The sequence below is a fragment of the Pteronotus mesoamericanus genome, unplaced genomic scaffold, assembly GCF_021234165.1.
Source record: "Pteronotus mesoamericanus isolate MK-2021 breed Mesoamerican mustached bat unplaced genomic scaffold, CSHL_Meso_final scaffold_705, whole genome shotgun sequence".
Classification (NCBI taxonomy): Eukaryota; Metazoa; Chordata; class Mammalia; order Chiroptera; family Mormoopidae; genus Pteronotus; species Pteronotus mesoamericanus.
In genome coordinates, this window is record NW_026555326.1 from 5511479 (window position 1) to 5581793 (window position 70315).

Genomic DNA, 70315 nt, shown 5'->3' on the forward strand with positions numbered 1-70315 from the left:
TATGATTTGTGCCTTTTACTCTATGTGAATTATATTCTGCTGTAATAGTAAAAAAGACTGTAGTGAATACAATACCCGACCTCACTACAGTCAAAGGCCTTCCTTCTTTTCTTTTTATCTTTCGCGTGGGGCCCCGGAGTTGAGACAAGCACTAAGGAAACAAGTACAGCAATGAGCTACATTGTATACTAGGGGTGCTTTGAGAGCCTGGAGAAGAAGAATCTCCTTGGCCTGGGAAGGCTTCATGGAAGACGTGATTACCGAACTAGATCTGGAAGGACAAGTATATGAAGAGGTTTTGCTTATTCTCTTTCCTTCTCTTTCTCAGTCACTATTTTCTGGCATCATCACATTGTCTGCTTCCTCCAGGAACCTTTCCCAGAAAGATTCTATCCACACTCCAAATTCCAACTAACCCCAGATCTACTCCTTGCCCCCTACTATCTTCAAGTGTCAGCTATTATACAGGGTGGGACAAAAGTAGGTTTACAGTTGCTTTTATGGAAAATAATGCAATAATTAACAAATAATAATACAAGCATAAACTCTTGTGTTTCATGTACTCACAACTGTAAACCTACTTTTGCCGTACCCAGTGTTCTATGGACTGCTAGCTGCCTCCGCCCGCCACCCTGCCTCCCCTGCAGCCAGTTAAACTGTGAGTACTTAAAGGCTGAGACTATATTTACCTGTATCTCTAACTCTTCCCCACCCCTGCCCAGGTGCCTTACAAAAAGTCCTGGATAAATAGCTGGGGAAACAATTCTCACAGTACCTTTTTAATTATTTTTTAAATTTACATCTTATCTGCCAATGATAGCAAGTTCCCCAAGGACAAAGGCTGTCCTATATTTCCTTTGTGTTTTGTATTCAAATCTCTAGCCCTGGCTGGGCACCCTTTGGTGCCCAAATTAAATTTGAAAGACAAAACCTTGGATGGTCCCTTAGCCACACTCTGATTTCCTTCCTTGTAACTTGGAAGAGAATGATCCCTGTCCCTCAAGCTCTAGAAAGCAGACTGAGACCCCCAAATATGGAAAGAATCAATAGATTGGCAGAAAGGAGCTGTGAGAGTCAGGGGTTCTCAACTCCTGTCAACTGAAATCCATTTGCCTTAAAGGCTCCTCCTCCTCAGGGAAGCTTTCTTTGGCCTTCCTAGCACCCTTCCATGGGGCTGCCAATCTAAACCATGGCTAATGATTTGTGTACTGCCGCTCTTCCAAGGTCAGGGCCATGGGATTTGTTCTTCATTGGGTGCAGGGGTTGATTCCTTGATGAGAGGTGTTTGCACTACACTGACTCCCACTCGCACCTCGAAGTTGATAAGCAATAAATCAGAGGCGCTTCTTGGGCCATCTGCAGGTGATCTACATCCTGGAATTACTCAAGGAGAAAGCAAACATGACACTATAGCAGAGTGAAATAAGAGCTGGGTACCTGCACTATAATCCTTTTATATACATTGCAGCTCTCTGGATTCTTTAGTATACAAAACCTTCCCGTGCATTTTACTTTTCTTACTGTTTCTATTAGAACCAAAACCTTAAATGGAAAAAAGATTGTACAAAGAGAAAAGCTCTGATTATCGTGACCTAGAGGGGAGTCACTGGAACTGGGACCGGATTTCATGCTTGGTGGGATCCTCTCAGTGACCACGGGCCTCCCCCCAGTCCCCAGGGCCCTCTGGGCTCTGCTTGCCAGACTCTCAGGAGGCCAGGCAGGAGCAACAGAGTGAAGTCCCCCGGTCAAGGTCATTAAGCACCTTCTACCGTTCCGGGGGCCATTCTGGGGCATGAGGCTGCCCTGCCCCCACCTCTGGATTTTGTCTTCTCAGCCCCTACCTCATTGCCTTACTGACCAGAGAGTGGAGAGTGGACTAGCACGTTCTGTCTGGAGTTGCCTTGTGGCAGGTGGCAGACAGGTTGGTGCCAAGGACTGCACCCAGATAAAACAGCTACCCTACCCCATATGAACGCAAACAACAGAGTTGGGTGTGTGCACAAAGCACCTCCTTTCCAAATATCCGGATGAATCGAGTTCTCAGCCTGCCTGGGGGCGGGGGCGGCGGGGGGAGTGGTCATTGCAGGTGCCCAGGAAGATTAGAGGGACAGGAGCAGGCGAGCAGGCACAGGGGCATCTTTAGAGTTAGACCGGTGGCCACACACATCCTGGAGGGAATGGTGCATAATACCTGGCACGTAGTTGGTACTGAAGATATGTTAGTGCTTTAAAGTGCTATTTGAAGCTGGTCTAACGTTGAGAGTTGGAAAGACTCTCTGAGATGGCCTAGTACGATCTCCCACTCAGGAACGGAATTCCATTGACAGCGTCCCTGCAGACAGCCACCCAGTCTCACCGTGGCAGGCCCAGGCCTGCAGTTGGAGGGCTCTGGGAGCCCCGGGAAAAGCTGAGGCCCTTTCCTCCTCTCCAAAACGGGGAGAATACTTGAGAAAATGTAGATAGAGCATGTAACACAGGGGCTGATGCACCCAGTTCTCAGGAAATAATTCTCCTCCTCCTTCACAACAACACAAACTGCTTTTCTGCTTTTGTACACTAGACCAGTGGCTAGCGAAGTGTAATCCTGGACCAGCAGCATCAGCCTGTCCTGGGAACTCGTGAGTAACACAGATTCAGATTCTCGAATATGCCCTGGACCTGCTGAATCGGAAACTCGGGGGACGCGGCTCAGTACTCGGTTTTAATAAACCCTTCAGCGCCCTCAGATGGAACTACAGTTTGAGAATCACTGCTCTAGAGCCACAAAGGAAAATATCTAGTTCCCATTCAACAGAGAGCCAGCCATTGATTGTCTGAAGACACTCATCTTGTTCTTCCTACATTTTATTATTCCCACCCACATCCTCTCCACTGCTGTCAGCCATTCCTCACTTATTGTGCGTCCCAGACCCTTTGCCATCCTTATGTCGCCATCATGTGATGCTGTCATTGTCAGTGACCCTGTTTATTTAAAAAAATATATACTTTTAGAGATTTTACTTATTTATTTTTAGACAGAGGGGAAGGGAGGGAGACAGGGAGGGAGAGAAATATCCATGTGCGGTGGCCTCTCGCACGCCCCTTACTGGGGACCTGACCCTCAGCCCAGGCGTGCGCCCTGACAGGAATTGAAACGGCAACCCTTTGGATCGCAGGCCGGCGCTCAGTCCACTGAGCCACACCAGCCAGGGATCAGTGACCCTCTTTAAAAAGGGGCTCCTCGCACTATACCAGGGCTCCCAAGCACTCTAAGTACCACACGGTACAACGGGCTACTGCCTCCTCTGTTCTAGAAACATTAATAGCTATTTATTGAGTGCCCACTCTGTGTCAAGCACATGACATACGATAACATTTTGTCACTTTTTATTGAAGTGAAACTTACATATGTTGAAGTGCATACATCTTAAGTGAACGAGTCGAATTGTTACATGGATACTCATCCAGATCAAGATAGATATTTCCAGCACCCACTCTAAACACAGTAGTGTGCTTTCTCAATATTATGTCTATGAGAGCAGTAGCTCATTGTTTTTCATTGCTACGTAGTAGTCCACAACATGCACGTACCACAAGTCACAGTTTATTTATCATACCTACTAATGACGAACATTCAGGTTGTTTCCTGTTTGGAGCCATTATAAATAAAGCTGTTGTGAACATTCACATGCTTGTCATTTGGTGGACATAGGCTCCCATTCTGTCGAGTATACTCCCAGGAGTGAAAATGCTGATTCTTAAGACCGATTTAGCAAGTGATTGTACCAGCACACACTCCCTCTAGCATTTCAATTGCTCTACAACCTTGTCAATATTTGACATTGCCAGTCATGTTAATTTTAATCACTGTGTTGTCATACACTAGTATCTCAGTGGTTTTAATTTGCATTTTCCTCTTTACAAGTACTGTTCAGTATCTTATTGCATGCTTATTGGCCACTTGCACATCTTCTTTTGTGAAAGGCCCTTCAGGTCGTCTACCTACTTTTAAAATTGGTTTGTCTCTCCTTTTAAATCTTATTTAGGAGTTCTTGATGCATTCTGGATATGAGTCCTTTTTCAGTTACATTTATTGTAATACCTTCCCATTGTCTTCACCCACATTACCTTTAACCTGCACAGTGATCCTGTGAGATAAGCATCATCGGCTCCATTTTATGGATAATGAAACTGAGGCTCAGGAGGGCAGAGTAACTTGCCCAAAGTCACCCAGGTAGTAAGTATTGAAGCTAAATTTTGACGCCAGTTCTCCTGACTCCAAAGTCTAGACCCTCCCCTCATGGATCATGAGAGAATCATCTTAGTCACCTTCCCCTGCTCCCAAGTCTCACTTCATTTAATTTTGGTTTGCCCTCCTCTTCCCTGCCAGCCCTGTTGAGGGTCCCAATTCAGCCACTCAGCAGAAGGACTATTCCTCCAGCTGTTCCAGAGTAAAGATGGCACCTCGCATTTATAATGTATGGTTACTAATAGCATTCAAACCACTGAGAAAAATATTGAACACAGTGCACCATTCTCTGCCTTCTGCTTCTTGGCCCTTCGGGGTTCAGATGAGCTCTTCATTCTGCGGGGAGCTCCCCACCCACCCAGGGCTGCCCTAGGTGCCTGCCTTGTGTCCCTCTGTCTGCTCACTTACTGCCCTTCTTGTGGACATCGGCTGGGGTGTCCATAACACAGATCAACTGTCAGCTCCTAGAGGGTGGAGGTTGGATCACATGTTAATCCTTATATCTCAGGTGCATGGCACAGCACGTGCCTAGCACACAGCAGACATTCAGAAAGTACTAGCTACCCAAATGTGTGTTTCATGACTATAAACTTGAACTAATGAAAACTTCTGAAGTAAGAAATAACATTCATAGAGGATTTCACGAGGAATGTATAATTTATCTATTTAATCAGCGGTTCTCAGACTTGGCTATGTAATAGAATCATCCCTGAGTTCAAAAGAGTCAGACTGTCTGGTTGATGGAGTCCTGCGTGGGTATTTTGCAAAAGCTCCCCAAGGGCTCGCTAATGTGCAGCCAAGTTTGGAAACCGCTGCTGCCGAGAACCTACATTTTAGCCTCAGAGACTGACTTACGGAGCCTGCAGTGTTTAGGCCCGTCATTGCCGCGCCTTTACTGAATTACGCCTGGGCTCTAAGTCTAGCTCGCGTGACCCTAGGATATGTTACTGGAGTTATGGTGGGGATGTTGTGGACACTGGGGTCCCTCCTCGAGGACACACAGGAGCGATTTCTATTGGGCATCAGCATAAGGAAAAGCTGTGATTCTTCTGAGCAACCAGATTGTGTTTATCCTAAGGATGCTGGGAATCACCAGAGAACACTTTTCCAAGCTCATAGTAGTAACTGGAGAGCTCATGGCCAAAGACACAGTTCACCCTTTATCAGCTTGGTAGAATTTTATGGTATTGGTGTTGTGTACTGACTTGGTTCCTCTTTATTTTCTGTCCTTTTCTTCTCATCCTCCTTTCCTTTGTTTTTTTTTTTTTCCTTAATAATGCTTTTTCTTTTCTTTTTTTCCCTCTGTATTTTTTAAATTTATTTTTTCAAATACATTTGTCTCTGCCTACCCCCCACCACTTTCCCTTGCCCCCTCCCTCGCTCCCTCCCTCAGCTCTTCCCCTTTGGTTTTGTCCATGAGTCCTTGCTATATGTTCCTTGACTTTCCCCTTCCCTTCCTTTTCTCCGCCCCCCGCTTCCTTCTTGTCTCTGTTGATTTCCTTTTCTTTCAGTGTCGCTGGTCTTATTTTCCTTGCATCTTTGTATTGTTGGTTAGGTTCCACTTATAGGTGAAATCATATGGTATTTGTCTTTCGCTCCCCGGCTTATTTCGCTTAGCATGATGCTCTCCAGTTCCATCCATGCTGTCGCAAAGTTTAGTAGTTCTTTTTTTCTTTTTGCTGCGTAGTATTCCATTGTGTTTATGTACCATAATTTTTTGATCCAAGCATCTACTGATGGGCATTTAGGTTGCTTCCAACACTTGGCTATTGTAAATTGTGCTGCTATGAACATTGGGGTGCATAGGTTCTTTTGTATTGGCGCTTTGGGATTCTTAGGGTATAGTCCCAGCAGGGGAATCACTGGATCAAAAGGCAGTTCCATTTTCAGCTTTTTGAGGAAATTCCACACTGCTTTCCACAATGGCTGCACCAGTCTGCATTCCCACCAACAGTGTACTAGGGTTCCCTTTTCTCCACAGGCCTTAATAATGCTTTTTCATTGAGATATAATTTACATACCATAAAATTCACCCTTTTAAAGAGTATGATTCAGTGGTTTTTAGTAGAGTCACGAGGTTGTGTGATCATCGTCACTACCTGACTCTAGAACGTTTTCATCCCCCCAGGAAGAAACTCTATATCCATTAGTAGTCACGCCCCATTCCCCGCTCCCTTCAGTCTTTGGCAACCAATGGTCTACTCCCTGAATCTGTGGGTTTGCCTGTTCTGGACATTTCATATAAATTGGATCATATAATAAATAGCCTTCTGTGTCTGGCATCATTCACTTAGCATAATGTTTTCAAGGTTCATACCTGTTGCAGTATGTATTAGTACTTCCTTTTTATGGCTGAATATGTGTCCATTGTATCGATGAACCACGTTTTATTTATCCATTCATCAGTTAATGGACGTCTCGGTTTCCACTTTTGGGCTATCAGGAGTAATGCTACTATAAACATGCATGTGCAAGTTTTATTGTGAACATGTTTCAGTGCTCTTGAATATTGTACCTAATGGGTGGATTTGCTGGGTCATATGGTAACTCTATTTAACTTTTTGATAATCTTTTCTCATTAACATTTTTAAAAAAATCTTACTGTATTGCATGTATCTCTGTAAACCACTGCAAATCCTTCTTTTTGAAATGAGGCAAAGCATAAATAAATAAATAAATCACAAAGCACTCCCAAGCCATCTGTTTAATAATCTGTGCTAGAATTTTGCCAGGATTCTATATTGAGCTGCTTGGTCTATAGTTTCCAAAAATACCTTCTGTCTCTGTGAAAATCAGAATGTTTCCTCATCTCCAATGTCCTCGTCATTTATCCGGGCTGTTTTTCAGTTCTGCCTGCAGGTAGTTCTTGACTCTGGTGTCTAATTCATCTGAACCTGACCCCTAGAACCCATCAGCAGTCACACAAGCTCTCGCCATCTACCTTCCTCTCTGTCGGGTGAGGTACTTACATTTTTATATCCAAGTAACTTGTGCACATGATTAAAAATAAAGTAGAACCAAAGCACCTGCACTGAACTGTCCTGCCTCCATGCAGCTCGTGCCCCGTCCAGTCCTGCTCCTGAGAGCCAATGCCTCTAACTCCTTTAGCACCTCATTCTGGTAGGGTACTTCCATCTCTCCGAATACTATGCTTATGCTGCTGTTTTTAAAATTTCTCCATTTTAAACATCCTCTATTGATCTGTAACTATGAAAGATGAGGACTTAATTCACATATATCACCCAAACAACCCTCCCCTCCCCGACTCCCAACATGGTCACGTAGCTATTTTCATTTAGTTTCCCTGAAATAAAATAAATCTGCTGACTACCTTTGTTGCTTTAAGTAACATATGTGTATCTTTATGCCTCATCCCACCAGCTCCTGATTGTAGCTTGGCTCACTATTTTGAAGGATAAGGACGTCGCCTCCTCCCCAACGTCTGTCTTCTGAACACTTACTTTAAATGTTCAGTGTTAATAATATTTACATTCTGATTTTCTAACCATAGTTAAGTCTCCTGTGTCTTACCTATGGGTTGGTTCTAAAAGTTTAAATCCAACCAGTAATGTTTACATTTGTGACAGTGCAAATATTGTTTATGGCAGAGCCAACAATGTCTGATGACATTTCCTTCTTTTGTTTTTATAGAGTTTCGAAGTGCTTTCTTCGCTTCCTTCTGCTTTTCCTTCTCCTTTCCCTTCTCTTTACTTGCCATGACCGTTTCCACAAGTGTGTTCTCAGCCTATCAAGTCCTCTGCTTGCGAGGCCCTATTTCCCCCCGGGCACCCTTGCGCAGGGCAAGCTCACGGACTCTTTCCTTTGGGTGTTCCTTTTCCCCCAAGGCGTCAGTCTAGGATTCCTTCCTTTCCCTGGTGCCCTGAGCTGGTCCCACTGTTTTCTCCTCCCTCCTTCTCTTCTTCTTTGTTTACAATATTACTCTGCTGAACACATGGTCACAAAATTTCTTAAGGAGCGTGTGGCATGTAGATTTTCTGAGTCCCTCCTTTCTGAAAGCGTCATAGTTCTGTCCTCATACTTGAATGGCAATTTGAATGGGTATAGATTTCTTGGTTGAAAATTGCTTTTTTTCCCCACAACATGTTGAAGGCATTGTAAGAATCCTGAGGCCAGTCTGATTATTTATTGAGTGACTGATTGTTCTCTTTTTTTCAAATGAGTTGGTTTAATTCCAGGAGGTACAGACTTTGGGATAGAACAAAGACTGAAGAATACACTTTAACAGGATTCTGGGCTGGGTTTACTCTGACCTCAGAGCTAAGGTTGAAATAGCTGTGTGAGAAGAACTAAAGAGATGAGCCACTGCTGCTGCTGCTGATTTACAAAAGGTTACTCTTAAATGTACAACAGGCTCCAGGACAACGCTGCATTGTAGCTACAGATGGCACAAGATGTGATGACAGGGAATCCAGATATTAAAACAGGAACGGGATTAAGGATCACTGCTGCCCCAGGCGCGAGCGCTAGCTCGCTTTTTGCCAGGCTTCTTAATTCCACCTGTGGCCGGGAGGCCCTTTGCCGGGCCTTCGGGTTTCTTCTCCTGATTTGTGCTTCTGCTTGAACGCCTCACCTCCTCCGTGTCCTTGGCCTGCTTCTAGGGCTGCTGTGGGGGCTCCTTTTTGCCCCCCCTGAGGCCGGACATGGCCCCTGCCGCCCACTCGCCAGACCCTGTGATTATTATATTTTTAGAGGTAAACACCTTTTCCCTCTAAGGGCATTTTTGGGATCTTGTCTTTATCATCGCTATTCTAAAGGTTCCCCATGGTGTGCTTTTATTCTTTCCTTGTGTTGGATTCTTGGTGCCACTTTTTCATTTGAAAATTCTGCCCTTTCGCTTTGGAAGATGATTTTATTTCATTTGAGCATGTCTTCCTTTCCATTTTCTTTTTACTCTCCCCTACCCTGCCGCCATAATGTTGTCCATGTAACAGAACAATCCTCTTACCTTCGAACACCTTTATTGACATTGTAGTTCCACACTCCACCTCCTTTCTCCGCAACCACTCCTTTCTCCGGCTCCCAGCTCCTATATACTTGCTGAAAATGTTTCTCCGTCGTGGCCTCCCCCTGTTCCCCTCCTCATTAGGAGAATACGCTTTCCTTTATTGCTCAATTATCACTTTAGTGGGATCACAGAAGGAGAAATGGCAAACACAAGTGGCCCATAGTCTTATCTTTAAAAAGAAATCTTCAATTTCCTCTTCATGTGACTCTTTTACCTTTTTCAGAATGAAGGTCATTCTCCTTGATGTAGGAGAATAAGCCAAGTTAAGAGTTTCAGCCTTATAATAAGCTTCTGCACGTTGGGGAATGGAGACCCTTGAAATCTGGGGGACTCCTTCCTTCTCTGGCTGCTTTTCTTTCACCTGTCTCTTCGCTTCAGACACAGCTTCTTCATCCCCCCAGTTGCCCCGTCGAAGACCTTTGCACTCTCACATCCAAATGCCGATTCGTGTCTCTGTCCTGTCAGTTCTAAGTCCAGCACTCTTCTGAATTTACGGCTCCAGTTCCATGCACTGCCTCTGTCTCATGGTTCTGACCCATCATTTAATTCTGAGCAGCTTCTTCTCTATGCATGTGGCAGCCTCCTAACTCCCTGCCTACCCACCTTGAATCCAGTCTCCTTATACTCTAAGTTCAGACCTGAATGTATCCCTCATTTATATCAAGAGAGGGATAGTTTAAAGCAGATAGTATCACCCTGGCCAGTGTGGCTCAGTTGGGTTGTGCATCATCCCACAAAGTAAAAGGGCACTGGTTCAATTCCCGATCAGGGCACACGCCTGAGTTGCGGGCCTTGTCCCCAGCAAGGGTGTGTGCGAGAGGCAACCAATCAACGTTTCCCTCCCTCTCTTTCTTCCTGCCTTCACCTCTCTCTAAAAATAAATAAAGTCTTTTTTAAAAAAAGAAAGCAATTACTATCACCTCTACAGAAGGCTGTTTGGCAATACCCATCAAAATTATAACTGTACCTGCCCTTTGACTTGCAATTGCACTTCTAGGAAGTTATCCTGCATATAGAGTTGTACCTATGCAAAATGACATATGTACAAAGGTACTTATTACAGCACTTTTATAAAAGCAAAAGCATGTAGACAACCCAACTATTAGTTGAGAGTTGCTAAATAAATCACAATACATCCATATAATGAAATATTATGTAGCCATAAAAATGAGAAAACTATATATTGATAGGAAATAGTATCTAAAGTATATTAAGGAAAAACTGAAGGATGGAGAATAAGTGGCTAACACTTGTGTAGCATTTGTGTAATGGGGGAGGAAGAAAATGTGTTTTTCTTCTTGTCTATGCATAAAATTTCTGGAAGGTCACAGTGATATTCATTGAGTGCAAGGAGGGAAACTAGATGGTGGGTGATATTTTCACTACATTACATTTTTGTACCTTTTGAATTACAGAGCACACGAATGTATTGTCTATTAAAAATGCATAAATAAATAAAATGTAAAACTTTCCTTTGTATCTTCTCAATTTAGTTTTTTTAAAAAACACATATATTATGCTAAGTTATTATACAGGGGAAGGCCAAAGTAGGTTTACAATTGTAATGTAAGTTAATAATAAAATAATTAATGAATAGTAATATAAGAATAAACTGCTTCACAGACTCACAACTGTAAACCTACTTTTGCCCACCCCTGTAAAATAACTTGCACAATGTTAATCTACATATTCTTTGAACGCATAAGTCCTAATATAACATAATTTTTTAATGTGAAAGGTGATTTTTCTATATTAATATGCCTATATATTACATAAAGTATTTATCATATGTACTCTTTGTTAAGGTCTCTATAAAAAAAGGATCTGAAAGGAAAAGAGCAAAATGTTAACAGTGATCATTTCTGAGTAGTTGGCATGTGGGTGATTTTAAGCTGCTTTTTTTATCCTTTTTCTGTTTCTCCCCCAATTTTTTATGATAAGGGCATATTGCTTCTACCAATCAGGAGGAAACCCTGTGCGCTGCCCCCTCCCGCTGCCCACAGGCACAGCTCCGCCCCTTCAGTGCAAGGCCCCGCTGTGCAGTCCCCTCCTCTTCTATCACCCTACTGCCTCTGCGGGAGGATGTGACAAGGCCTCTTGGCTCTTCTCCCCTGACCTGCAGAAATGGGACCCGGCCTTCACTGTCCAGCTCAAATGTCCCCACCCAGATAGAATCAGTGGCTCGCGTCTTTGTGGCCACGTTACAACTTCCCCCCTGGACTGGGTTCCTCCTGTGTGTGGCCCTTGAATTATGAGTCACTGAGTGTGCAGGTGTGGCCCAGTCCTGACTCAAGCTGAGTGCCAGCAACTGCGGGCCAGCGGTTCATGCTGCTTCCTCCCACTTCTGCACGTTGGAGGTGCTAATGGAGTTATTGCTGGCTGCAGTCCTCGCTTCACTGGGGTGTCCCCTTTCTGCTGGTGCGAGTCTCTGGGGCATGATCTCTGTGTTCTGCCTGACCTGGCCGCAGTCCCGTTCCTCTCCTGGCAAGGCCCTCTACCTAGCAGCGCTCTGCAGACCATCGTGTCTTCCAACCAGTGATGGTCCTGGACCAACCCCAGGGGTCCAGCTTGAGAGCGAAGGGCTCTCCCAGGATGGCGGGTCTGCCCGCGGGGGAGAGGGAGGGACAGGAGGTTCTTTCCTCATATCGGTTGGAGCAAGATGAGGTGACATTTGCTCCAGAGACTTGCACATGCCCCCAAACCCCCACTCCGGGAGTCTTCCAGGCCTCCTGCCGGCCCCTATCCAGAGGTGGTTCGCTGGGAGGGGAGAAGGCAAGGTCAGGAAGAATGACTAAAGCAGACCCCGAGCCATCTCCCTTTCCTGGAGGACTCAAGTCTGTTCCTCGCCTTCTCCCAGATCCCTGCAGAAGAACGGAGCTATTGGAGAATCCTACTCTTCCCAGTTTCTCAGAGTGCGGAGACCCAGCGGTTCCTAAGCTGCTGCCACCCTCGTCTCTCACCAAACCCTGCCCTGTTCACATGGAAACTGCCCTCAAAGGAAATGGCAGAGAGGAGCAGATGTCACAGTCTTTTCAAGTCCATCTAGGCCTTGGCTTAAGAGGTACTTGTACTGTTCCCTACTCCGGCCACGGAGGCTCTCATCCTTAGCCTTATTCTCCAGGAGATTTACCAAGAGAGTAAGTCCCAGCCTGGGCACTGAGACACAGCTGCATCTACAGCACCACGTCCAGGCGAGGGCAGCCGGAGCCAACCTCGGCTGTTGTGGGCACACCGCGCTGGCCAGGCACAGGCCAGCTTATGAAGTCAGACTATAAAAAAATCACCCTACGTGCAAAATCCTTCCATCAATAAGCAATATTGCTAACATTTACTGAGTGTCTACTATGTGCCAGACATTTCTGAGTACGTTCCCTGTGTTAAAGAAGTGGGCATGCTGATTATATCTGTTTTACACATAAGGAAATGGAGGCACAGGGACGTGACATGGGTGGCCCGAGACTGCTCTCCTAGAGAGCGGCCTGGCCGAGATTTGGACCTTCTGGCTCCGAAGCCTGTGCCCTTTACCTTGAGGCTATACTGCCAGGGGACAGGCCCTGTCCAGTGCACCTCTTTCTGGCATCTTCTTGTAAAGTATACATGTTCCTGGGGAGGCCCCAGTACATCTACAGTCTACCTACTGGGTTTATCCCCATGAGAGAGTTGGCGGTTGGCCTGAGGATGTCTGTGGGCTTCTTAAGGTGTGGAGGGGAAAAGGAGCCTCTAAAGACGGCACGAGGGTCAAGGAAGGATAGAGGTCCTTGGAGCCATCCAAGGGCAGAGGTGGGAAAGGAGGGCTGGCTCGATTCCCCAGCTCAGCAGAGAGGACTCTGGGGAAACAAGATGAGAAACAGCGAGAATAGGATGGGGGAGGGTCCCAGAGTTGACCCTGCAGAGCCCATGCTTTTGGTGTGACCTTCTGGAGTCAAGGGCCTTGGGTGTGGATGGACAGAGGAGTGAATGGGTAGAAGCAGCCCTCCAGAACTGACCCTCAGGCCTCAGCCTGACCCTGGGCCCTCTGAGGGTGTCCCAGGCCACTCCATCAAGTCCAGAGTCCTGATTCGGAGTTCTAACCCCCATGTCCAACGAGCCTTTGGCTCCCCAGCAGAGCGAAGTGGGTCTGCGCCCGCTGGAGGATGCTGGGAGTCCTCTGTTGGCATCACCTCGAGGCACTGAATAAGCTCCTTTTACCACACACCTGGGGCTGGCCATTCAGCACCTACCACACGCTCACCAGTTCTTGGCAGCCATGTGGTGATGTGGACCAGAGTACCCTCTTTGAGCCTGTGAAGTACTGGGCTCCGGTAGGCGGCCATGTGCCCAGGATCACAGAGGGTGGCCAAGCAAGGGATTACACCCAGAATTCCACACACCAAGAGTGGCGCACCTTCCGCTGATCCACAGCTGCACCCTAGGGACTCCTGCCAACACTGCAGTTTTGGTTCTTGGGCCTCAGGAGTTCCTTTTCTTCCAGACTCGAAAACCTCTACTTGCTTCAAAATTGCCTGGGGAATGTGCTTAATGCAGATTCCTTGTAGAGAGTCTGACCATGGAGGTGGGGCCCAGGAGTCTGCCTTCTTAGCAGACCCCAAGTAATTCCGAAGCAAGAGGTGCCCGACGCTGAGAAGCCTGCTCTACTCAGCACCTCTGGACCTCAGAGGGGTCTGTCCCAAGCTCCTTCCCAGGGTGGGGGTCCACAAGTGCCTGAGGGGGGAAATGAGGGCACTTTTATCCCTGATTTGGTTGCTCACGTTCCTCCCTTGTGGGTTAAAAATGTTAAGAGGACGACGGAACACTTTTGGAGGCTGTGGATTGGTTCTTTGCCGTCAGAGGTTACAGACTGCTGCTCCTGGGCTCCACTCGCTCGTCCATTCCGAGGGATGAGTGAGTGCACAGGGCCACCTCTTGAAGTGCTGGTAGGGGCCTGGGGCTTCCCCTGTGCTTTCAGATCTGGATGCTGCTCTTTGGGCTTAAGTCCTAGAACGAGCCCTGCCCCGCCCCCTCAGGCAATGTTCCTCAACCTGTGGCCCACTGCGTCAGGGTCACCTGTTACCTGTTCCCAACCCTGACTTACTGAACTAAAATGGGGGGAGAGGACAGGGTGCAGAAATCTGCATTCTTAGCCAGCACCCCAGTCAATTCTGAGTGTAGGTACATGTCAGAGAAATCCTTCTGTACAGCATGGACTTTGGAGTGTCGTAGACCCGGGTTCAAATCCCAGACCCAGCATCCTCATCTATAAGAAATGGGGTACTATACCTGCCTGCTCGTCTTGCTGTGGGGATTAAATGAAACCAGGAGAAAATTGATGCATGTTGCACCTAGGAACTGCACTGGAGGCGCACCCAGCAAGTGGTAAAGAGAGAGATACACAAAGAGACGCCCTCCCTGGGCAGGAAGAGGTGTGAGTTGAGAACATGGAGCGTTACTCACCCCATGGCAAACACGGAGCTGCTTTAAAACAATTCTGACCTTGCATTTCCTCCAGGGAGAGCTCCATGAAGCTTTTCAAGATGACTAGGTCTGTTCCCATCCTCAGGTGCAAGCCCTTTCAAGCCAGGGTCAGAGGTTGTAAACAAAATACCATTCAATTTTGGCTCAGTGCCCGCTAGCCAAGCCCTTCATCCACCAGCCCTTTCCCACTCACACCCTCCATTTTGCATTCCCAAACCCCCTCGCGCTGACGCGAAAGGCCCTCTTGGCAAGCCACAGCTCTGCCAAGGTCCCTGGACCTTCAGCCTTGTAGCTGCTGCCAGGAGTGGGGAGTCTCCAAGTCCTTCCTTTCCCCGGCTCCCCCTGTCTGGCAGATCCAGGGAAATGCCAAAGGTTTTGAAAAGCTTCAGCCATTCATAACAGGTCTGTTCCCTCCGGAAATGTTCCCCAGCTCTGCTGAAAGCCTGCCAGGCGACTTGGTGACGTCCTGCTCTCAGCCCACACAATGGGCAGGGCAGAACAATGCTGAGTAGGAAAAACATCCCACCCATCCATAGGCTTACATCCTCCTGGGACCCCGCCCAGCCCCCACCCCGAGGCTCCCAGGGCTGGGGGTGGGGGGCGGAGAGCAGCTGTGGATGAGGGGAAGGGGAGAAGTGGGAACGGGACCAAATTTCTCCGCTTGGCTGCAACTGAACCAGCTGGGTGAGTCAGATTAGAAGTCAGGTCTGCTTATTCTGGCTCCGCTGCCACTGCGGGCCCAGTACCACTGCTCAACAGCCCTGATGCTGGAATGAATTAAAATCCGAGCTGGCAAACAAAGCAGTTCAGAGGGCAGCCAGGCAGGTAGGCGGATCTGGTGGGATGCCTGGCTTTGTCACTTAACTGACCACGTGCAGAGGTGTTCGGTCTCCTAGGGCCTCAGTTTCCATATCCATGAATTGTGCATTTGTATCAGCCCGGTCAATCTCACAGGATGTTCTCACAGCAAAATGGGCTACTGTGCCCGAAAGTGCCTCCACATTTATAAAGGAATTACTTGGTCACCAACTGGTGTCATTACTAACAAAGCAATTGGAGGGTGGGGTGGCCCACCTGAGGGACATCACACTCAAGAGAGCACAGCACTCTTCAACCCAGGGAGTTCACAACCTAGGCCCCAGAAAGGGATCTATTAGACGTTGCAAAACCTGAGTGTAGACTGCAGACTGTTAGAATTTCTAGATTGTCAGGCTTGGGAGTAGGGCTGGGGTGAGGACTGTTGGAGGTCTTACCTAGAACTCAGACATCCATACTAAGCCCTCTGTTTTTACTTAGGTTGTATATATTTGGGTGATGGAGGTTATGAGGGGCTAAGACTCCCATGAGCCTCTTGTACCAGCTTTGGTGTAGGCCTATTTTGTGCCAGTAGAACTAAGCCTGTAAATGGTGTTCATGCAGTTGATCAAGAAAGGCTTCTTGGAGGAGGAGAGTTTGAGGCATGCTAGAAAGAAGAGAGGGAAATAGCTCCTACAAAACACTAAAGTGGGAACCAGTTGATGTAAAACTGGGAGCAGGGAGGACACTCTAAGGTCATCTGCGGCCCACCTTCATCATAGGGACAGAAGCCCTGAGTCCCAGCAAGGACCTGTCCCCAAGGCCCAGTGAATCTGACCGAGCTGGAGCTGCAGAGAGAAGGTGAGGCAGAGGGAACATGGGCAGCTGGAGGTGTGTAGGCTGGAGGGAAGAGGAAGCACCTTCAGGGAAACGTGGGGCCTTGGTCTAGCGGAAGAGTGTAGAGTGTGCAGTGGGTGGTCAGACACCAAGCTGGAGGGAGAGACAGTCAGGGCTGGGCACAAAGGACCTGAGCACCTTCCTTTGGAGGGGCATCGCCCCTTAGAGATAACAGTGGGACATTCAGTAATATGTCTCCAAGCCCCTTGCAGCTTGGGGCCACATTCTTTTGAGTATTCTGGGGGATGGAGGAGAAAAGAGGGGTGGGGAGTTAGGGTCTGCAATCACCTAGACATGAACCCTGTGACTGTAGATGGGCACTAAAGGGTCTGAGCTCAAGGCAGAGAGGGTGAGAAGGGAGGGTCTGGGGAAGGGTGGGTTCCAGCAGGTTCCTAACTATCAGACGTTTCTTTCTGATGCTAAGGCATTTCATTCACAGCTAGGAACTGAGCCTACTGTCTGGCGGTCCAGCTCCCTTTCCGAGGCCTGCAAGATGGAAGGGGAGGGAGAGCGGCAGAAAGGAGCAGCCCCCTGAGCCAGCTGCTCACACCCACAGGGATTATCACTGGGCATCTGGAAAGCACAGATAACGGAGCCCACTTGGAAACTATTGTTATTATTTCTGCAAGTGACTTATCTATCCCTGAGCAGACAGTGAGTTCCTTGCGGAGAGAGCATTCTTTAATTATTTCTGAGTCTTTAGTGTTTCACAGAGTGGTTTGGGCCAAGGAGATTTTTTTAAAATGTCTTTTAAATTTTTTAAAAAACTTAGCTAACATTTGTTAAGTTCATAGTACTTTGTCTAACACATTTATCTGTTAGGATAAGAGACATCAGAATTCTGAAAGCCTGGTGGCAGTTTGGGAGGATGGGTGTCTCCCCACAGACAGAGGGTTTTTATTCACACCTGTGCCCCATGCAACCCTTTCCCTGTCTAGTGAGTGGTGCCTTCTCCTACCCTGGGGGCAGAGGACCTAACAGCCAACACTTGTGTGGTGCTTTCTACATGGCCAAAAGATTCTGGGAGATTTCCATGTGTTAACGCAATCTCCACACTAATTCTATGATCACCTCGTTTTACAGAAGGGGAAACTGAGGCATATGGCCCCATAACTAGGAGGTGGTGGAGCCAGGATTCAAGCCAGGGAGTTGAGTTTTACACTTGACCCTGCACTGCACTGCCTCTGTTTCTTGCGGGTCCTGACCTTCCCCACTCCTCTGGTGCATGAAGCTGAGCAGCCAATTCCACTGCCAAGTGCGGCACTTGCCTGGAGGTGTAGGTCACGGGTGGCTGAGGGCAGCCTTGCCTCTGCCCAAGACAGGAAACAGAACTGGGCCTGAACCCTTGGGCTGGTCCCCTCTTCCTTGAAGTAGCCCTCCCTCCCTCCCTCATCAGCTTCAGCTTTAGGAATCCCAGATGTGTGCGTTCCCACACCCTGGTCGGTCCCAGGTCTTGAAAGGCCAAAGAAGTCTGGCCTCCAAGTGAGTGGCCAGAGTGGGGAGAGGCCCGGGCACCTTGAAATCCATGGGGAAGGTGCGTGCAAGCCCAGAAGCCACATGCCTCTCGGCTTCTCTGGGGAGCGCCTGCCACAGGCGAGTCATGCCTTGCTGCCCTCTTGGCAAAGTAGAGACCCAAGGAATACGGTCAGACCAGGTGTGGATCTGGCCAACCCCGGGTGGGCCCCCTCCTCTGAGACTTGGTCAGGCTTCCCGGTGGCAGCACATGCATCAAGTGGGATGTCCCTAGGGTCGGAAAGCTTGCTGTCTCAGAGGGCAGTTGTCACACCCTGAGTGACATCTGCGGCCCAAAACTTTTTATCATAAACTCTCTTCCCATGTTTACTTTGCCAGCTCCATTTAAAACTCTCCAGAGACAGAACTCTGGGCAGAGGTCCTGTTCTTAAAGTCTTACAAAATCTTTTAGTTAGAATATGCTTAATACATTCTTGTAATTGAGATCTTATCAAGGGGAGAAGAAAGAAAGAAAAGTATGACCCAATTTTAGTGCCACGACTGGGCCCCCAACGATGACACTGAAATTTCTGCTGGTAGAGCAGGGGGTGGGCATGTGCAGGGCGTGTTAATGCTCCCACATCCTGAGCTCTCTGTGGCATCAATCCTTACAGCCCTGTGAAAAAGCTGTTGTCACTATCATTTTAAAGAGAAGGAAACTGAGGCACAGAGAGGTTAAGTTACATGCTGGAGGTGGCACAGCTTGCAAGCAGCAGAGCTGGGATTTGAATCTAGGGCCGTGCATTTTGGAGCCTGGGATGTACAAGGCTGCTCCCCAGGAACCCAGCGTCCAGTCGATCCCTTCTCCTGGGAAAACGTGGATGGCATAAAGAGTTTTTTTGGTGTCTGAATTTTTTTTTTTTTAATTAGTAAATTTTCAAAGAATGACTAATGGATGATTCCCTTCCCCGCAGGTAACTGAGACCTCCTGAGAGGAAGCAAAGACCACATCCTAACCGACTTTGAGGTTCTGAGCCCCTATGGGCAGGGGCTAAGCCAGAGTCACGCTTGTATCGCAGGTACAGGAAACAGCCCAGTGCGGAGTCAGGACTCCTCAGATGAACAATGAGTGAAAGAGGAAAGGCGCTCAGAAGGAGACAGGAAGGTGAGGAACTGGGCTAGGAGCTTCGAGCAGGGAGGACTGCTGGCTGAACCCGGGAGGGCAGGGCCACGTATCTGCCACATTCCGGTCGAACGCTCCATGCTCTGCAGCCACCGCCTCAGCACCCCCGGGCCGTGTGTTGCCGTCCTAGGACACGGGCCAGCGGCCAGGCGAGAGGACTGATGCTCAGCATCGAGAGAACGCTTCCAGGGCGCGAGGCTTGGGGCGGACAGGGAGGAGAGGCTGCAGGCCTCCTCCGTGGGAAGAGGCCAGGTGGGATGCTTGTTGTCTGGGTTTTGGTGTGACTCAGGGACACTCCCAGAAGACCCTGCCTGAGTGATTCTCAACCCTGGCCACACTTTGGGGGCATCTGGGGAGCTTTTTAAAAACTACCGATGCCTGGTGCTATCAGCAGAAAATGTGGGTGAACGGGTCTTTGCTGGAGCCGGGCATCAGTGCTCCCCGAGGGCCTGGGGGCCCCCCAGGCAGAACCGCCACGCCCAGTGAGGCGTGAGCCAGCCCGCCTGCCACTCTGCCCACGCCTGCACTCAGGTCTCTGTGCCTCCTGGCTTGTCCGTCCTTAAGCATGCTCCCTTTGGGGCCTTTGCTGGCACGCTTTGTCCTTGGGGGACCACATGGCTCCCCCTGATCTTATCAGAGAAACCCCTTACCCCGTGTCATCACATCTCCCCTTGATTTGGTTCATCACACTTGACCCCTCAATGGATCATATGTTCATTTGGGTAGTGTCTTTCTAAGCTCTGTGAGAGCGAAGACATGGTGGTCTTGTTCACTGCCCCATTCTTGGTGCCCACCAGTGCCTGGCACACAGTGGGTGCTTGATAAAAATCTGCTGTAAGAAGGCCATTCCCACCAGCAGCTCTGTGCTTCTGGAAGGTGAAGGTGGAGTCCTACACCTTAGTGTCCTGATGCCCAGCACAGGTCCCGGCTGTGACCAATTCATGGTGCTGACCGTTTGCTTTGGAGACAGAGGCTCAGGGGTACTGTGGAGTGTTGAGACTGGAAGCAGGGGTCTGGGCAAAGGTGGGCCAAAGAGGCTGAGCTGCTTCAGGAAGGAAGGGGGGAGTTCTGGCAATAGAGTCCAACACTTTCTTGGCTCAGGTAGTCTAGCAGGACAAAGGAAATGGTTGGGCATCAACCCTGATCACAGGGCCCAGACCAGACCGCAGGGACAGGGTGACTGGGAGTCCATGGAAACGGGGGAAGGAGGGGCTGGGGAGAGCCTGCCTCTGGTCCCATCTGTGTGGGAGCTGATGTGGGTCAGGACCCAGCATGTGATCCGGTGTCACCACCTCCCTTGCAAATAAGACCTTCCCTCAGGCACTGCAGGCCCCCTGCCAGTGGGCATGTGAAGGGAAGGGCCAGTTGGGGGCCCTGGCCATTCCGGACCCATCCCAGGAGCACATGGCAAAAGTGAGGCCGGAAGGGGAGATGACTCGCTATACGGGGCTTTAGCCCCAGACTCCGGCTGAATGGGGCAGGCTCCTGTCTGTGAGAGCCATTAGGAGGCAGGACGTGATGGCAGGGGGTACCCAGGAAATGGAGGGCTCCAGGCCACAGGCCCTGTGTTGTGGCAGTCTGGTCCCTGGAGAGCCCACCGGCAACCCTAGCAATTCTTCTGCCCTGGCCGGTCATAACCAGCCACTGGGCCCATCCAGCTTCCCTCTCTGAAACCTTCATTTTTCCTTTGAAGGCTTTTGAACACAAACTGTAGAGTGTGAGCTTGTCCAGCTGAGCCCCCTGGGCTTTCTAAGGCAGAAGCTCGAGTGCTTCTTAAGTCCCCCAGCCCACGTGAGTCTTAACAAAGGCCTGAGGCTGAGGCAGCAAGATCATCTGCCCCCCAAGGAAGACTCTTAAAGGGGCAGGAGGGCCTGTGAAATGGTGGGTGGCCACTGCCTATGACTCAGTGGTGGTCTTGCAAGGTGCTCCAGCAAAGGAGCATCTGCCCCGAATCCTACCTGTTGGGTTTCCTTGGTTCCTGGGACTCCACACTGTCTACACCACCCCCTCCTCCGCTCCTACCCCTCCCTAAAGACCAAGGGCTGGGGTGGCGCACAGACCTGGGACTCTAATTTGCTACGTGACCCCAGATAAGTCTTTTAACACTGGGAACCTCACTGTTCTCACCTGCAAAGTGGGGAAAAGTGTGACTATTGTAAGGTTCAGGAGACGCTTCTTTCCACTGACTGGTACACAGGAGGGCGCTTCGTGAACATTAGGGCCCATCTAGTTTCCTCCCAAACTCAGCTTAAAAGGCCCAACTCTGATTCCCACCATTGTGTTTCTTGGCCCCTGCCCTCTCCCAAAGCATGAACTGTCCTACAGTTTGGACACTGGATGTCTACGAAAGGGTGAAGAAGTCTAGGCTGGTGACCTGGTGGGCGGAGAATCAAGCCCTTGTCCACTCCTTCCTTCCAGGGCCTTGGGAGACATCACCCAACCTCTCAGCATTAGCTTCCTCCTCCAGAAAGCAGCGGCCCCCTCAAACAAGACAGCAAATTGGAAAGTCCCTATGGCCAGGTATGAGCTCACTGAACAGGGAGGTCAGAAGGAGTGGTTTAGGAGCCTCACCTTCTCCGAGTGGTCTCGGAGAATAGACCTAGACACTGAGCTGGGGACATAGCAGGGTGCCGAGAACTGTGGAAGACGTGCATGAAAAGAAGTTGTGGGCAGTCGCAAAGTAAGAGGCAGTCTGGGCAGCAGGGATGGAGTCCAGGTGAGTAGTAATTCCTGCTGGACCGGCATTACTATGAGGTGTGTGCCAGTTTTGCTGCCCTGGCCTTGGCCATTCCCCACGTCAACCCTCTTGAATCTTCCTCCCTCCTCGGACGTCAGAGAGCCACTCGGCTGGCGAAGAACAAGGGCTGGCTGCGGCGGACCCCTCCCTGGACTCCCTCTTCACTCTCCCGGCTGTCCTGTCCTCAGGCACCGCCTGGGCCAAGGCCACCCGCAGGCCTCCTCCGCGCCCACCCACGACACCCAGTTGACTTCTGGTTCTAAACGAAGCAGCATCTGAAATACAGCAGGGAGGGCGTAGGGCACCGGTCCTACAACCCAGGTGGGTTCAGAGACACACACAAACCTAACTCTCTCCACTTTCCACACACACACACACACACACACACACACACACACACCCCCTACCCGCACTCCTGAGACCGGGAGAAGGCCTCCATCTTTGGCATCAATCTGTCAAATTCAGCTTTTCCGCATGAGAATGCCTGCTCCTTTCAGTACGTGAATTAAATGTGTCACTTGTCTTTGTGCTGAGTCACAGGACATTCACGGTACCCTGGATGAGAAGTGGAGGGACTGTAGGGAGGCAGAGGCCCTCCAGGGCTGCTCCTCAGGCTGAGGGGTTGGGCCGGGCAGGCGCTGATGGGGAAAGGAGGGCCTGGCCTCCGCTTGGCCTTGCTGCTCAAGACTCAGCCAAGTGCGGAGGGGCCCTTGGGGAGACGCCAGGCGCGCTCCGAAGGGGTGCTGAGCAGGGCCTTCTTCAGGGGCCAAGGCCCCTCATGCTCCCACCCCCTGGGGCAGGCTCTCAGGGTCCAAGCTTGTCCTGTCCCGTCCCACTTTCCTCTCCTTCACTGCGGCATTTACACCTGCCTTCTCATGGCCACTCTGTGGGGAGCGGGTGCCGGGAGTGGGTGGAGCAAGGACAGGGCCACATGGGCTGGGAAGGAGGGGGCAGGGGAGGCTGTGCTGGCCCAAGGAGCTGGGTGCTGTCCTCAGGACCCTAGCCCAGGGCTGGCTTATCAGCACTCAGGTGTGATACGCAGGAGCCTCTCTCGGGAACGGGAGGACAGGTAGGAGTCTGGGTCAGAGCTCCAAGGGCAGTGAGCATTCTACCACCTACCACCGTTAGGCCATCCCATTCAGACCGGGGAGACCGTGGGGCCAGCGGAGGTGCGGGAGTGCAGCTGGCCCTACCAGGCCGCCCCGGGACACAGCTGGGCACCGGCAGCATATGGGGACCGGGGCAGCGGGGGGATGGGAACGGGGCAGGGTGACGACTGGAAGTGGGGATAGGCTACTATTTCCCCTGTTGCTACGGGGATACCTGCCCCTCAGGTGAGGGGGTGAGCTTTGGCACACACACCGGCACTCAGGATTCCAGGGTCCTGAAAAAGGTGCCACGTTACTTCCTGCACTCAGAGGGGAAGAGGGTGAAAGATACGTAGGCTCCAAGGGGCCCGTAAGGGGCTCCACCAAGCTGGTGAGACAGGCAGGCCTCTTGGGGAGCCACGGTGGTGCCCATGTCCAGGGCACAGTGCTCAGCCCGGCAGCTGGATTCTCCTGTCCCTGTGGTTCCCATGCGGATGCCCAAGGACTTCGAGGTGGGGAAGTGTCCAAGGTCCCTCCCTCCCTGCCCCCTCACCTCCTCCCAGGGCAGGTGCTGGAGGGGTTGGTGTCCAGGTAAAGGCCACTGGGGAGACATGTGGGAAGCAGGGTCGGGGCCCAGCTGTGGCCAGCAGAGCTGCAGAGGGCTTCTGGGCCGGCCTTGGCCCTCGTCCCTCAGTCCTCTGAGGGCTGCCTAAGCCCCATCCTGCCTGCGGTTGTGCTCAGTGCGACCTCTCACTCCCTCAAGGCGCGGTAGGGTAGGCAAGCTCAGAAGATGCTCTGTCGCCGATTCTTCCCTCGTCCTGGAGAAAGACAGGAAGAGGGGCACTGCAGGGAGCAGGCTGGGCCGGGAAGGGAGTGGCCCAGAACTGCGGAGAGAGCGACAGGAGCACAGGCTTGGGGGCCCGTCAGTCCTGGGTTCAAATCCTATCTTGGCTACTCAGGAGCTGCATGAAATTGTGTCTAAATTGCTTACGGCCTCAGTTTCAGTGACTGGGGAGCACAGCATCAGGAGTACCAACTTCAAGGGGTGTTTTAAGGATTAAATGAGATAATGCATGTAAAGTGCCTGTCACTTTTAAGGCCATCAGCTAGTTTAGAGACAAAGTACAGTTCTCCAGGGTGGAGGCTACTTAGCTCAGAACTTGCAGAGAGAACACACCAGAGAGAGCATGTACCTTCATCAGGGCTCTGTCAGATGCAGCCCAGTTCTGTCTAGGGTGGGGGTTGAGGAGGGAGGCCCTAGAGAAGGAAGCCTGGGCCACAGATAGGGAAACCCATCCTTTCCCTGCTCCCCGTGGGCCCCCGGAAGGGAGGCCGTGCTGATTTCCCATCACAAGAGGGGCTGCTGGGCCCCATCTCTGTTCCTTGAGAGGGAGGAGCAGCCTGTCCTGGTCTCCTCTAATAAGGGGCAGCAGGGGAGGCACAAGGCCCTACCTGGCTGCTGAAAGCCCAGGCCCCGGTAGCCTGGGTCCTTTTGGAGTTGGATCTCCTTCAGGGAGAAGATGGAGGCAGCTGGAATGAGAGAGGAGGAAGGCAGGGAGAGAACTGAGTGGGGCCTGCCCTGCTCCTTGAGCCTGTGGCCCCCACACCCATCGAATGCATGGAACTGGGGCCCCCCCACCCAGCTGGGGAACCCCTTCAGTCAGAACTGGCCAGGAGCATCTAACTGGGCCTTTCAGGCAGAAACTCAGAGCCACAGTTTGGCCCTTTACTCACAAATGAGAACCCAAGGAGGGGAAGCCATGTGCCTAAGGATGCCCAGCTGGACCGAGGGCCTCTGGCCTTTTTGCTACAGTTCTTCTGCTCACACCTGCTGCCACTTTTCCTGGTTCTGGGGTGGCCCTGCCACCTCCCGCCAACTCCCCCTGATACTCACTGTCTTCGAGCTGGTGCACCTGCTCTCCCAGAGACCGGAAGTAGGGGTGGTTCAGGGCTGCCTCTGCTGATATGCGACTCTTCGATTCATACTGAAAAGCACAGGGGTCTATTGGGTCCTGGCTGGGGGGCTGCAGGGACCCCTTTGGGAAGTGCGACTTCTATGGTAAGTTAGGTGGCCAAACGGGGAGGGGCCTGAGTCTCAGCTGAGTCTCAAACTGTGCCGGCTCCCACCTCCAACCCAACCCAGGGCTCCCACCGGGAGAAAATCAGAAATGGGGCATCGGGAGAGTGACCTCCTCTCGGGATAGAGATGCGGATGCTAAAGCAACCACGATCATACCATTAATAATAGTAACATCAATATGGAATACCGAAAGATCCTCTATTGTGTGCTTACTTCATGACATGCCCTGTATTAAGTGTGTTCCATAATCTCAATTTAGCCTGACTGCCATCTTATAAAATATGGATGATTAATTCCATTTTGCCATTGAGGAAACTGAAGCACAGAAAACTTCTGTGCCTTGCCCAAGCTATATAGCTAGTAAGTGGGTTTGCACTGCGGTTTGAATTCAGAGTGCACCCACGTCAAGTCAGTGGGGAAACTGGTGTTCCTCTTGGGCCTGGGTGGAGGCAGGGGTGGAGGGGTGGAGGCAGGGGTGGGGGACAGTTCCAACTCCTGCGCACTGAGCACAGAGGTGGACAGAGGGCCCGAGCTGGGGCTCGGGGCTCCAGCGGTCTTTGGCTGCCTGCTCCTGGACCCAGCTGAGGGCACACTCACCAGGAGAAAGCTGGTCAGGAGGTTGATGCCATCAGAGTCCAACCTGCAGGAGGAAGGAGCTGGCATAGGCCTGGCCTGGGTGGGTGGGGAGGGTGGGGTGTGTGGCCACCTCCAGATGGGACAGCCAGGGCCACAAGCAAGAGAGGTGTGGGGGAGGCAGGGCTACCTGGGAGCATGGCTGATGAGCGGCTGCGGGAGGTACCGGGGGAAGTTATAGGTGCGGAACTCAGACAGGGACATCACTCCGGGCCACGTCTCTTCTACAGGGGTCCCTGGGGAGACAAAAGGGGGTGGGGAGGCATGGTAAGGAGCCTGGGCCAACGGCAACTTGGAGGCGTGCAGTGTAGGGGTGGGGGCAGGAAATGGCCAAGGCCACAGGCGAGGCCGCTCTTCCCAGTCCCTTTATGCGCCAGGGCCAGACAGAGCTCTGATGCCCCCGGTGGCCATGCTGGGGGAGCGCAGGAGACTGACCGAGGAGTCGAAAGATGAGGTGCAGCTCTTCCTTGACTGTGGAACCAGGGAAGAGGGGCCTCCCCGTGGCCATCTCGTAGTGAATGCAGCCCACGCCCCTGCGGGGAGCAATGGGCAGGGTCGTGTCAGGCTGGGCCTCCTCGCGCCCACCCTTCTGAAGCTGCTCCTCTGCGATGCCCTGCCCCACAGTGGCTCAGACAGGTCTTGGCACTGGGGCGGGTGGCCCAGGACAGCCCAGGCCCCCACTACAGCCCCTCTCTGGGGGTGTGTCTGGGCTCGAGGAGACTCTGGCCCCCTTTCACTCTGTGAGTTCTTTAAGCAGTATTTTCAAACTTTTTCCATGTTGTGCGTTCCCACTGAAGGAGAGAGGTCAGAAATCTGTTCTCCTAAAGAACCCCAGGGCCCAGGGCCCAGGGCCCAGGGCCATTCATTGGAAACCTGTGTTTTAGTTTTAAAATTCATCCTACAACAAAAAATATCCACATTAATTTTAAGAATAATATACTCTTTCCAAAATTGTCAGTGGAACCGACGCTTGGGGAAGAGTCAGCGCGTGCACTGCAGGGGCCTCCTGTACCCTCCCGTGACCCCTGGGGGCCCTGGGGGGATGTTTCAGAAGCATGTGGCTTGGAGGGTCTATTTGGAGACAGGAAACACGATGCGGTTCAGACTTCATCCTTTAACATCCAGTTCAACAGGATGCCACATGGCTTCTAAGGAGGCTAGGCGCTCCTTCATGGACGAACTTGGGGCAGCAAAGGGGAGTCTGGAGGTGTTGGAGGTCCCCCCACCCCAGGTCCCGTGACATTCACTCACCACATATCAATGGGGGTGGAATACTCTGTGGACCCCAGCAGCACGTCAGGGGGCCTATACCACAGCGTCACCACCTCGTTGGAGTAGGTCTTCGTGGGCACTGACTTGGCCCGGGCCAATCCTGGGGATAGACAGGTCATTGAACCTCTCCCTGACGTGGCACTCACTTTCAGAGGAGACTGTCCGACCCCGCCCGGCCCTGGGGGCTCCAGTCCTCACCGAAGTCAGCCAGCTTCAGCTCCCCCCTCTCGTTGATGAGCAGGTTCTGGGGCTTCAGGTCCCGGTGCAGGATCTTGCGGCGGTGGCAGTAGGCAAGGCCCCGGAGCAGCTGGAACATGAAAATCTGAGGCAGGAGGCAAGAAAAGGGGGAGCAGTGAAAGGTGGGAATGTGTCCGCCCCGGGAGACCCTGCACCTCTGCCCCATGGCTAGGACTCAGGCGGGGACGGGGAAGGGGGCAGGGACTGGGCAGGGGTGAGGTACCTGGAGGGCTACCTGGTTCTCTTGCCCACACTGCAGCCCCATCCTCAGCCCCACGCATCCCAGGGAATCCTCCAGAGGGGAGGGCACCAGGTGTGCGGAGGAAGTGGGAAGGATCGGGGAGACCAGACAGTTCTCTAACTGGGAGCTGAGGGGCCACAAAGGGCCAGGAAGCCCACCATGTGGCGGTGCACGTGCTTGATTTGCTGACAAACACCAGAGACCATTCATCCTCCTGAGCTTACCCAGAAGCCTCCCTCATCCTGGCAGATAACTCAGGCTCTCATCGGACAGATGGGAAACTGATGCTCGGAGTTGGGGGGTTATACTGTAGCAATGGCTAGCTGGTGGCAGAGGGTGCGTGTCTGTGTGGCGGGGCCAGGCGCTCAGCACGGTTCCCAGTCCTCTCTGAACGGCGCTGCCCCTTCCCTCTGTCCTACAGTTGAAGGTCTAAGCAACCTCAGCAGCCCAGTCCCTGGTGGTGAGTGAGTTCCCAAGCTGGGCTTGAGAACAGGTGGGTGTCAAGATGGACGGAGCCTGAATGTGTGGGGTCCCTCACCTTGACGTTGTGCATGCTCATGAGGTTTCCACAGTGGTCCAGATACTGCTTCAGATCGCTGTCCTGGAACACAGAGCCGGGCTCAACCCTGCCCCGCCCTGACCCCGGGCTGGGAGCCCCTCCCTGGTTAAGGCCCACCCAAGCCTGGGAGTGGGACAGGTCCCTGACGCCAAGCTGCCCCCAGGCCAGGGCCTGGGCCCCCTCCTGCCTGGGAATACCTGAGAACCTGATTTTAGAACAAGGCCGGGGGCACCCCCCACCTCTGTCACCCCCCACTCTCCGCCGCCCTCATCACCACCACCACAAGGGGAAGAAGGTCCCAACCTACCAGGTACTCAAACACCAGGGTGAGGGACCGCTCTGTATGGATAAGGTCATGCAGGGTGACGATATTGGCATGCTTCAGGTTCTTCAGTAGAGACACTGTGGGGAGACAGGCTCACCTGGGTCCCTGGGGCCCCACATGCCCCTCATACCCCCTCTTCCTGAGATCGGTCCCATGAGTCCCCACCCCTGCAATGACCCTCCACCCCCGGGCTCCCACCAGGGCTCAGGCCAATGGACCCCCCTCCCCGGAGTGCTCAGGAGTTCACGATGCTAGGGTGCTGTACCCTCGCGGATGGCTGTGCAGGGTGCCCCCTCCTCATGCTCCAGCCGGATCTCCTTTAGGGCCACAAGGTTCTCCGTCAGTTTGCTGCGCCCTTTGAAGACTGTGGCGTAGGTGCCCTGGGAAAAAGCAGTCCAGTAGCCCCAGCAACAGCCAGGTCCGGCTCTCCTCTGCCCAACGCGCCCCTCTGGGTGCCTCTGCTGGGGCTGTGACTTCGGTCGGAGGGCCCCTCCCCCTTCTTCTTCCTTCCCTTCTCTGGGAAGCTGTCCCTAACCTCTCCCAGGCCAGGTGCCCCTCTATTATAACGCCAGTGTTTTTTTCCTGAGGTTGGTGTTTATGTGTAGGTCTCTCTCGCTTTCTGCAGCAAAAGGGCCATCTTCCTTCTCTCTGTAAACGTCTGCCCACCCCCGGCCTCCAACATAAAGCCTGGTGCAGTGACAACAGAGATAGCTAACTGTGCTGAATGACATGCCGGGCACTACGTGTTTGCTGTACAAAAGCTTATTAGAGTAACCTCTTCAATCCTCACAACAACCCTATAAGGTAGAACAGTTATGATTTCCATTTGACAAAGGAAAAAAGTGAGGCACAGAGAGGTCACATAACGCGCCCATGGTCACTACGCTGGTAGTCGGGAGAGTTGGGATTTGAGCCCAGACAAGAAATACTTGCAGGGAAAAAAGACTCGATCCTGCCCAGAACCCACAGGCAACTCCATCACCACGCCCTCCCCCAGGACCTGGGCCCACCTCGGCACCTGCCAAAGGCTGAGCCTGACTGCCCAGCTAGGACCGTGTGCCCCTGTGGGGCAGGTGCAGGGAGAGGGCAAGTCAGGGAGGGCCGGGGGACACCTGTCCCTCCTCCCAGCCATCCTGCCTGGCTGCTCTGAGAGGACCAAACCCAGCCTCTTACCTCCCCCAGTTTGTCCAGTTTCACATACGTTTCCAGTTTCCCAAAGCCGATGTCTGACTGAGGGGAAGAGACATAGGGTCCTGTGAGCTTGAGGCCCTGGGAGCCCCGAGACCACACCTCCCCTGCTCCAGCTTCCCGGAGGAAAGGTACTGAGGCCCCGTCCAAAAGAGAAAACAACTGAGGCTTGCAGAGGCGAGGACGGCCACAAGTCCTTCCCCTCCTCCCCCACCTCTGTCCCTGTGACAGAGGAAGAAGCCCTGGCAGGTGGGCGTGCCTTTGTCCCCTGGCAGCGGCGGGTGTGGAGCCCAGGGCTGGGGCGCCTGCGGCGGCCTCAGCATACCTTCATCAGCTTGTCTCTGTCTTGCTCAGACTACTAGCTCCAGGAACTGCCTTTTTCTCTGCTGCACTTCGAATGTCCGGTTCAGAAGCCACCATCCCAATACCTCTCATCAGCACACTTCCTCTAGCTCAGTGATACCCAACCCTTAGCAATACGGATTCCTGGGGTCCCGCCCCCAGATAGTCTGACACTGTGGGTATGTGGAGTGGGGACCAGAGTCTGCTTTGGAACATGCTCCCAAGGAAATCTGATAAGCAGCCAGGGCTGGGAAGCATGTACCAGCTGGTGTACTGATCTCACCCCAGTGGAGAGACCGGGGCCCAGACAGGCTTAGGGGTCAGCTCCAGCCCAGGCGGGATCCACCTATGGAGTGAATGTTGACCTAGGGTCTCTATGGATCTGCTGTGGCCAGCAGGTGGCGCCAGAGGCTCGGGAACCTCCTCCGACCCTGCGGCAGGCCCCAGCCGGAACAGGCCAAACCGGAACTGGTGCGTGTGCCCATACTGGGACTCACCAGGGATGCTCGGCGGGACATGCGACTGAGCGGTTTGGGCAGGTCTGCGCTCTCCAGCTGTAGCTTCTGCAGGAATTCCTGGGGCAGGCGGATGTCCATGGGCAAAGAGAGCCTTTTACTGATGTCCTGCAGTGGCCAGGATGAGATGGGGACACCAGTGTTTGCTCCAGGGTGGGTATTGCTGCAGGACCCTTGCCTCTCACCCTGAGCCTGCCTCTCCCTGTAGACCAAGCCCGGTGGGGCTGAGCCATGGGCTATGACCCCAGGCTCACAGCTACTTCAAGGATGTGCTCAGACATGAACACTTGGGGGTCTGGGTACTGTGTGGGCTTTGGAGGTCCCTTCCCCTTTCTGGCCAGAGTCACCCTCTGCAGGCTGAGATTCCTGCAGACACTACGATTCTGTAAGCATAATTTTTCATATACTTGGGTACATGCATATGGGTCATAAGAACAGTCAAGTTGTCTGGCCCTTGCTATGGACCAGGAATGTTCTAAGCACTTGGCATATATTAACCTGTCTAATCCTCACAATGACCATTTTAACACAAGGAGACTGGTATACAGAGGCTGAGAAACTTGCTGAAGGCCACAGAGCTAATCAATGGCAGAGGTAGAATTTGAACCCATGAAATATGGCTCCCAGGCCACCGCCCTTCTGGGCACACATTAGTTAGTAGGTGCGTCCTGCCACGTGCACAGGATAGAGCCCGGAGCCCCTCACCTCCATGGAGAAGCGGCGTTGGTTCTGCCGCCGGTACTGCAGGCCTGGGGATGGCTGCCTGGGCTGCTCGCCACTGTCTGTCGGGGAGAAGGTGCTGGACTCCGGCTGGGGGTCTCTGCTGAGAGGACCGAGCTGCAGGTCTGAGGGGGAGAGGCGTCAGCTCCCCGCCCTGCCTCTCTGCTCCGACAGGGAGAGGAGAGGAGCCTATGTCCTCCCTCTGTCCTCATCCTCCCCCAGGGCCAGCAGTGAAGGTGTAGGCGAGGAGGGCGAGGAGGGGCTTTGGGGGAGTGCCGGGGAGGGAGGCCCCAGACCCCTCACCCTCATTGCGCTGGTTGTGGAGCTGGGTGAACTGCTCTGTGAACTCAGTCAAGGACTCCTCGATGGTCTCGGTGCGGGGCACAGACAGGGAGAAACGGCGCTTAAAGTTCTTCATCTTATTCATGATCAGCAGGGACCAGGCAGCAGGTCCTGAGAAGGGACAAGTGAGAAGAGCCAGCCATGAGAACAAGGCAACATGGGGGCCAGCCGACCCCAGAAGTGAATTCCAGATCTTGGTCTTTATCTTCCCATCAAGCTCTGTCGCACTGCACTGGGGAGCCAGGCTGGGTCCTCTCCATCCAAGTTCAAGCTCCTGGAGAAGTCCCGACCCTCTCCCTCCCCGTGAATCCTCCCAGGATTCCCTGCCCCTGGGAAATGTTCACACTGTGGATCAGTCAAAACCACAAAGTACTGCTCATAATAGCAGCATCATGTGCCGTGGGGATCCTGGAAGCCTCCCCAGGGCCAGAAGGTAGGTGACCTTTTAGTTGCCAGAGGTCTAGAGAGTTCTGGAAGGAAGCCTGCATGGTGGGGAAGGCCCCAGAACCAGGTGGTCTCTGGCCAGCAGCTCTTTACCAAGTTGTGTGTACGAGCTTGAACATGCCAGCAGCCAGTAAGCCTCATTGATTGATGCCTAGAAGCTAAGCATCAGCCTGGCCTATACCTGGGGACAGAGAGTGGCCCAAACCCCATTTCACCCTACTACCAACACCTGCAGGTCCCGCTCTGGCCTGTCCTGGGTCCTCAGGACACAGAAAAGAGAGGAAAAAGGCAAGCGAGGAGGTGTGTGCATCTGAGCTGGCCCAGCCTCGTCTCTCCAGCTGAAACGTGGGTGGTCAGAAGCGCTGAAGGTCTCAGGGGAAACCCAGGAGTTAGCCGGAAACAGAGGGACCTCAAGGAGAGAACACAGTGGGAGAGGGGCAGGCCACTCTGCTCACGCTCAGGGCCCTTCCCCAGCCAAAACAGGTTCTCTCCCTGCAGCCCCTCAGACGAGGGGACGCCTTGCTGGCCTCCCGGCGAGACGTGCAGCTGCTGCTTCCCGCAGACCCTTCCTTCCCTGTCCTGCCCTGAAGCCCAGAGCGGGGCTGCCCCTCCTCCCCTCCGCAGCTTCACAGGGTCCCACGGTGGCCACCCCCCACCCTGCCCTTGCCCACATCCCCCGCAGCTGCAGTGGGGCTGGGAGCAAGAGGTCCCACAAGGGCCCCCACCCTCACCTGCCAAGAAGGCATCGGGGCCAGTCCTGCGATAGGAGGGGAGCACCCTGCACCCTCTCCCAGCTTTTACCCACGCACCAGGCACAGCCTATTCCTGGAGGATGCTCTCAGCTCTGTCACTGGCCACTACCCAGTTGCCAAGGCAACCAGGCACCTCCTGAATCCTCTGGTTTAAGGGATTATGGGTCAGTAACATGTTTACTTTGCTTAATGAACCCATCCTTCTTTCCTCAGCCAGAAACGATCCTGAATGCTCCTGGCTGTCCCCAGTGCCCCTAAGTTTGGCCCCCCAGCTCCCGTGAGCCCTGAGACCGGGCATGGCTCAGCTTCCTTCCTCAGGCCTGCGCCTCTCAGAATGCAGGCGCTGGGTCTGCACTGCCAGCTAGGCCTCCCTCTGTCAGCGGGCCCTGAAGTCTCACTCAGTTCACTACACAAATGAGGGCCGAGTACCTACTGCGGGCCAGGCACTGTGTTAGGCACTGTGGTTGCAGCAGTGAGTAAAGTGTGGTTCCTAGTCAAGGAATTCCAGGGCCAGTGAGGCCTCCTCTGATGAGAAGGTAGCTGAGAGCTCTCCTTCCAGCTTCCTTGGCAAAGCCCACCGGCCGTGGGCTTTCCCGACGCCCCATCCCGAAGCTCATTCCTGCAGCCACCTCAGCCCCTCCTCCGTGCCTCTGTGCAACGTCTCGGGCCTGCCACCCACCTCGTGCTCTGTGTGCAGCCAACCCAGGGGGACTCATAACAGAGGGGTCACATGAGTTCCAGTGACAGGAGGACCCAGACACACCCCTCCTGTCGATTCACACTTCCCAGCATGGCAGGAGAATGGAGGTGTCCCCATTACATGGATCAATTAATTGTTTACAATGCTGGCTGAACATCAGCCTTGCCAGGGAGTTCTATAAAAGATTCCGATTCCTGGGTCTCACCCTCAGATTCTGAACTGAGGCTCTGAGGGTGGCAACCAGGAAAATGAAGCCCTGGCCACTGTGGCTCAGTTGGTTGGGGCATCGTCCGGTCATCCAGAAGGTCGTGGGTTTGATTCCTGGTCAGGGAATACGCCTAGGTTGCAGGTTTGTTTCTCTCTCACATGGATGTTTCTCTCCCTCCCTCCCCATCTCTCTAAAATCAATACGCTCAATATGTATGTCCTTGGGAGAGGATTAAAAAACAAACCAAAACCAACACTAAAAAGCTTCCTCAATGATGTGGACGTGGAGCCATGGTGGGGAAGCATCTGAGGTCCAGGTAAGGGACAGTAATCCGACCAGGCTTCTGGGCTGCCAGGCTGGCTGAGAGGGGGCCCCTTGGAGCTGGGGCGGTGCAGGAGAACCCCCAGGAAGGAAAGGAAGTGTCTGCCCAGCACAAACTGACACCACAGGATCAATCATTATCCATGCGGATGGGCAGAGTCAGGCCGTTGGCTCCCTGAGGCCTGAGCTCTACTTAAGAGAGGCCAGTCATACCACCTTCTAAAAACAGGGAACCCCCATAAAGCCATCCTGCCGGTCTGAGATTAATTGAATGATGAGCCTGCAGCTCAGGAATCCACCAGTAGCCACCGCTCATCTCATGCCCTTGCCCTGGCCTGTGTAGGAGCAGCAGGGGGGCTCATTAAAAGGCCTCTGGGAGGGAGGCCCCCTATTTCTACGAGATTAAGGAGACCTAGCCCTGCATCGTACCTGCTCTCCTCATGTTCAGTTAGAAGCAAGGAGCCACCAGCTCAGGTTGGGGCAGGGATGGTGGGACAGGGAGCAAGAAGGAGGGTGAGACAGGGGACAGCTGACTCAAGCAGGAATGTGGGGCCAGGCAATGCAGAGGGATGGGGACCAGCTGTTCTTCACTGGCCTGAGAAGAGACCAAAAGGAAGTGGCTGTCACTGTTGTAGGAGCGGTGGAGGTCAGACATAGGGATGGACTTCCGGATGGTGACAGGGGAGCAGGTGGCAGGGGTGGTGACCACAGCAGAGAGTAGCTGCCTCTCTCTGCTGGGGACAATCGGGGCATTGAACCCAGCAGGGTCTTGGGTGTGACAGGGCAGACTGGGCAGTGAATGGTCTGTTGTTCCATAGCTCAAGACACAAGATGCCTCTGTCGCTTTTCCCTTGGGAGAGTCAGCTCCTCAGATTAGGGGGTCGAGGGGGAAGGGAGACGGGAAAATGGCCTGTCACCTTGTGCCGTCTGCCCCCACCCTCATAGGGGGACAGAAGGGCTCAGTGTGACCCAGCCTGAGGCCAGCCCAGGGCTGGGCACAGTGTGGCCTTTGTCCCCAGGCCAGAGAGCCATCTGGGGCTGTCCCCGTGCAACTGGTGCCAGGGGAAGAGGGAGATGGGCGCCCAGGGATGCGGGCCTGGTTGGGGTGGTGTGGGGGTGGGGGAAAGCGCAGCCCTCGCCGGAGCCGGGGGTGGGCAGTGGACCACTCAGCAGGCCTCCCTTACTGCCCCCCTGCCCAGATAAGCACAAGAAGTTCTCAGCCTACCTCCTGTCACTTCTTCCTGGGCACACACCAGCCCGCCCAGAACTTCCTGCTGGTATCAGAGAGGCGGATGGCACTGGAGGAAGGAGTCAGGCCAGGAGGGAACTGCTGCTTGCCCAGAGGCATTGTGCACCCAGAGAGAAAGGGCTGGAGCCCAGAACCTCAGCAGAAGGCACTTACCTACCGATCCACCATTCCAACCCCTCGCTGGCCCGTGGGGATGCGGAGGCTCAGAGAGGGGAACTGACTGCTCAGAATCACGCAGCCATTTCCTGGTGTTGCCAAGCATGCAAACTCCAAGACACACCACCCCTTTCTTCTCCCAACTGGAATGCTCCCCCCTCCCGCCCCCTCCCTGGGGCCAAGGCTGTGAGTGCTCTTTCCTCCTTCAGGTTCCCTCCACCCCCCACCCTGAATTAAAAGCCAGACAAACCCAGGTTTAACTTCTGGCGCTGCCACTAGCAGGCTGCATGATGGCGATTAAGTTATATAATCCCTCATTGCTTTGACTCTGGTCATCCATTTGACAATTATTTATTGAACAGCTACTACATGCCAGGAACTGTTACTGACCCTGAGAAACTGGGGAACAAAACGGACAGTTCATTCCTGCCTTCACAGTACTTACGTTCTAACGTGGGGAGGGGCAGCACGGACAATAAAACAAAATACAAGATGTTAGAGGGTGACACGTGCAATGGAGGAAATAAAGCACAAAGGAGGGATGGGGCGTGGCGATGTTAAACAGGGCAGTTAGCAAGGCCTCCCTGCGGAGGTGACGTCTCCTTGGAAAAATCCCAAGTAGGCGTGGGGAGGAAGCTGGTCCTGTGGAATCTGGGGAAGCAGGTCAGCAAGGAGCAGCAGGAGTAAAGGTCCTGAGGCAGAAGTGAGAACAGGAGAGGAGTGTCTGTGTGGCTGAAAAGGAGGCCAGAGGGGAGCACCAAGCAGAGCAGATCGCGCTGGGGCCCCTCGGGACTCGGGCAGTTCAAGCAGATGAGTGATGTGATCCCTCTTAGATTTTAAAGGGCTCCCTCTGGCTGCGGTGTGGAGAACAGAATGTGTGGGCAGGAGGCTACTCAGAGGCCCAGAGAGAGACAGAGGTGTCAGGGGCCAGCCTGGGAGCAGTGGGGGTGGGAAGTGGTGGGGTTCTGGAGGAATCTGCAAGAGGAGCCCAGGGAATGTCTGTGGGCTGTGAGGCAGGAGCCGAGCAGGACTCTGTGGGTTTGGGCCAGAGCAACTGGAAGGATGGAGCTGAGAGCAGGGGCTGGGGTGGCCTGGGGAGTAGAGTTTGGAGCAAGTGTCCCATGTCCAGCGGGCGTCTGAATTGGAGATCTCAGTGAGCTGACGTGACACAGCATTAGCACAAGGAAGATGCCCGGAAAACGTCAGCTCTCTCCTCTCCTTTTCTTCTCTCAAGCTCCTGCTCAGACATGACGTGCCAGAAGAGGCCGCATGTAACGCTCATCAGACACATCCCTCACAGATGTCCTCACAGCCCGTGCGGTGCTTTGAGACCCTGGCACGGAAGACAGGTGGGAAGCAGGGAACGTGGTCCGCTATTGGCAGGCTGGAGCCACCAGAGGGAAAGGCCAGGCAGGCAGGGCTCCCTAACTCAGGCTGGGGTGCACGCAGGCCAGGGGACCCGGCCTCCTGGCAGACAGATCTCATCCTGTCCTCAGAGGGGAGATGTCTCCCAAAAACAGGCCAGGCTGGCCCCACGGGGACATTGTCCAGGACAACCTCTGCCAGGTCTGTGGCCTGCCATGCACCTGCCCTGGCGTTGGGATCCCTGGGGACTCCTGACAAGGAGACCACGAGGCCGAGAAGGAGGCTGGCAAACGATCCAGGGAAGCTGGGCAGCAGCCTCCCCCTCACAGAAGCTTGACTGCACTCTGTTGAGGGGGATGGCAGTAGCTTTACTTCCTAACCTCCAGCGAGCAGGCTTGGAGATTCCCAGCAAGCCCTTATGAAGAGCCCCTTTGCCTTCCTCCTGAATAAAGCCCCACTTCCCAGCCTGTGCTAAAGGTCCTTCAAGATCTGGGCGCCCTTCCTGTCTGGCTTTGCTCTCCCGCCTCCCCACCACTCTAGCTCTGCCCCAGGCCACACCCCTGCATGCAGTTCAGGTCTCAGATCTTCAGATGCTTCCCTGAACCCCCAGGAACACTGGGTGCCCCTCCAAAGTGCATGACCTCATGCGACTGCTCTGATCCCACTGCCTCGTGCTGGTGACATACAGCAGGCACGTCTGCCTGTTTCACAGCCCATGGAGCATGTACTATGTTCCAGGTACAAATCAGATGCTTCCTCAAACTCCTCTTTTTATTTCCTTTAGGATCTCAGTCTCTGTGGACCCAGAGGCAGCGGTTGAAGGATGTAACTTCCAGCTGCCCCCTTTCTTAAGCCCAGAGGGTCTGACCCTTAGTCCCAAAGGCTGACCACCAGCTGGGATCCTTATAATACCCTCTGCTGCCTGCTCCCTGCCCTCACCTCGGTCACTCAGCCACGTGGGGCCTTTGGGCAGGTTTCAAAAGAACTAGAGGCCACGGCTGACTAAGTCTGCAGACGTCAGGAGCTGAGACTTCAGACACTCCCTCCTCCCAGGGAGAACTGTGCCTGCAGGGAGCTTGCAGATAGCATCTCTTCCTTCATCCTCTAACTGACCCTGCCCTGCACCGCTTGAGGCTTTAGTTTCCCTAGCTGGCCATGAACTTCAGGGAAAGCCAGTCACCCCATGGCTGCCCGAAGCTGGGAGGCAAGGGCAGAAGCCGCAGCCCTGAGCCTTCACCGCTGACCTCGCCCCACCCCAGCTCCGGCCTCGATGAGAGAGGCTGCCAGCCTGGGGCCTTCTGGGTGGCAAGAATCTAGGAAGGCAGCTAGGCCTGCAGTCATCCTGCCAATGAACAGATGCTCTGGACAGAGTGACGGAGCTCAGAGATGACCCCCACAGCCTCCGTTTGGATGCAGGAAGCAGGCACAGAGGGTCTTCCAGGAGCAAACTAGGCTAACTCACTGGAAGGCGGGTCAGGAGGCAAAGCGTCCGGGGCATGGGGTCACCCTTGCAGCATCCCACCTGACGGAACGTCCTGCAGTGAGGGCCACATGCCGCCCAGGCCCACTCTCCACCGTTCCCTGCAGGCTGGAGCCACGGGAGAAATCCCAGCTCCCCCACGTGCCAGCACTGCCACCTGGGCAGGCACCCACGCCTCCATTTCCTTGTCTGCTGAATGAGGATAATTCCTAACCTCCCATCCAACTGCTGCCAGGCTGCGAAACCATTTTCTCAACTGCTTTCTGACGATGGCACTCCCCCATTCACAGTCCTCCCATGCAACACTGCCCTCAACAAAAAGTCCAAACTTGCGGGCCCAGCAGACCGGGCCTCTTGCGCTGTGGTCCCTGTCTCCTGTCTCGACCCCCCGCCCCCCCCACCTTGGAGGTCCAGTTTCATGGAACGTGCTTGGCGTGTGCGGGGGAAACCACACTTGTGCCCACCGCTCTGCCCGTGCTGTTCCCTTGGCCTGGGACGCCCCTCCTCATCTTTCCTTGGTAAAACCGCTCCCAAACTCAACTCAAGTGTCATTCCCCTGAGGAGCTGTACATGACACCACCTCCTTCCTCTAAGTAAAATGAGATGCTTCCTTCTTGAGCCTTCCAGAGCAGCCGGTGCTCATTTGAAACTACACTGTGATGTCCTTCAGGGCGAGAGCAGTCAACTCCGTTTCCCGGCATCAGGGACCTCCCAGGTGCTCAGTCAGTGTTTGCGGAACGAATGAACAAATGGCCGCATTAGACCTCAGCCACTACACCGTCACGATTTATTAAAGACTCTTTCCTCTTCAGATGTACAAACACTAGGCCCACTGAGGACAGACCTTTCATCACCTGAACCTCCAGGACACTCCGGACAATAAATGCAGTTCCCTTCCTTGCGCTTCTGGCCTACCAGGGACCTGTGTCTAGGTTTATCTTCTGGTCAGGCCAGCCCCACTCTTTGTAGGTAGCACTCCTGGCTCTGCCCTCCATCCGGGCCCACTAAGGCAAGCCACCCAGCCCTAGACTCCCTGGGATGTGGCTCCACCGCGGTTCTCCTGGCTCTCAGCAGGGCACCAGGCTGCTGGGCCAGGGACTAGGGGAAAGCCAGCGAAGTGCTCACTTCTTCAAGGCACGACCAATCCAGGCACGACCTCGCCCTAAACGCCTGCTATGCTGCCCCCCATGCTCTCCCCAGCCAGGCAGGCCCCTCCTGTGCTGCCACAGCATTTGGACAGCAGGGCCCTCGGCTCCTGTCCTCTTCGCTTGTCCACTTCCCTGGTTCGCCTGTGAGCTGGTTAAGGGGAAGGACTGGGCCTGACACAGGGCCTGGCACTGAGTGAAGCCCTACATGTTCGGTGAGCGAATATATGAAAGCTGTGAACTCCTAGTTCCAGGAGCTGTTTGGAGGCAAGAGGACTGACAGAGACGACCAGCTGTCCACTGGACTTGAAGCCTCAGCCATAACCTAACCTTCTTCTCCAGCCAGCTCTTGGCCCCAGTGGCAGGGGAGGTGGGGTGCTGGGCAGAGGGGGCAGCTTCTTGCTTGGCAGCAACTTCCTAAATGAGGCCTGCAGAGGTCTCTGGGCTGGCAGATGCCACACCACAGTGACGGATGGACTAGGGACGGGAAAAATCCTAATGAGAGGTTCCAACCAAACATACATCAAGCTGAGGCCTCCAGGGCTCATGGGGAGAGAGGCTGGCAGGCCCCTGGGGCCTTCCTCATGGACTCCCTTCCCTCAGGGACAGATTCCCAGAGATTCATGGGTCAAGTACACTACCCAAGTTCAAACTTTGGCCTCAACCCCTATGGATGACGCCTCCTGACTCCCTGACTGCCCCATTTCTGTCCCCTCTTTGTGGGTCTGCTGATACTCCATTGCTCTCTTTGGCCTCCTAAGGCTCAAGAAATAGAGGCACACAGATCATCGTCTGGTATTTTCTTTTTGACCTTTTTTGGAGGTCCAGCTAAAGCTGGCCTGCAATCTTTGGGGAGGCTCTGGATTTCCCAGTGATGAGATGGGACCAGGTGCCCTTCTGTCACCTGGGGTCCCAGCCACACTGAACATCCCAGACAAGAGGCTGAAGCACGACCTCTGTCTGCATGTCTTCCTGCTTCCGGGCAAGGCCTGCCTCACCTCTGAGGCAGAGGAGACCCTTCCCTACTCCTTTTAGCAGCTCTTGCTAGAGGCCCCCAAAGAGGCCCCTCACCTACCACCCAGGGCTTTCAAAATTCCAAAGTTCGGAAACTTTTCTCAGGTCTTCCTTAAATCCCAAAGGAAAGCACGCACATCTGTTTCCCCTCTGCTTAAGCACGGACGCCGATGCGCACCATCTTCTACAAGTCAGTAGAAGGAGAAAACAGAAAGCATCAAGTTCACCCACTCTTTGGCCTTTCCTCTTCCAGATATGAGAACCTGTCATGAGATCCTTGTTAACCTCTCTCTGGATTTCTTGCCATGCCCAACTTTAGCAACAGCGCTTCAGAGGCCTTCGAACTCTGGTGTCCCTGGGGACCCCTCAGTCTCAGGAATAGGGAGGGCCAAGGAGAGGGTTTCCCAGCATCTCTAGACCATACTCCTATTTATATTCCACCCCAGCCCCCACCCCCCAGTCTGGCCCACAGTACCCTATGCCTGCATTCCAATAGAACACTCTGGCCAACGTTCTCCAAGCTGCCTCCTCACGCTCGGCTGGTCTCCCTCACACCAGGCTGGGCCCAGGCAACTGCCTCAGCCTGGACCACCTCCCTGCTCCTCACTGTCTCGAAGGCACCCTCCACAAAGCCTCCGGACATCTCCCAGTTTGTTCAACTGTCCTCTAATTGCCCCCATCAGTGGCGCCTGTAGCTTAGGCTTCATTTTTATTTGTTTACTTTTCAGAGAGAGGGGAAGGGAAGGAGAAAGAGAGAAAGAGAAGCATTGATGTGAGAGAAAGCACTGATCAGTTGCCCCTCATATGAACCTCAACTGGTCCAGAGCCCGCAACCCAGGCACATGCCCTGACCGGGAATCGACCCTGCGACCTTTCATCTTGCAGGATGACACCCAACCCACTGAGCCACACAGGTCAGGCAGGAGCTCAGGCTTCTTGAAGGGAGGTGCTGGTTTCTTCTGGTTACTTTCTAATTTCACAAGTAGCTGCTGGGCGCCAGGCACTGTCCTGGGCTCTATACCTTGTCTTCCCTTCCCTTGGCCTCCCGCTTCTCCTCCTCCTTTGTGCTCCCTCTGCGTCTGGTGGACTCACTTCCTCTCCCTGTCTCTCAGTGCTGGCACTCCCCAGAGTTCCTGCTTTGGCCCTTTGTTCCTCCACCTCTGCACACTCTTCCTGGTGACCTCATGTTCTCCAGTGGTGGAAACCACCACCCATGTGCTCATGACTCTGGCCCCACAGAGCCCGAGCCTCACACTGGCAGCGCCGACTGCCTGCCAAGCACCTCTGTCCAGACGCCCCCCAAGGGTCTGAGATCCTGGACTAACCCACGGGGCCTGGGGCAGTCAGAGAGAGCCAAGGGTTTGAGATGTGTTTTTAAGTAAAAAGGACAGATGTGCACAACTTGTAAAAGCGGTATGTGTGCTAGGTATACACATGTGTCATACATGTACACATATGCATATAAACTCTGTATCTAATCCAGAGAGACAGATGTTAAAATGCTAACAGTAGTTATCCCTGGGGGAACAGAATGGTGGGTGATGTGAAGATCTTCTTGTTGCTTATGTGCATCATCTAACAGTGCTATAATGAACATTCACTACACATGTTAAAAGAAGTAATGCTTTTTTTTAGCGAAAACAAAGTATTTTTAGATTGAGATTCCAGAACTGCTCAGCACAAGCCTTGGGAGAACTATAATTATCTGGAGCAGGGGTCGGCAAACGTTTTCTGTCCGAGGCCAGACAGTCGACAGTCAGGCTCTGTGGGCCATTCACTCTCGGCAGCATGGAGTCTCCCTTGTAGACGACGCCCACAGCCAGCCAGGGGACAAATGAGTGTGGCTGCGTTCCAGTAAATCTTTCCTCATGGACACTAAAACTTGAATTTTATATAATTTTCAAGTGTCACAAAATATTATTTTCTCTGTGGAATTTTCCCCAGGCACTTAAAACTGTAAAAACATTCTTAGCTCACGGCCCATATTAAAGTAGGCTGGATGTGGGCCCTGGCCAAGTAGCCCAGTTGGTTACAGCACTGTCCCAATACAGCAAGGCTGTGGGTTCGATTCTTGTCAGGGCCCCTACAGGAGTCAACCGATGAATTCATGAATAAGTGAAACAACAAACGAATGTTTCTCTCCCCATCGATAAATAAAAAAATCTTTTAAAATAAGGTAAATAAATAAATAAACAAACAAAACAGGCTGGATTTGGCCAAGGCCACAGTTTGCCGAGCCTTGCCCTTGAGCCTCTGGCGCCTGTATGGCATTAGAATCTAGCCCCTTCTAGTACGGGAGGTGCTTTTTTCCCTCCTCTCTGACTGGGTGGAGGCTTTCTGGGGTTCCCTTGCCCATGTGAGCCATGGCAGGGACCAGCTCCCTAGGCCTCAGCAGAGGGAAGCCCCTGCGTTGGAGAGTGTGGAGGAACAGAGGGCGGAAGCCCTCCCCCCGGGCTCAGAGCACAGTGCCCCCTGTCAGCAGGGTCCGCCAGAGCTGAACCACAAACCAGCAGCCTTGGAAGGGGCTTTAAAAATCCCCTGGTGTGCGCCCTCGTTTTTCAGGCAAAGGAGGCAAAACTTAGAAAGGGGAAATGACCTGCCCAAGGCCACTTGGGTTGACAGGGCAGAGGTGAGACTAGAACCAAGGGCTTGCACCTTGGAGTTCAGTGCCCTTTCTGCTCCCCCGGGGTTGGGGGGAACCGCAAGAACCTGCCCAGAGATGGCATTCCACCCACCAGGCACCACTGCCAGGGAAATCAGCAGCCCGCACCACCCAAGGGCTGCCTTGCACAGAGAAGGTGCCATGTCAGGTCTGGTATCAGCTCAGAACGTGGCACCCAGCCCGGCTACAGCGGGGCACTGCACGCCAGGGACAGGGAGTGGCTGTGGGACCCCTTTCCCGGCCTCATCCCATGTCCTGCTGGCACAGGTGGTCTGGAGGCCCAGCACTGCTGACGTCATTAGTAACACCCTCCAGCACATGACCTACTGCCTACCTGCTTCCAGGCACTGCAAAAAGATGGGAAGGACAACCGTGTCCCCTCCTGGGTCTGGTCAACCAGCGTGACTCTCCTTTGCTGGATGGTTAGGATCAGAGGAGAGAAACAGTCCTGGTTCCTGAGGGGATCCCCAAACGCAAGAAAGGGGAGGCTTCTTTAGGGAAGGCGTGAGGACAGATCATTCTGGCGCTCTGTCAGAATGCCCCACGATAATGATAAAATGCAGAGGGCGCTCCGCGTGAGGGAGGGTGGAAATGGGTTAAGAACCGAGTTTCCTTCCCAGTCCCGGTTTCTGCAGGGATCAGGCAGAGGCCAGGGTATTGAGAACTGTTGGACGTGCCTACTGACTCCGTTTGCCACCACCCGTCGACGATGACACCAAGTAAGGCTAAAAGCTAGGCGTATGGACACTGTCTCATTGGAATCTTCACAACTACATGAAGTAACACTATTAGTCTCCCCATTTGCCAAATGAGGAAACAAATGTGGGTGAACAAGTTCCTTCATCTAGGCAACCGCTTACTGAATGTCACAGGCAGGACTTGACCTGACCCCAAGGTCCAGACACAACCTCCACCCACAGCTGACGGGAGACTCGTGCCCAACATGGAAAAAGGAGTGACTGTACCGGCCAGCCATTCTCACAGAGTCCGCGTGTCTATCCTCACCACTCCATTTCCAGGGAAGGCTTTAACGTCAGCAGCGTGAGGCGGAAGCACGCAGGAGGCCATCATCCAGAGTTCCGAGACCCAGGCTCATCGCTGTCCCTTCGAAAGTTGTGCCAGTGTCTCTGAGACCCGGGTGTCCTGTCTCACCAGGGCCACTGATGGGATCAGAGAGCATCTAGACCCATATTAGCTTGAAGCCAAACCTCCTATCCTTCCTCCTCTGCAGAGGGAGCCCCCGCGGAGGTTCCAGGAGCAGACAGCTCGCCTCCAACAGGGAGGCTTGGCTGGGCCGGGTCCCAGCTCTCCTCGTCCCAACTTGCTGCTGCGCCACCGCCAGCGCCTGCCAGGCCCAGCCACGGGCCCTCGTGATCCTGCGTCTGACACCCTCTTCCTGATCCTCTGGGAGCCCAGCCTTAGAGAGGGTTCTCTGTGTGTGCCCACAGCTGTGGGGACCAGGCCAAGACAAGGCTACCCTTGGTCTGCGCCCATCACCGGGGATAGGAAAGTGCCCACTCAGCAGCTAATGCCAGGAGGGCAAAGGTGAAGGGTCCAGGGTGGGGGAGAGAGGGGTTATGGCAGGGACTGCAATTCATTAAGTACTGGAAGAGGGAGGACTTCTCACTCCAGGGAAAGAAAGCCCTGCCATAGGCCACTCAGAGGAGGAGGCCATAGGTTTTCCAGCTCCCGGTGCCTCCTTCACTCATCCTAGACACTGGAGGGGAGGGTCCCCACAGCACAGATTCCTGGTTCCCTCTGGCAGGTTCCCATCCACCCTGTACACCATCCCTCATTCCCTTATACAGAGTCCCCCTCCCCAACCTGGAGGAGCAGGAAAGACACTGTCTAAGAGCCTGGCCCTGATGGGATTAGGAAAACCCGCCTCGGTCTCTCCCCCAGAGCCAGGCACAATGCCATAACTACGAAATCCCTTTCCAAAAAGCCACCAGCAGCGCAGTTACTGGTGGTTTAGCATCTGCTACATGTCAGGTGCTATGTGCTATTTCATTTAATTCACATAACAACGCTCCCTATTATGATCCTCATTTCACAGATGAAGAAACTGAGGCTGGGAGAAGCTCAGGGGGTTGCTGGGGAGAGAGTAGTCACAGAGCTAGTGTGTGCTGGAGGTGGGCTTCACCAAAGCCCTCCCCGCAGGCCTTCAATTCAGAGAAGGAAAGAAGGACTTGGGGGAGGGATAGATAGAGATGCTGGACGAAAGTCCAAAATGGGGTGTCCCCGGAGGAAGGAGGGGCCAGGTTGGGGTAGGAGCTGGGAGGAGCCAAGCCAGGCTCCGCCCCACAGTACGGGGCCTGTGCACCTGGGCACAGGCGGAGGACAGAGTCTGGCTCTGGACAGAAAGCAAATGCAGCCATAAAGGCAGCTCCATGTCCTCGAGGCCTCAGAGGAGGCTTCCAAACAAGGCAAGCAGATCTCAGGAGATCTCAGACCAGGTGCCCTCTCCTGTGACCCATGGAGAGACTGGCTGTGCCCAGCACAGGACAAACGGAAGCCTCTTACTTGGAGCACCACCCCCATCCGTCCTTCTCCTGAGGGCTGAGGCGGAACCAGGGAACTCCGGAGTGCGCTGGGATCTCCTTTGATGGGGCAGGGACTGAGAGCAGGGGGCGGGGGTCTGATGGAGTGGGCTGGATCCCACCTCTGTGTGACTGTGGGAAAGCTGGTGTCTCAGAGCATCTGTCTCATCACCTGTAACATGGGGATAAAGACACCTACTTCATAAAGCTCAGGGACACACTGCTGGCACCCAGGAGATACTCGGTAAATGGTAGCCACTAAGGCATTCAGAAATTGGATGTAACTTACTGAAGCCTACTCTGGCTCTGGAAACCCCAGTAAGTTTCGGGAGAATAAAGGCCCCATTCTCCTGGAGGGGTGTGGGCAGCGGGCAGGAAGACTCCCAGGAACCTAATGGGCAGTGAGGTTGCGGGGGTGGGGGCAGTTCAGCCTCACAGCCTCACCAGCTACACAGGACGCGGCTGGGGCAGGGTAACCCTAGACCATAGCTCGGCTGTGGCCAGGCGACCCTCTCTTCAGCGTGCCTTCAGGGCGCAGACCCAAACCCAGGAGCCAGCGTTGCCACCCAAACCCAGGAGCCAGCGTTGCCTGGAGCCGTCCTCGCCTTCCCCTACCCCACAGCCACTGTTGTGTCAGCCCCCCACCAAGGCCAGGCTAAAGCTGGGGAACCTCTGAGGACTAGGACACCTGTCGGCCAGACTTCCCTGGCGTTCTCGAGGACTCTGCTCGCGCAGACCAGTGTCCAGGAATGTGCTGTGTGCCCAACCCCAGTGGAAAACGCCACACGAGCAGGCAGAATCTCACAGGACGCTGACACAGGAGGGGCAAGCCAGCGGTGTCAGTGAGTCAGCCAGGGCCCAGGCCACAGTTGGGGAACTCCTGACGGCTGCGCTGGGGGTGGGGATGAGGATCTAAGGAGCTGACCCCCACTCCTCACTGGCCCCGCGCTCTCACCCCTGCCTTGGGCAGGGGCTCAGAGAGAATTAGAAAGAGGCCACTGGTGCCTAGCAGGACGCTGACCTCGCAGCACAGGGAATCGGTCACTGTCTCAACAGCCCCACTCCCACGGCAAGGCCTGCGCAGTCCTCCACATCTGATCACCTCTCGCCCCCAGAGGATCCTTAAGCCCCATCTCCTTAGTCCAACAGTCAGCCCACCCTTTCCCTGGGCTGCATTAACCCTTTGCCGGTAGCTGGGGTGGGGGCCACTGCCCCTCTGGGTTCCTGGGAGGGCAGAGAGAGAAGAGGCAGCGGTCCCCAAACGCCAGCACTCCACCTCCCAACCACCACCGCCTCCTAGGCTGGTACCTGCAGGGCTCCATGGGTGTCCTTCCACTTTCACCCCAGGGCTCTGGCCTCCCACCCCTAGCCTGGGGCTCTGGAAAGTTCAACAGAGCCCGGAAAGCCCTGGAAAGCCCTTCGAGGCAGCGACCTGGCCCCACCCTCGCGGATCCCCTCCTCGCCGGACACTCCTGACCCTTGCCCTTCCCAGAAGGAAGGGCGCTTAGAAAGCGCCAGGCTCGTCACTGAGTGGAAAACTTTGCTTCCCAGGGTTCAGACCGGGGGCCCAAAGGAGTCCGGATGGAGACTCCCTGGGGGGAGCGGGGGTCTGAGAATGCAAAATCGCCATCCCTCGTAAGCACCTGGGACCTGGGAGTGGCCTCTGCAAGGGCATCACCCCCCAGCACGCCTCGCGATTCCCGATCTCCCACACCGCTGTTGCAGTCTCTTCCAACCCCTCGCCACCCACCCCCCACGCCCGGCAAACGCAGCGGCGCCTTTAAGAGCCGCCGGGTTACCTTTGCTCCGTTTTGCCCGCGCCACGGTGCCCCCAGCTCCAACCCCCCGCCGCGCCCTGGTCCCAGCCAGCAGGACTCACCGCGCGCGTGCAGGGGCCGCGGTGCCGGGCGCCGTGCCCCGCGTCCCGCCGGGGTCCCTGCCCGGCTCGGAGCTGCTTTCCCTGTTCCCGAAAGGTGAGCGGCTCCTCAGAGAAGCTGCAACCTGAGCTTAAGGAGGAGGAGGTGGAGGAGGAGGAGGAGGGGGAGGAGGGAGAAGGGGTGGGGTGGAGGAAGGTGGGGAAGAGGAGGGAGGGGGAGGAGGAGGAGGAGGAGGAGGAAGGGGAAAGCCCGGCCCCGCTGGAGTTTTTCACGTGTACAAGTTGACTCCTCCCCGTCCCTCCCGAGCTGCCCACTGCTGCTGCCAATCTGCGTGGCTGCCTCTGCCTGGGTGCCCACCCCTTTCTCCCACTCTGAGAACCCTGGGCCAAGCACCACTTCCGGCTTTGGTCCCAGGGCTGACCCTGAGAGCCTTGACTAAGGGGTGAGGCCATCGGACTGGAGTACCCCGGGACTGGAGTACCCCGGGACTGGGGCCAGGGCCCTGGGGATGATTTGCTGAGAGAGCCTGTCTCCAAATGTCCCTTTCCCACCTTCCGAGTCTGACCCCCATCCCCGCACCTGGCACACAACAAGCTAATGTGCACAGACAGGTCCTGTTGGTCATTTTCACTTTTAAAGTTGTTGAAAACGGCAGCTGTTAGAGCTTGTCCCCTGCCCTATCCAGTGGGACTTGTCACTTACCTTTAGGTACAAAGCTCCCACCTGGCTGGCCACACCTCTCTCTAGGGCCTGAATGAGCCCCACCAAAAGCCATCACTCCCACCTCCTACCCTGAAGGCTAATTCAGTTTGTCCTCGAATTAAATCCTGCAGGCCAATGGAGATTTATCCAGGAAGATTTACAGACTAACTAGGCCCAGAAAGGAAGTTGAACTGGCCCGACGAGGAGTTAGTGACAAGCCGCGGTTAGGACTAAGGCCGATGCCCACGCTGCCCACACCATCGGGCGTCAGGGCCAGAGGAAAATGGGTGGGATGACGGCACAGTGGCCCCTTCTGGGCCCTCCCACCTGCTTGCTCCTGAGGACTGTGAGGAGGTGGACTGGTGCCTCAGATCTGATGGGCACCAAATCAAGGAGGTCTGCTTCCTCTGGCCTGCCAGTGGGCACGGCCTCTTCAGTTTGGGAGCCCTGGCAGCGGGGGAGTCTCTTGAGGGGGGGGGGCGGCACACAGCGTGGACGTGTTTCTGCCTGAACCCTTTCCTCGGACTGATCTGAAGTGACCAACACCCTTTAGGTCCTAGTCTTGGAGCCGGGGGCCTTTCCCTGGGGAGAAGGAGTTGTTCAGAGCAGAACAATTTCCTTTCTAGAAGTCATAGGCCTGAGGTCTCACCCTCAGGTCAGCCGTCTGCCTTCCAACATCAGCATGCAGCATCTCTCTAGACCGCACAGGGGATGGGCATGGCAGAAAGAAGGGAGTAACTGGGGCCTGCAGGACCGTGTCCCGTGGGTAGTCCGCAGGGGCACCCTTCAAAGGGCCTTCCAACTCTTTGCTGCCTCTGTGTTCTCTGCCAGGACACATAGATTTCCTGGGCACACAACCCTTTATAAAATAAAGCTGCTGAGTGTTGGAGGGGTGCCATGAGGGATGGATCCAGAACTTCCAGGCTTTGGGAAGAGAAAGCAAGCTGCCTGTTCCATAATCCATGTCTACGATAAGAACACTGGGGGGCGAGTAGGCTGTGCAAAGGCAGGGAAGTGGTCGAAAGGGTAGATGGGAGAGGAACTGTGTTTTAGACAATTAGAGAGAATGGAGCCAAAGGGTAAAGTTTCAAGGAACCTGAGAGATGGATGAGGTAAAGAGGTTTCTGAACTTCTCTTGTATGTCAAACAATACACAACCTTCTGGGTACAAAGTTTCTGGGAGCTCACCGCCTAATGGTGCAGCAAAGTAAACAGTTATGATGATGTAGGACTGAGGTTAGAGCAGCGGCTGCCTGGAGTGGTCACTCTGCTGCTTGAGCTGAGGATCTCTGGATGAGAGAGCTACGGAGGAGTGTTTTGTTTTTCCAGGAGGGCTAACACCATGTGCAACATGCAGGGGTGAGAGACTATGGCTGCACAGTTCTGCGAGGCCAGAGCTTAGAGTAGGTGGGGCTGGAGGTGATGCCATAGAGAGAGGCAGGTGCTGGGTTCTGAAGACCCTTCTACTATAACGTGGCTAAGAACGAGGACCCTACCTGAAAACACATGGCCACATGGAGCATTTCAGAGGAAAGAGACATCACCTATCTGTGATTTAGGATGAGCTCTCTGGCAGCTAAGTGATGGACCGACGGTGGAGTAAATCTAGCAATGAGAACCCCAATTTGCAGGTGAATGTTAGTGAAAAATAAATTCTAGGCTTAGACTACAGCAGTGGCCAGAGGAGAGAAGAGGAAACTTACATGAAGCATAGTTAGAAACAGGGTCACAGAACTTTGTGCTTATTTGAGCCTAGAAGATAAGGGAGTGAAGGATGTCAGGGTTGGAACTGCTAGTGTGATAGGCCAGGCTGGGAGCTTCGTAGGGATGCCTTGATTCCCAGAACCTCCTGGTATTGGCTGTGTGGCCTTGGACAAGTGACTTATCTTTTCTGAGCCTAGTTTTGCCATTTATAAAACAAAGATACTAAAGTTGACCTTGTGTAGTTGCTGTGCATATTAAAAATAATGTAAACCAAAGCATAAGACTTGGCGCATCGTAGGAATTCAATAAATAATAGGTATAATTACAACTGTCCTCCCATTCAACAAATATTTATTGAACGCTATGTGCCGGGAACTGTACTGGATCCTTGAGGTATAGGGATGATTCTCAAGCAGGTCACCATCCAGCGGGAGAGGGACATGCAGAGGAACGGACACATACACAAGGTAATGGGGACTGGGGCAGAGGAAGAATCCCTTAACTGTGCCCAAGAGAAGCAGGGATAGTTTCACAGAGGAGAGGTGACACCTTAAACAATGTTGGGCCAACCATTTGCTCAGAGACTGTCACATCACGCCCCACTCCTATCGCAGGACTGTGTTTCAGAATCTCCAAAATCTTAAATTTTAAAGGCATTATCTTGCTCCTTCCTCCTTGTAAGGGGGATGGGCTGCAGAATTGAGTATAGATGGGGCTCAGAAAATAGCAGGTGAAACTTTGGCAGGCTCAGGGCAGGGCATGAACAGATGGGCAGGTAGAAAGGAGAACCAGGTAAGAGTGACTTTGGGCAGGTGGGCGGAGCTTACTACCTGGGTAGGGAACCTGTATGTGTGCAAAGTTTTAGCCATCCTAATTTTTCTGCTCCCTGTCTGCGCCCTTCTGAAAATTCCCTCGAAACCCTTTGGTGTCCCCACTCTTCTCCCATGCCAATTCCCCCGCGACACACACACACACACACACACACACACACACTTCTGTTAACAAGCCCAGCTCAGTAGATGCAGCACTACCTGGCTCCTCCGCTAAGGAGGGACTCCTGTCCTGCTGTCCCACCAAGCAAGACCTTGGGCTTTGAAGCCACGTACACTGTGTGACCTTGGGAGGTTACTCACATCTCTGGTTTCCCACCTGTAACACAGAGATGGTATTAGTCCCGTTCTCATGGGGCTGCTGTGAGTTTTCAGTGGGATGTACGCTTGGTGCCCAATCCACGCCCTTTCCCTTCTCTGCAGCCCAGTAACTGCCTCCTGTCACGGTCAGACAAGAAACTCTGAGCTGGAGGTTCCCCTGGAACCATGGCTCTTGGGGCCCCTCCCTTCTGCTAGCCTAAGGGTCCGTGGCACCCTGGCAGGCCTTGGTCCCCTCGCAGCAGGGAGCAGGCGGGCCTGAGCCTCATGGCAACAGGGGCCCAGCAGCAGTCCAGCCCACTTCCCCACTCTGGCCTTGTCTCTCCTCCCTGCTGGCCTTGTCTCTCCTCCCTGATGCCACTGCTCTGCAGATAGGACATGCGTCCCTGGGTGCCTGAGGGCTGAGTGGAGAAGCTGGAAATGGCTCTCCCTCACAGACTGTGTGGGTGGTGTATTGGCATGGCTTCTGAAAAACCAAAGTTCAAGCCCACCCCGCGTTCCCCTGGGAAGCTCAACATCCAGACAGGGAGAGTTCATCAAACAGAGATCTCCTGTCTGCATGTCGCCAAGGGCTCCCCACCTTTCTGGCCCTACCCTGCAGGGACCCTGGCAAGACCCCAGACCTGACTCTGCTCCTAGGGGCCTCAGTTTATCTGGGCCTCCGTTTTCTCCCTCTGCAAAATGGGAATAATGTGAACACCTTCCTCTCAGGAAAGCTACATGAGCTTGTGAATATGCAACTGCTTTATAAATTGTAAAAAGATATGCATGGGTCTGTGATCCTTGGCATTCAGCCACAGGGCCTGTCTCAGGGTTCTGTGTACAAGTTGATTCTAGGAGATAAGTAAGGACTAGAGAAATGGGAAACTAAGTAAGAAGGGAGTGAAACTCTCCCCAGGGCAGTTGTGTCCTTGGCAGGGAGGAAGGAGGATGGCAGCTGAGACCTGAGCCCATGGACTGACCTGCGGCCTGGCTCCCTAGGGTATAAGAGTCAGTAGGGTCAACGGGACTTGGCTGGGCTCAGCCAATTCTTACTCCTCTTCTGAATAAACCCAGGCCATTGTTTCCCCGTAATTGGTCACGGCACCAAGCATCATCCCTCTCCTCACTGTCACACCCGCCATGAGCAGCCACTCTGGACCTCAGAGTGGGCAACAGCTCCGTCCCCAGAGGGTTCTGGGACAGGGTGGACCCATAGACAGAGTCAGCCAATCACAGCCCTGTTGAACTTAGCAACTATCACACTGATTAGAACCCCACCGCTGCATCCCTCATTGCCTCCTAAACACATCACACACCCATAATCCTTCAGGTCGCTGCTTTGCCACAGAGAGGAAACTGCCACACAGAATGGAGAAAGTGGGAAAGGGGTCCTTAGCAACAAACCTGGATCAGTCATCAGGGTAAGGATGCAGGCAGCACTGGCTGGGGTTGGGTCACTAAGAGGGTCCCCACACAGGCTTGGGGAGAAGAGAGAGCAAGCTTGTCCTCTGGGCTTTCTAAGTGCATTTTCTAGCCCTGGACCTCCGTATACTCACCTATAGATGGGCTCAAAGACTCCTGTTTGTATTATAGTATGCGCTCAGAGTATGCAATTACTTTTCAACCAATAATTAAAGATAGGAACTATAGATTTTCTTTTCAGAAAACCTTAAGAATTTCAAGACTTCTGGGTAAAAGAGAGTTGATCGATCCCCAGACAGATCTAAAATCAAAGTCCACAGTCCAGCTCAAGTTCATTGTACAGGGCGTGGCAAAAGTAAGTTTACAGTTGTTCATACAGAAAATAATACAATAATTAATAAATAATAATACGAGAAGAACCTCTTTCGTGCACTCACAACTGTAAGCCTCCCTTTGCCCTGCCATGTAGAGATGGGCCTCAGTTCAGTTCAAAACCATATATTTGGTTTGCCAGGCACAGATGCTGATTTCAGCTGGGGTGCGGTAGACTTTGAGGGGCCTGTAGAACATATTGGTGGTAGTGCCTGGAAACCTCCAGGAGGCCTGTTGCACAGGCCTGGAGGCTGCTCTTTTAGGGATGGCAGACTGCCTCGGGAAGACTTCGCTCAGGGCCAAGGAAGAAGGCCGACGCTCAAGTGCTGCAGGCCTCTGTAGACTAGCTTCTAGCCTCCAGACCCCACCGTTCTCCCTCAGGCAGCTCTGAGAGAGACTGCAATTAAAAGTGAAAACCTGGCAGTTGGGTTCTGCTGCCAGCTGCTTCTGATAGCTCTCCAACAGTGGGCCTTTGGGGCCCCAAGACCTCCTTGAGACTCTGAGCAAATCTACAGAACTCACTCACCAGTATAAAAAATATATGCATATTTCCCATTCATTTTTGGGACCCATGGACCTGTTGAAGCTCATTCATGGACTCACCTGTGGAGCCATAGCACGTGAAGCCCTTGTAACTTAGTGTCTGCCTCCTTGTCAGCCTCATCGAACTACATGTACTTGTGCACGCTACCGTATTTCACTGCTTCATGCTTTGCGCATTTTGTCCTCACCAACTGAAGCAGTTTCCTCCTTCACCTGGTATCTAGTAAACTCCTATCCATTGTCCAAAGCCCAGCTCAGCAGTGACCACCTCTTTGAATCCTCAGTGCTGTTCAGACGTGCTTAATCACTCTGCGATCTGACATGCTCCTGTTCCATCTACATACTTCTCTCACTGTGTCTCCCAATAAATGGGGGCTCCATGTCTGTCTTCTTACTGGGCTCTGGGCCTCCTGAGGCAAGAGACCACATCGTTAGCCTTGTAGCCCCAGTACCTAGCAAATAATAGGTCTGGAGAACTAAAATGACAGAACTTAATTGATATAAGAAAAAGAGCTGACCAAGACAAGGCCCATGCGCAAACTGGAAGACAGGACAGGAACCAGGAGAAGACAGTGTGTCAAGAAGGAAGGAGACGCCAGGAGGAGCCTAGAGGTCAAGATGAAAGGCCTGGCTGAATTCTTCAACTAGGAAGCCATTGGCAGAGTGACCAACTCTGGTTTTCCAGGGACCCTCCCAGTTCTAGAATTGAAAGTCCTAGGCAAATGGAGATGGTTGGTCACCTGAGATTAGAGATTCGATGAGGGCAATTCTGGAGGTAGGGGTGGAGCAGATGCCTGATTGTGGGGGCTGAGGGGTGAATGAGAGATGGGGAAGGGCAGCTGGTAGTACTGGGGACCGCTGAGCTGCTGGCCCTGCTGGGAAGAGGGAGAGCAGGCAGGAGGCTGAGGAGCGTGCCAGCCTCCTAGCCCAGCTCTCCTGCCCCCACTGCCCCGGCGAGAAAGCAAACAAAGCTGGCGTCAGGAACACCATGTACACCTTGATGACTTATTCCTGCAGGCTCCAAGCCTGCCACCTCTGTCACCGACCTGGTCCCTCCACTACCCCAATCCCCACAGCACCAGTGGCCCTTCCTCCTCTGCGTGTTTTGTCCAATCAGCATTGTGGGTCCTGCTTGGACTAGCAGCAGCTCTTATCTTCTTTTAAGCTGTTATTTAGAAGTCTTTGCGTTTGCACCATCTTGTCCAACTAATTAGATTCTGAACTTCTTGAAGGCAGGGATCATGCCCTCCCTCCCAGTTTCCCTCCTTCCCTCACTTTCCTGTTTCTTCCTTAATAAACATTAATTTACCTAGTGGTCACAATGGCTGGCCCAGTTCTTGCCCACAGATCTCTCACAGCCTGGATTTGAACCTCCTAGACATGGGGGTTTTCTATTTCTGAGCAGGAGGAGGGCTTTGGTGATTCTGTGAAAACCCATAACATTATATGCCAATATTGACTCTGTGTATGGGTGTGTGTATGAGAGAGAGAAGGAGAGAGAGAGAGAGAGAGAGAGAGAGAGCATGTTTCTAAAGAGAGAGTGTCTACAAATGACCATGTTCAAATAGAGTTTTCTGGATTCAAGTTCTATCTGTATGATATAGGCAAATTAGTTACCACTCTGCATCTCAAATTTATCCTAATCTATGAAATAGGAATAATAATAATATAGCACCTTTTTCCTAGGGTCATGGTGAAGGTTTAATGCATGTAAATAACTTAGTACAGTTCTTGGAACATAACCAGAGGACAATTAATGGTAACTATTATTCTTTTTAAAAGAGTTATATATAGAGATGAAGATATATGAGTTTTTTGTGAGACTCTCAAAGGGCTCTATCATCCAGAGAAGATGAAGACCCAGGGGTCCAGTGGTTGAGACCAAGCTGCATGCTGACTGGTAGCGCGCTATGACCGGTGCTACAGGGAGTTAGTCTGAGGTGCAGTCAGGGCACCTTGAACTTCTGCCCTGCATCTCCCAAGCACCACGTGGACCAGAACCCTGCTCCAAACAAGTCATTCAGGAATAATGAGTGTTTGAATGTACCTACAATGCCACTGAGTAGCATGTCCAGGTTGGAACAGCATGTCAGGAGAGACCAGAACTCCAGTTCTCCTAGTGGGACAGATTAAAGAAAAAAGGAAGGTGGAGGAGAAGGGGGAGAAAGGAGAGAAGGAGGGGGAAGAGGAGGGGGAGGAAAAGACAGCTTTTGCTCCTGATCGCGTTAGAAAACAATGGCCTCCACAGCCATTAGGCACCCATAAATGACAGAGCCTGCCTCCCTCAGCTGGCTCTGCACTATCTCATTAGCTAGGGTGCTGAGAGACATTGCATACCCTGCTGGGAGCTGCCTCATTGCCAAGTGCCTGCTCCATAATTAAACACAAAATCCCAGTCTCTTCAAGGCACCCGCCTGCCCTTCTTTGGGGGACAAGGATGTGGGAGGGAGGGGCATAGCAAGAATGAGGCCTTGCCCCTGGCCCTGCTGGGGACAGGAGGCAGGGTGGGGGAAGGGAGGTTACAGGGATGTGAGTTGTGAGTGGGGAGCGCCAGGGTTCTCCCTTGACCTTGGAGGGAGATTTGGGAAGTCTCAGTGAAAGGTCATGGAATGAGAGGAGAGACTCTGCCTTCTTTCCCCGTGGACACCCAGAGAGCAAACAGGCCAAACTGGCTTCTCCAGGAGGTTCTGAGCTGGACTTCAGGAAGTGAGGTCCAGAAAGAGGCAGGTTATGAAGTCCTTGCTCCAGGTTTGTCTGAGAACATCTAAGCACCACACCCCTTCCTCCCTTCCCCCCACCCCCCCCAATGCTATTGATTTGCAACTAGATGGGAGCTGAAGGGGATGGATGCTGGGGTGGGGGGTAGAGAGACAACAAGTCTCCAGAGGCCCTTGTAACCACAATTGGAGTAAGGGTAGGGCTGGCCGCAGGTGGAAATGTAAGGAGATGTGTGTAGGAGAAATCATTTAATAAGTATTTTAAGGGAGAGGTGAGCTCCCCTCATGGTCAAGACTGTTCTAGTGACAAGACAGTGGGGCTGATTAAATAGCAGAAAAGCTTTTGTTTTGGCAAGTGGGGAACACAAACCAATTGGGAAGGCAAGAGGGGCCAAGGCCAGACTCAGCTGTTCTTCCCTGCCCACCTCCACAGAGCCCTTGGCCACTCTCCTGAATCCATGTTAAACAAATACACTGAAAAGATATCCTGCTGAAGGATTGCCAAGGACTGGCTGCCCTGGATGCCCACATCCCCAGCCAACCATGAGAGCCAGCCACAGGATGGAGAAGATGCTCCTGGGCGCCTGCATCCTGCCTCCTGCTGCTGCCCAGGGCCTGGGCTGAGGATGGAGGAGGAGGACAGAGGGGACTGCAGGGGCGGCAGCTGTCTGGGGCATCAAGGGGGGGTGCACGAAGGGGTCAAGAGGGGGTATAAGAACAAAACTTCCTGGAGAGGCACTCTGCCATTCCAGGGTACTCTGCTACCCCTGTCCCTGGCCTGAGCAGGTTGGGCTTGGATGATGCAAGCTTCTGAGCTCACGCTCCAGCAGCCGCATCCTGTTGGAGAGGAACAGAGCCACAGGGAAAATCATGCAGCACAGAAAAGAAGGCAAGTTCACTGGGGACAGAGACAGGGAGACCTGGGGTCCAGAGCCTCTAACACCAGGGCACAGACAGAAGATGTGGGTGCTGCTTGGCATGCATTTGTAAGGCATTTCATGTTTAAACTGAGTAGCTGGATCGGTGGCCATCTAGGGCCCAGGGAACTAACGGTGCTGACAGAGCCTGGGAAGTGCACGCAAAGTCCTCAGGCCCGGGCCGCTCTCCCCTGCCTTATCCTGGCTCTGGTTGGCTCCAGGCCAGCACTGCTCACCCTGCGGTTCCCGGTATAAGGAGCGTATAAGGAGCGAAGGAGAGATGAGAGCAGCCTGGCGGTGGACACTCGTAGTCCCTGCCCAAGGTTAGCACGCCCCGGAGAAATGCCTGGGCAGATTGTGCTCCTCGCAGCCTCTCAGAACCTCAGCTCTTCCACAGCCCTTGGCCAGGTGTGGGGCACGTGTCCAGGGCAGAGGGAAGGCAGCTACCCCTCTCCCACCTCGGCCTGGAGGATGCAAGTTTCTGGGCCCATATCTATGGCCTTTGCCACCACACCCTGTGAACCAGCTCTGGGGACCTTTGTTCCCTGGAGTCACAGCTGATTTCCCTGGGGGCTCCTCCTAGACCAGCCTCCCCTTTCCCTGCTGCCTGGGAAGGGCTGGGGTCCGGGAGCAGCCAGGTGTGGCCTGAGGGATGGAAGTGGGGCCTGGAGGGGGCCAGGGAGCAGGGGGGCGGGGGGGTCAGGAACCAGAAGCAATCTGTACAGGCCCAGGGATGGCAGCACAACTGGAGGAGTGAGGAAGGAGCGGCGGCCTGCGGGGTAGGGGGGAGTTGTATTCACAATCTGTTTTTCTCTGCAGTGAGCCTAGCACCAGAACAGTACGGATTACCCAGGTCTCCCAGGAACACATCCTGTCAGAATGACGGGGCAGATCCCGGACCTGTTCTGCTCAGCTACACCCGAGTGGTCAGCTAGGTCCAGCGACCCTGCACCCGAATAATAGTTATGTCCAATCAAAATACACCTGAATGTGTCTGGCACTACCAGGCCAAAGGTACTTGAGTTTCCAGGCAGTAGTGGTAAGTCTCTACAGGTGGGGCCAGGTACAATCCCTGAGTACACTGGATTGCCCCAAATCAGACTATCTTGCCAAATGCCCTGGCAAGAAAAACCCTTTCCAAGGGACAAGGTACTCTAGGTGACAGCCCAGGCTCACAGGTTTGAGCCTGGCAGTGCCTAGTGCAACTGGAGGAGGAAAAGGACGCCGGGGGTACTGCCTGCCCAGGGAGCTTGCCCAGGGTCCCTCTGGGGCATTAATGCTGTTCAGCATTTCTTTCCTAGGATCTCAGCCTTTTATGAACCCACGACTTCACTCTTAGTTAAACAGCTGGTGACTGAACCTGATCCAATATTTACTCCTGGAGAGAGGGCAAAGGGGCAGGCATCACCCCGGGCAGCCTGAGGCTGCAGTTGGCTGGGTTCTGGGGGAGGGGGAGAAAGGAGGAGGGAGGAGAAGGGAGGGTTTGCTCTTTTTGCTCAGATACCAGAGGGTTTCTCAGACCTTAATTATCCCTCCACCGAACCATCTCCCTCCGTTTCCTGGCATGGGCCAGGAGGGACTGGAAGGGGACTTTGTCCCGAGGGAACTATCCCTGAGGGGGGTAAAAGCCAAGCAGAGGGACCTCAGCCAGGAGTGGTCAGAAACCCACAGCCCTCCCTTGAGATAAGAAGGCAGCAGGTCCTGCCCAGGCACCCCAGCGGGAGGCTTCCAAGGCAGGAGGCCTTCTCGCAGGGAGGGGTCAGCCTGCTTTTCCCTGAGAGGGAAGAGGAAAGCAGCGAGGCCCGCTGAGGAGCGAAAGCAGGCAGGCCATGAACCTCAGGGCTGCCCCCTCAGAGCGGAGTCAGACCTGTTGAGACCCTGCAAGAATCCAGAAACTCAGTAATTTCCCCATATTTGGCATTTTAATTCTTCCTGGGAGGATTAACAATAAACCTTGAAACCCAATGTACCCTGACAGGTTATTTAAAAAAGAGGCTGATGGCCTGACTGGCATGACTGAGTTGGCTGAGTGTTGTCCTGCAAAGCAGAAGGTCGCCAGTTTGATTCCTGGTCAGGGCACAGGCCTGGGTTCCGGGCCTGGTCCTCGGTTGGGGTATGTGTGGGAGGCAACTGATCAACGTTTCTCTTACACATCCTTGTTTCTCTCCCTCTCTTTCTCCCTCCTCTCCCCTCTCTCTAAAAATAAATAAATAAAATCTTTAAGAAAAATAAAGGAGAGGCTGCCAGGGGACCTCTCTTACCAGCCGGGAGGAGAAGCAGCTCTAGGAAGAGGGTGCACTTTGCTGCTTTAAGAAGGGCAGAGAGCAGGTGGAGAGTAGGGCTTGCCAAAGAGACAGGACCCATGCGGGGCAAGGGTAGGAGCTGGTGTGTTTTTCTGATGAGAATGGACTCTGTTGGGTACCTATTATGTGTCAGGTACTTTATGTAGATCATAGTTAATCCTCATGATACTATAAAAATAGATATTGTTATCCCATTTTACAGATGAGAAAACTGAGGCTTAATGAGGTCAAGTGATTTTCCTAGTCAGTCAGTGAGAGACAGAGCTGAACACAAATCCCGGTCTGAGTCTAGAGCACATGTGCTTTCTGCAACACCTGGATGCTCGAGTGTCACCAGGTCCCCTCCCCATGCCCAAGGCCCATCATGGGTCAGGTCAAACTGGGGAAGGAGTTTCTGCTACAACCTCAGAGTGTCCACGCTCAGATGCTATGCTCCCTGGAAGCCCCTGGAAACTAAAGAGCAGAGGCAGCATCAATCAAGAGAAGAACCCAGGCATTGGCTTCAGAAGAATCTGGATTCAGACAGTACTCACTAGCACATGTGACCTTGGGCACGTAGTTTAACTACTCAAAGTTTCCTCATTCATAAAGAGACCCTAATCATGCCTGCTTCATAGAGCTGTTTGAAAATTAAATGAGATAATGCATATATGAGTAACATGTTTAGCACATAATAGATACTTAATAAATGATAGCTTTTGGTGGGGCTGGCTTCTTGAGCATCTGATCATGCAGTCTCGTGGGGTACTGCGCTCAGAAGGGCTCCACATTCAGAAGGCCCCATGCTTAGTTTAATGCTTTATTGTTGTCTTCTTGAAATTCTGAATACTTTTTTAAACAGGAGTCATGTGTTTCTATTTTGCATCAAGTCACAAATTATCTCGCCAATCCTGCTTATAGGTTCTGGTTCAGTTCCCTGACCAGAAAGGATTAACTGTGCCCTACACTCTGGAACAAGCCATCATTTCGTTATTTCACCACTTTCTAGGCCCAGGAAGTTTCTTTGCCCATCACCTTGCACCTTGCTGTTGCTTACAAGAAACCAGAGAAGGGGCAGACAGAACCACATCTCTCTCCAGCACCTCCATGGTGGTCAGAGAAGGTCATATTCCTTCCTGCTCATGCTGAGGAGAGGCACTTTGGGGGGAGATCTGTGAGCTCTGGCTCCTGGCAACTGAGGGTGGTCTTCCTGATGCCACCAGGTATTAACCTTCCACCTCCTGTTTCTCCCCTCACTTCCTCCATTGGGTCCAACCCTGGTGTGAACCCCCGCCCACCCGCTAGAGGACAAGCTATTCTGGGTGAGGGCTGCAAGCGAGAGCAGAGACAGGGCTCTGAGCAATAAAGTCAGAAGATGATGGCCAGGGCAGGCTCTCCAGATGCCGCACATCCCAGGACGGAAGCCGAGTGGACTGGACGCCAGTCCCTCCCTCCCATGCAGGCTGCTCCCAGGCATCTGACCTCCACAGCTCTGCCCCTTCGCTGTTTTTAGACTCCAGTTCCCAGAAACCCAACTGGCCACCTGGGCTCACCTACTGAACGCTGACATGCATCCTATAGGAGAAATGGAAACTGACAGACTGGGAGGCTGGCTGTCTTCTCTCAATCTCTCTCACAAGAAGTCAACCCACTTCTAGGTCTAGGAGCCTTTTACAAGGAAGCTGGAGTGCAGTAGGGAAGGATGAGGGAGAAGACAGTAGAAGAGGGGGCTGAGGTGGAGCTGCAGGACTGGCAGAGAGGAATTACAAGCCCACCCAAAGGCCGGGCAACATCAGAGCCTGAAGGGACCTTGGAGGTCAGACATGGAAATAAGTCACTCCATGTCACGGCCGGTACTGGAAGGTGAATCGCCTAATGCCCAGCCTAGAGGTCTTCATCTCATCATCTGAAATCAGGATCAGAGACAAACTTGGGCAGTAGGGGAGAGAAAGATAGTGCCACCCCCCCGACACACACACACACATCTGTACGTCCATCTGTTGTAGCTGTAATTCCTCCTAGATTTAGTGGGGTTAGACCCCATTCAGTAAAAAGCGTTTCAGGATAAGGAGGTGTGTGCCCTCTGACCCCAGTGTTAGCATGGTCACTGAAATATGAGACTCTTGGGGGGGCATGTCATGCTGTGCTCCTGCCGGGACCCTTTGCCCAATGGCTGATCTAACAAGGCACCTACCTTTCTGAGTCCCCAGGTTGAGAACTTGGGGCCGCTTCATGGCAAGAAGGGACCTGGAGGGTTTCCTGCTCAGTGTGGGATCTTAAAGATGATAGCATTAATTGCTAATATTTATTAAGCACTTTCAACATGCTAAGCACAGTTCTAAGAACTTCTCATGTAACAATTAATCTAATACGCACATAACCCTATAGAGATGGATACTATTATTGCCCCTATTTTATAGTTAAAGAAACTGAAGACACAGAGAGGTTAAGGGACTCGCTCAAGGTCACACATCTAGTAAATAGTACAGATGGGATTTGAACCTAGGCAGCCTGGGAGTGAGTAACCTGTGCTCCTCCACTTTTCTCCAAATGAATGCTACTCTTTGGGATCCTAGTTAGTGTTCTTGGAAATATAAAACCTGCTTGATCCCCATCCAGGGAGTCTTAGCTGGAAAAAGCTATGTATGCTTCTGTGTGTGTATGTGTGTGCGCACACGTGCACGCGAGTGTGTGTACATATGTGTATAAATACGAGGTCTGTCCAAAAGGTGTCCAGCCATGTACCATGAAAAATACAGACATTTATTGAAGAAGATACAAGACACAAGAAATATTGTACATAGGACAATAATGCCTCAGTCTCCTTCAAAGTAGGCACCTTGAGACCTCACATAGTTCCAGTCACCATCAGCCTCTCGTCTTATTTTCCTGAATCTCATTGATGGTACGAAATCTCTTCCCTTTCAAAGGTGATTCTAGTCTTGGGGAAAGACAGGAGCCTCAGGTTGCCAAATCTGGGCTGTAGGGGGACTGAATCGCCTGGGTGATTTGATGTTTTGCAAAAAAACTCTGCACAAGATGTGATGCATAAGCAGGTTCATTGTTGTGATGAAGCTGCCAGTCACCAGTTGCCCATAGCTGTGGCCTTCTGAATCTTCCAAATAGTTTCTGCAGAGGGATGTTCAAGCTTAGCGCAAAATTTGGTGCAAATTCATTGCTCTACTTGCTCAGTCATTTTGAATGCAACGGCCACACAGTATACACACTCACTCAATGGCGTCTACCACTCCCACTGACTAGTACAGTGAAGTTGTCATTGTTCACACATGCTCATTTCAGTCCACTCTCCTTGGCTGCCAGGTTATATCGATGTCACCCAAACTGTTCTCATTATAGTATGGCTGGATACCTTCTGGATAGACTGTGCGTATATACACACACATATGTACACACACATGTGTATATCCATATACCCTCTGATTCAGCTCCCCTTGCCTCCCACACTTAGTGCCAAGCACTGTTGTCCAAGCAGAAAGTTATTTAAAGTTTAGGGGCCTACCTCTCTTTCCTGAGCCCCTCGTTCCTGCCCCTCAGAAAACCCCTTAATAGTCTATGCTGCCACCTCCTGGCCACAGAAGGTTAAGACTGACCCTGCAGGTATTTTTTTTAAGAATTAATTCTTCCCTTTTACTTTACATCTCCTCTCTCAGTGCCATCGCCCTCTCCCAGGGCTATGTGACCCACTGTATGCTGTTGATTCCCATATACATATTTTGTGTTATTCCAGGGTTTTTTCCCAGAGTTATTTAGGTGTAATTAACATGTAACATTGTATAAGTTTAAGGTGTGCAATGTGATGATTTGAAATATGTATGCATTGTGAAATGATCAAATGATCACAATAAGTTTAGTTACCACATTCATTACCTCACATAGTTGGGATTTTGGGGAGGTGGGGTGAGGGGTGAGGACTCTCTGCCTGAATCTTTAACCCGTCTGAGAGCCAGGTCTGTGTATTCCGACGCAAACGGCTCTCGCATCCCAGCACCTGTAACTCCTGTTCAGAGCTAAAACTGGGGCTCAGGTGTTCTGGCTCCTAACTGTTCTCCTGGCAAGCATCACTGCTGCTCCACCAACAGAGCATAAAACGTGGACCAAATGAATGCCCGGGGAACAAGATAGAAATCACCTGAGCGGTGCCTCACTCAGGATTTAGAGCCAAGTCAGAGTGGCAGCAACCCCAGTATGCTTTCTGGAACATGCCATGTCCCTCCTGGGGTTTGGAGAAGAGAAATGGCTTCTAAACACACACAGATAAGGGAGTATAAGACCAGCGGAAGGCTGCGAGCTGCCTGGGCGGCTGAGGAGTGGTGGGAAGAGGGTGCATGCCGAGCTCCCTGGCCCGGGCGAGGGAAACCACAGGGATGGGTGCCAGGGGGAGAAGCTGAAGGGAACCGGGGGCTGAGGGCAGGAGCACGGGCTCTGGCCACACTGGGAGGGTTGGAAGAAGAACTAGAACGAGGGACAAAGGAGGAGCAGTCAGACCAAGGAGTTGAGCCTGAACAGGGTAAAGACAGACTCCTACATCTTAATGGAAGGGTCAGGACATGACAGCCCACTGCCTGTCTCTTTTTGTACTGCCTGCAAGCGCAGAATGGTTTTTACATTTTTCTCGTTAAATATTTTATTGTTTATGTTATTACGGTTGTCCCAATTTTTCCCCCATTGCCCCCCGCCTCCACCCAGCCTGTGCCCCACTCTCATGGTTTTTACACTTTTAAATGGTTGAAAAATTCAAAAGAAGAGTAATATTTCATGGTTTTTAAATATTATATGACATTTAAATCTCAACTCCTATAAATAAAGTTTTATTGGAACACAGCCATGTGCATTTGCTTATCCGTTGTCTATGGCTGACTCCTGCTGCAATGGCAGAGTCCAGTCATTGCAACAGGGGACCATACAGCCCACAAAGCTTAAAGCATTTAATATCTGGCCTTTTGCAGAAAAGTTTGCAGACCCCCACCCAGGGCCCTCAGGATTCTCCCACTGCACCCCCCAACCCCATGTTGGAGGAGAAGCAGCCGGAGGGCTGGGTCCCCCAGATGCCTTTGCCAGAGCCAGCTGCCTGGCTTTCCCATGACAAAGCTCTCCAAACAAGGAACCCACATCTTCCCAGCCCTGAGCTAGCTCCCCAGGCGGATCTTAAAGGGAGCTAGACCCCAGCACACACCCTCTGGCCTGGGAGGCCCAGCTCCACCATTGTGAACAATGTGAGCTTGTGTAATTCCATAATCTCTAAACCGGAGGATCTTGATTTATAAGATGGGGGGGCGGGATGTTATCACAGACCTGGAAGGACTGTTGAGAATTCTATGGCAAGACAAAGTTCATAGGTGCCAGGTGGCATTCTGAAATCCGCAGACCTTGTTGCTGTTATGGAAGTTGGGTGCACCTCCTAACTGCGCCCACTAGAGGGCAGGAAGGCCCTGCTGGCAGCCACCAGGGTGTCCTGTTGTTGGTCCGCAGTTTACCCGCCTAGGGAGAGGGGCGGCGCTGCTGTTCTCAACCGTCGCCGCCGTAGCCTTTGATCAGCTCCTGTTCTCCCTGAAGCCTGCTGGGGGCCTGACTGGTACAGTTTCCCGCTGGAGGAGGGCCAGGCTTCCTACCCTTTGTCCCCTGAGAGGCAGACCAGACAGGTTCCAGATCACTGGGCACATACTCCATCTCCAGTCTATTTGCACATCACCTCAAGTCACCCGCCAATGACCCTGGATGCAGAGCAGAGCAGGCAGGATAATACCCCTCATTCAGGTGAGGGCACCAAAGCTCAGAGAGGTTAAGCCACTTGCTCTAGGTCCCACAGTTGGTTGGCAGGATGTCTGGGATTGTAGCTCGTATCCTATCTTTTGTTACCAGGTGTGGTTCTCTCCCGTCAGAGGCTGTCCATACTGTCCTTAACGACCCCATCTCCCTGAGGCTCCACCTTCGGCTTCTTTCAGCATTCCTCCCAGCTGGTGAAACAAGAAACCACCCCTCCATCCCCAAGTGCTTCCACACACGTAAGCTCATTTCTACCAAGAACAGGTTCCCCCAGGAAACCTGAGGGCAGCAACTGTTCTGTCCACGGGCTTTTGATGCAGTTGTAGACTCAAGGGCAGATGGGCACATACAGACGCTTATACGCATGCGTAACAGGGAGAGGGAAGGCTGCCGGAGATGGCCTTTGGGAAGCCACAGGGAGGAGAGTAAAGAGGCAGGAGTGTTTTTCAGGGTCTGTCTATAAAATCAGACAGGGGTGTGTAAAAGATAGCAGAGCAGAGAGCAAAACGGAAGCCCATAAAGTAGAGGAGGCTCCATCACAAGGAGCCTTGAATGCCGGGCGGAGGGAGGAGGGTTTAATCATGTAGGCAACGGGGAGACATCGAAGGCCGTTGAGGATGGGTGTGATAGGAAACAATGGTGTTTCAGCGTGTCCTCAGAGAGGCTGATATGAAAGTGAGGAGGTGTGGATCGCGGCACGGGGAATATAGTCAATAACGCTGAGATAATTGGGTATGGGGCCAGGTGGGTGCTTGGTGCAGCAGAGGGACCACTCTATAGAGTGCATGGGTTTTTGGCCACTTTACCGTATGTCTGAAACTGGTGCTAATGCTATTGAATGTAAACTGTGGTTAGAAATATTTTTAAAATGTATATAAAAAAATGGCGTATTTGTAACACACACACACACACACAAAGAAAGTAGTGAGGAAACAAGGCACACTGGGAAGGAAGCAGAGGATGTTTCCGTGGTCCAGGCTTAAGGTGACTTTAGACACAAGGGAGAGGGCATGGGTTCTGGAAAACTGCGGAGTGTCCAGCCTGATGTGACGTGGCAGGTGAGGAAGAAGGGCTAGCCCACGCTGGGACTAACGGAAGGGTTCAGCAGTGTGTGCCTGTGTGAGGGGGTAATGTTAGGAGAAAGACGACTATTCTTTTTTATATAAGGATGAATCTGAGGACGTCAAATAGAAATGCTCCGCAAATACATCAGAATACAGGATGAGATGTTGGAGGAGAATCACAGATAGAGACATAGAACAGGAGAGGCTCAGCCATGAGAGGGAGTAAAGATGCCAGGGGAGCAGTGTGGAGAGAGGCTGAGGCGGGACAGGGGCAGGGACTAGAAGAAGAGGGTCCAGGGGAAGGGTGTGTGTAGGAGACTCCCCACTAGTCAATCACCTTTGCCACCCAGTGGCTTCTGGGTGGAGCACATGGCACCCCCGGCAACGAGGATTGGTTCAGGGGGACATTTTGAACCCAGAAATTGGTGTTTGTGTTGCCTGCCACTACCAACACCAATAAGTAGAAACAAGGACTGAATCTTTAGGGGTGCTTTATTCAGATGCCAGCGATCTGAGAAGATGGTGGGTTATGTGCCCTAAAAACCATCTTCACATCTCATCTCAAGCTCACCGTTTTATAAGAAGAAGAGTAGAGTAGGTGAAGGCTTTGGGAAAAGGTTAATCGGATAACAGTTGCAGTCCAGTAGTGGTTTTTCTAGTCCTTCTTTACCTACTGATCAACGATTCTTTATCTGCATCATAGACATTCCTTCCAGGGACCACAATGGCTCAGAAACCACCTCGATTGATAGAGCAGCTTGCAGACCCCCTGGGGCACAAAGGTGAATTGCTTGTCGACCTCCCTGAGTCACGTTTGTCCGGCGTTCCAGTTCCTGTACCAACAGCTTTCCACAGGCATTAGTCGCTTAAGCCTATTAACTATAACAGAGCTAAAATCTTAAACTCGAGTCACCTTATCAATTTGTGTTGAGTCAGGCCAATGAGCATTACAGCTCTTGTGATGGCCATGCTGGGAAAAAGGAGCTCGTTCCATCAGCACGTGAAAAAGAAGGCAGGTGGGGCTAAAAGCCTTTGATGATCATCTGGGACCCCGAGGGGAGCCAGCCTTCGGCTGAGGAGGACAGAGCAGGAGATGGAGAGGACCTTGGCCCTCAGTGACATAGCCAGTGGGCTCGCCAATCCCTGCCTGAGCCATGGTGAACAAATGGATGTCCTTTATTGTTTCAGGCAGCTAGGTAGAGTTTTCTGTTTCCTGCAAATGGAAAGTTCCTAACTCATCCGAGGAAAAAGGAGTTCCTGAGGAATGCCACTTTTTGGTAATTGAGGGAGGAGATTTCAAAAAGGGGAGGGGAAGAGGATCAAATGCTGAGTGCGAGGTCAGAGATGTTTCATTGTTCAAAACTATGTGACTGAAGAGGAAACAGTGGATCAGAGAGGGTCCCACAGTCCCACAGGCAGACAGCCCCACACCCAGGACATTTCCCAACGGATGGTATTTTGGATGAGAAGGAGCCCCGGGCCCAGCCTAGAGTCGGGCAGGCGAGGCACAAGGTGGCCGGGTTCTTCTTTGGGTGTCCTGGAGGGCGCTCCGAGGCAGAAGCCTGCCATTCTTCCAACAAGGTGTAGCTTTTGTATCTTATGTTGTTACAGTTTGTAAACTAACCCTATAGAAATAAGATAATTAAAAACAGGGGGAATGATGGGAGAACTCAGGTGTTAAAGAGTTTAGCCTTAATTGATAGGTTTAAGTGATTAAAGCTGTAACTAAAGAGTTAAAGAGTTTAGCCTTAATTGATAGGTTTAGGTGACTAATGTGTGCGGAAAACTGTTATTCCAAAACTGAATAAAGACTGCTTTCCTTTATCACCAAACTTCTGCCTCTGGAATTTGCCTAGAGGGTGGCGGCGGGCAGCAGGACCCCGCTTGCTGTTCAGCAACATTACTTCTTCTCCCTCAGACAGGAAAATATTTTAAAATATTTAATATTTAACAACTCTTTAGACAAAGGAAGATCACGTTCCTCCTTACTCAGCCACCCACCACTGGACAGTTTTTCCTGGTATCTAACTAGGTTCCCTTTAGTTGAGAGTGACCCACGAGCCCGCCCGTGGACTGGTGCGGGCTGGCGGACCTGCCACGCACCTGAAGCTGACGCACTGGGGGAGGGGAGAGAAGGCGGCAGGCAAGTGGGAGGGGCTGCAAGGGCAGGCGGGGCGAACACGGCCGCAGGCTGAGGCAGGGCCGGCGCTTCCTGCGCAGATTACTGTTGTGGTCTAAGAGACTGAAGCTGCCGAGAATTCTCCTGCAGCAAGAGGCTTACCGCAATGGAGACGTCCAGCCCTGGCATGTCCCGACACACAGGCGCGGAAAAGGAGCAGAATAAGCTCCCAGCCCTAAGCCGCTCTATTGTCCTGCTTGTTGCCAAAACACCTCGCTGACTTTTCTGCCAAGTGCCCCTCCCTCCTCCAGAACTGCAATCGATGTCCCTGTGGGCACCCCCTCTCCTCAGGCTGCCATCAGGAGGGTGCCAGCGAAGAGTATGGCTGAAGGCTTCCGTTGTTCAGTTAAATGTCACAAGGGAGACACGTGCAAGTGAGTCAGTTGCCCAAGGTCACATGGCAACTCAGTAGCAGAGCCAGTATTAGCATTTTGGTCTCCTGACCCCCAGAGGTCACTTCAGGAGCCCTGAAGGCTGACTTGCAGCTCCTGTGCGTGGATTGGCCTGGGGCCTTTCTATAATTTGGTGCTGGCTCACTTATTGGAGGTAGAGTACAGGTCATTTTGTCACTGGAAAGGGACCAGGCCTGGGGCAGGTCTGCTGGACAGCTAGTCGTGTGTGGGTTCTTGGCTTCATGTAGGAGAGATTTCACAAAATGAGTCCAGGTGATGTTGAGAGTATGTTTATTAAGTCTGGGGACAGCAAAACAAGGAAGGACTTAGAGTAGAAGAAGCCACACAGAGGCTAGGCGGTGCTCTGCTTTGGCTCCCTAGAAACGTTACAGGAAAGGAGTGAGCCATGGCAGGGCTGGCCTTAGCTCCCTGAAAAGGGGGGGGCCTTGGAGACAGGTTCACCCAGAACCTGGGCGTTAACCCAGAGCAATCTGCCGCTGCCCGATGCTCCCCCGGTTGCAGGTCTCATGGGGACCCTCAGGGTTTAGGAGAGAAAAGTGAAGACGCACACCTGAGGGGGAGGAAAGCGTGGGTGCGCTCCTGGGGCAGCCCATGCTGAGTCTTTGTCTTGAGGGTTCTTATTTGTTTTCTAAAGGAGGGGAGGTCTTAGGGGAAGCTCTCAATAGAATATTCATCAGCTTTATGTTGATGTGCCAAAGTGAGATTTACTCCCCTGGCTTCTTCTGTCTTTGGTTCTGATTGGCATGAATGGCACTAATTGGATTTCTGTTAACTATCTCAATGAGTAGGGTGATTTAAGCTACTTACCCTCTGGTTGGGGAGAAGCCTAAACCAGTTACTCTCTTGTCCTTGGTTAGGGAAGATAGGATTTTGCGATTTACTAGTTGGTTGAAAACTGCTTGGCCCTTTTAAACATCTGTGGCCCTCTGACTTCCTCATTCATCTCGGTACCCCAGCGCCTGGCTCAGAGCAGAGAGGCTGGAAATACTTGTTGAGTGACTACTGACTAGCCAGTCAGTAGGGGCGCTGGGCTGGGCTGGGCCAGGTGCTGCTACACAGGGGCGGAGCTCTTTGTTGGGAGGGGTCAGAGAGAGGATGCCAGGGTCCCAGCAGGCACTGTCAGGGGACGTCTGGTCCGGTCAGGGTGTCACGCTTTTTCTTTTCCTGCTCGCCGCTCCCAAGGGTACTGTGGCCATCTGCGGGGGCAGGAAGGACAGCTGCCCAGGGCGGTGGAGTCTGGAGCCAGCCCAGAGGATTTACTCTCCTGTCACTGAGTTCCTGGTCTGGGAACAGCTAGAGGGAGAGGCCACATGGTCCTGCAAAGTGTCTGGAACAACTGGTTAGGTATCCCTGAAACTGTCGGGGTGTGAGAAAGGAGGGGTGGTCCTTGTGACTGAGAAGATGGAGGCCTGGGGGGCTGTCCCATGCCAGAATGTTAGAATGGAATGTCACCGCACTAAGGAAATTCCAGGGGTGAGGGGTGGAAGATCACCTCCCAAGGGTCAGGGCCAGGCCTCACACTGGTCACCAGTGTGTTACCCATCCTTCTCACAGCCTTGCAGGACGCATGTGGGCCATTTGGATCCCAGCCTGGAAGCTCAGCAGAGGCAGGGAGGGTGGGGCCTCACTCAGGTGAGTGGAATGATGAGTCAAGATAATCAAAACACATTCTAATAGGCATTATGTTCTAAACAGATTAAGAATCAATTTTAGCCCTGACAGGTGTGGCTCAGTGGGTGGAGTATCGTACCACAAGGCCAAAGGTCGCCAGTTCAGTCCCCGTCAGGGCACATGCCTGGATTGCAGGACGGGTCCCCAACTGCGGCCCATGAGAGACAACTGATGATTCTCTCACACATCGA

The 70315-nt window shown here is 53.0% G+C and overlaps 1 protein-coding gene across 1 annotated transcript; it reads right to left on the bottom strand.

The window, feature by feature from the left end:
* Positions 1 to 23404: 23404 nt before the first annotated feature.
* On the bottom strand, positions 23405 to 47257 carry CDK18 (cyclin dependent kinase 18). The gene is made up of 16 exons (XM_054562803.1): positions 47227 to 47257; positions 31273 to 31422; positions 30955 to 31094; positions 30232 to 30357; positions 29378 to 29434; positions 28470 to 28584; positions 28187 to 28281; positions 27859 to 27921; positions 27041 to 27164; positions 26822 to 26942; positions 26006 to 26103; positions 25701 to 25806; positions 25535 to 25577; positions 24752 to 24842; positions 24310 to 24387; positions 23405 to 23675 (listed from the first exon to the last, which is right to left on the bottom strand). The coding sequence occupies exons 2-16, from the start codon at positions 31394 to 31396 to the stop codon at positions 23641 to 23643; spliced, it is 1416 nt and encodes a 471-aa protein (XP_054418778.1). The 5' UTR covers positions 31397 to 31422; positions 47227 to 47257; the 3' UTR covers positions 23405 to 23640.
* Positions 47258 to 70315: the final 23058 nt, after the last annotated feature.

What these genes read in the sequence shown, in the direction of transcription:
- CDK18 (XM_054562803.1), bottom strand. Translation starts at nt 31,396, where the DNA reads ATGAATAAGATGAAGAACTTTAAGCGCCGTTTCTCCCTGTCTGTGCCC. An exon ending in CCACAACCAGCGCAATGAGG is followed by an intron (nt 31,095 to 31,272) that starts GTGAGGGGTCTG and finishes TCTCCCCCTCAG; the next exon opens with ACCTGCAGCTCGGTCCTCTC. An exon ending in GCTGAAGCTGGCTGACTTCG is followed by an intron (nt 26,943 to 27,040) that starts GTGAGGACTGGA and finishes GTCTATCCCCAG; the next exon opens with GATTGGCCCGGGCCAAGTCA.